Consider the following 72,089-nt stretch of genomic DNA (forward strand, 5'->3'; position numbering starts at 1 on the left):
GCCATAAAGCCTTTTTCTTAACCCATACTGTATAACATTTGGGGTACCTTATAAGAGGCATCCCCAAGAGCCCTATCTGGCTTGATAGAGGGTATAAAGTACCAAATATGGCTCAGTAATTTTCAACTGTATGGTAATAAACAATAGTCTGCTACTAATCTGCCAATGGAATACAATTTTCTGTTTCAGAATTCGGTCTTTCTGATAGCTTTGGAATTGTTTAACAAATATTTATCAGGCACATACTAAGTTGAAGGACTTCTACATATAAGTTCAGAGAGTATGGAGATAAGAAAGAAATTCCCACTCTATGCTAACAAGATTCCATCCATTCTTAGCAACCCAAGAGGTGGGTAAGGGAACTGATATTTGTCAAATGTCTATATATATCATGCACTAATATTATCCCATATAATTCTCATAAAATCTTGGTGGAGGGGGATAGGAATTATATTCATTTTATAAATGAGAAAACTGAAGCTCAGAGAAACTAACTAACCTGTCCATGGTGACACAGCTAGAGAATGTAAGAACACATATTTAAAACTGTGTCCTTCGGGGGTGGGGGAAGGGTAAGCTGGGACGAAGTGAGAGAGTGGCATTGACATATATACACTACCAAACGTAAAATAGATAGCTAGTGGGAAGCAGCAGCATAGCACAGGGAGAACAGCTCACTGCTTTGCGATGACCTAGAGGGGTGGGATAGGGACAGTGGGAGGGAGGCTTAAGAGGAAGGGGATTTGGGGACATATGTATGCATATGGCTGATTCACTTTGTTGTACAACAGAAAATAACACAGAACTGTGAAGCAATTATACTCCAATAAAGATGTATTAAAAAATAAATTAAAAAATAAAACTGTGTCCTTGGAAATATGAATGTTAACATATGGATCTAATTTCACAAGAATTACCCTAAAAATGTTCAGAAAGTAGAACAAAATTCCTGGGATCTAGTTGAAAGCTGACTTCTCAGATGAACTAGACATCTACTTTGGCATCTCTCAATCACTTATTTACACCGCAAAACAGTGTAAGGAAATATCTAATCACTGTCGAACACTTGTCAGTGTATGACCTTGGGCACACTACCTAACTTTTCTAATACAGCAAAGTAACCAAACAGTTAACCGAAACTCATGGCATCCAAAAACTCCCTTATACATTTTTTTTTTTTTTTTTTTTTGCGGTACGCGGGCCTCTCACTGTTGTGGCCTCTCCCGTTGCGGAGCACAGGCTCCGGACGCGCAGGCTCAACGGCCATGGCTCACGGGCCTAGCCGCTCCGCGGAATGTGGGATCTTCCCGGACCGGGGCACGAACCCGTGTCCCCTGCATCAGCAGGCGGACTCTCAACCACTGCGCCACCAGGGAAGCCCCCTTATACATTTTAAAACACATAATGTGACTTGGTATTCTGGTGTTTTCCCCACAGAGGAAACTAGGCTATTTCAGGCACCAAGAAGAGACTGAGATATATAATTCAAAATTTAACAAATACTTACTGATTCATTGAGTTTAAAATCAAAACTGCTTAGATATTTCTAATTGTGTCAATTTATTCTCTACAACTAAAACAATCTCTATGCCAAATGCTTTAAAACCAAATGACCAGTTAAACTTAATGTGGATTTTTCTGTGATTCAAATGATTACTAATGGTAAAACAAATGAAATTTCAACCCAGGCACATTTACATACCATAGTCAGTGTTAGGGCAGTAAAGATTAAAAAACAAAGAAGACCGTTTGCCTCCAAGGAATTCACAGATTTATCATGAGGGAAGGGGAGGAGGAGAGGCTGACTTTCCAGTAAGACCAAATAAGGAGAAGAGAACGGTATCCTGAGATCCCAGCTATGATATCTGAGGAGCACACGAAACCCCACCTACTTTCCAACCCCATGACCAATATCTCATGAGATTCTGAAGATGATTGGAGATGACTTCTGGCCCGTCCCTAAGTCTCTGAACAGAAAAGATTTATGGATGGGAAGCAAGACATCCTAAGAGAGATTTTCAGCTTCAAAGGAATTGACCGTTTCTTAAGGTAAACTTAATTATACACAGGAAATTCTGAATTGGTGGCTCTGGGGCTAAAAATTCAGGGATGGTCTCAGATACGCATTCTTAAAATGCTTTTGGAGATGTGAAAACTTTTGGAAACATTTCTTATGTGTCTAACCATCACTCAAAGACCATGCACTTTTTTTTCTTCCAGAGTATGGGTGACTTTGTCCTATAGTATACAGTTGCCAACAATAAGAGAGATGTAAAATAATAAAGCAAATTGCTAGTAATAAATCCAACTACAAATCCACGTAGGCAAGCTATAATTTCTATGTGCATTAATTTCCTTATTTGCAAAATTAAGGATGGAGGCTAATTAGCACCAATTTCGTGGCTATAAGGAGGAGGAGTATAATATATGAAACCCTTAGAACAGATGCTGACCTACACTAAGTACTCAATAAATATTAGCTCCAATAATGGGAAGTGCATCCCAAATTTCCAAATTTCTTCATAAAAAGAAAATGTTAAATGTAACAAAGTGGACATTCTAAACTTTCCTGGCTAAAAATTTTTCTTATCCTGGGAATTAAGCATTCACAAGATAGTTATAAACCTATTTCTTATAGTAATTTCTTATAGTAACAAGCACATGGAAAGGTTGTGTTATGACTTAACATTTAAGTATTCTTTTGTCTTAAGGTGATTTTCAGTTTCATTAGTTTATTTATTATGAAACGCAAGTGTATTAAGTTCCAAATCTAAAGTGAATAATTTAGCAATTCTTTTGCAAACAAACAGATGAAGACTCCAAAGTACAATTTACTGAATCAGCCTATATTTACTGAGTCCCCATTTTCCCTCATATTGTCACCATAACCCGCTGGAGTAAAAGGATTCTGCAAATATAACCTATTTCCTGGTCTACCACTATTTTCATAATGTAAGCAAACTTTAACAACTGGGAGCAAGGATCAGAGAACAGGAAAGAAAAGTGATTTTTGCCAGTCGGTGGTAACAGAATTTACCAGACAGAATTTCAGATCTCCTGATAGGTCATCCTTCAACGATCCCTCAGAGCTTAGAATGCTCTTCATATAAAACTATATCAAGATTTTCTTTCACATTTCAAAACCGATCCTTAAGCTCCCCTGGCAGGAGCCATTATAAGAAGGTACTAATAGTCATGGCTAATCTAACTCCAACCTTTTGGGGTTCATAATTCTCTTTTTCCCCTGGTTCTAAAATGGATCTAGTTTTGCCACCAACATTTCCCTAATGGGTGGGGGCAAAGGAAGGTGAAGGATACATGAACGGAATATTTATGATGAGTAAGGCATTTTACATTGAGATTTGGAAATATTCCTATCCCTCTTGTTAAGTCAATGTAAGAATGAAGTTTCTCAAAAGGAACTTCTGCTTAGAAACTAGAAGAAAAGAATTCTCACCCCTCCCCCACACCCACCCCAAAATAAGCTTAAGAGCACAAGGCTTTGACCTTTACTAAAATGTGGCCACAGCTTGGCCTGATAGAACTTATTAAGCGTCTTTATTCTGTCTTTATCGTTACTCCCAAACCCCTTTCAGAACCTCATTATTTCCTCCATCACTTTTTTTCCTTTCCCTCTTCTGGCTACCTACCCCCTCCTACTCCTTCACGGGCAAACCCCACAGTACTAGCCTGGTAAGATAAAAGGCTATGAAGTGTCCAATGGGTCGCACTTGTTTGGATCCATGTCTCATGAAGAAACATATATTTTACTTTTAAAGCAATACTCTAATAGGCCAATGCCAACTGGTACTTCCCCTTTATCTGTGAGAGGCCGGAAGTCATTCTCCTATCGAGTTTCCTGACCTGACTAAAGATGCACTGGTGTGCAGGACCTGCCATTGGAAATAAGGAACACATACCAAGAAGTCTGTCAGAAGATCAACAGCCCCTTAGTATAGTAGAGGTTAATTGACTAACTCTTTTCTCCCCTTAGTTTAATCAGTAACAGTGTAATTTAAATTTCTATGATCTAGGAAGCACAAAGCACTATCGAATTAAAGTATTTTGAAAGCATGAATGCTGTTTGAAGACAGAACTAAAAGCTTTGGGAAAGACTGGTGTGTAAGGAGAGAATCCTCCAGAGAATCTTGATTTTCTTTTCTGAATGGGGGAAGGGAAAGAGGATGAAAGTAAAGATGAAATATAAAAGAAAACATGAAAAGCATTATTCCAGGAAATAATGGCACCAGCAAAGAAAATGGAAATAGAAGATACATCCCTGCCTGAAGATAAATCCCTGCCTGAAGATAATCTAATGATAATAATACGTGTACAAATGAACTCCAGTGATCAGATTCATAGGCCACAGATTATAGCTTTACAGAACCATTTATAGTTAATTTAAGCTGTGCTCACTTCTACTTTTAAACCAAATAAGTGAATTCCATCCTTCTCTGAGAATTGACAGGCACAAACTTTCACTGGGCTAGAAAGTTCGACTCTAGTCTTCTTCCCCCAAGTCAACTAGAGTAGAGCATCAGTGGGGAGTTAATTTTAAACTCCTGAAAACCAAATGGTCAGAGGCAAGGTTAAACTTACCTGGACTATTAACAGGATCTGAACTACTAGGTCCTATGCTTCTTTGTCAGTTGTAACCTTGCACCCCAGCTCTTAGTCCCATGTTGGGGTGGAGGTAAGGAGATGTGATGTTGAAAGGCTTTGCCTCAGAGACTCCCTTTTCTTTGAGGGTGTCTAAGGGAAGTTTCCCTTTATAGGAGGAGAAGGAAAAATGAGATGTTGCCATTTGACGGAGAAGAGAAAGAAGAATGTGTCTGTTTCTGCCAGCATAGAGGAATCACACTGACTTGGGTTCAACTCTGAACCTCAGTTTCCTCATCTGTAAAATTCAAGAACTCTCTACCTCACAGGGTTTGCTGGGGAGGTGAAATCAGATGACATGTAAAGAGCCTGTTTCTGGCACAGGGGAGGCCCTCAAAAATAGTGTCTTTTCTCCCCAAAGAGGGTAAGAGGAAAGGAGAAGAGTGAGTGACCACAGGAGTACGACTTTGATTTCCCAGGCCCAGCTCCCCACGGGCATTTACCTCCTGGAGGATGACCCTGCCTCTTCCTCGAGCCAGCCCAGGGCCCCCAAATCCGCGACGGTGGTCCCTGGTCCCGGTGGGAAGGGGCCAACCCCACTCACCTCGGGCGCCGCTAGCAGTGAGCTGGGTCAGCCCACAGCCTCGCGCTGCCCGCCTCTTATAGAAGCAGGCGTCGGGGCCGGCCAATGGGCGCCCGAGGCGGCCAGGCAGTGGCCAATAAGAAAGGGGTTCGCCTGCCGGGTTGGGGGAGCGCCCAGGGAGCTGACCTCCTCTGGGCGTTGACGGTCCCAGCCAGCCTGAGCCGAGAGTTGCACGTCTTTGCCTTCACGTGTATCTGACTGGTGTTTTAATTAAGCTAATGTTAGGCCGTCCTTAACTACAGAAGTCTGACTAATATTAAACGACGGAGCTGGAAATTCCCTCCAAAACAAGATAACATCCGCTATTGACATGTGACATCTCGTAGGCTTGTACTGCTTCTCCCGTTTGGCGACCAAAGCAGGAATCCCCTCAACCCCCCTCCACTTCCCAGATATCTCTGTGCTTCTAGGTTATTTGATAGTCCAGCCCTGCCTCATCATTCTCTTGGTGACCTTCCTTGTTCCTTAAGGCAAAGCAATACTTGACGTTTTTAGAAGGGAAATGCTCAGTACCTTTCCAATTAAAGAAACTTTAAAGCTGCAAATGGATGAGCGTGCTATATTAACAGAAAATCGTATGTGAACAACATGGCACTGAAGCCAAAAATCTGGACTAGCGTATTTACTGATTGAGTGCTCAGTCCATAAGATCCTGTCCTAAAGGACTATATATGTAACACATTATATTGTAGAACATTTTTTGCTTCAAGTTTTTAAACGTCAACTTTGTTGATGTATAACTTACTCACAGTAAAATTCACTCTTTTGAGATGTACATTCCTGTGAGTTTTGACAAACATATACAGTTGTGTAACCATCAAGCAATCAGAATATAGAACATTTCCATCATCTCAAAAAAGCTCCCTTGTTTCAATTCTCTCCCCCAACATCCAACCCTTGGCAACCACTGATGTTATGTCCCTCTAGTTTTCCTTTTCAGGAATGTCATATAAATGGAATCATATGGTGTGTGGTTTCTGGCTCCTGGCACTTAACATGATGCTTTTGAACATCATCCATCCTGTTGCATGTCTGTAAGTAATTTGTTCCTTTTCACTGCTGAATATGGATATATTTTTAAATGCAGGGGCTTCCCTGGTGGCGTAGTGGTTAAGAAGCCACCTGCCAATGCAGGGGACATGGGTTCGAGCCCTGGTCCGGGATGATCCCACATGCCGCGGAGCAACTAAGCCCATGTGCTACAACTACTGGGCCTGCGCTCTAGAGCCTGTGAGCCACAACTACTGAAGCCTGCGCACCTATAGCCCATGTTCCGCAACAAAAGACGCCACTGCAATGAAAAGCCCGCTCGCTGCAACAAAGACCCAACACAGCCAAAAATAAAATAAATACATTTATAAATAAATAAAATGCAGGACATCTACTACTTTCAAACGCATTTTTCTTTTTATCTGCATAATAATTCTATGAGGTAAATATTATCCTCATTTTACAGATAAGGAAACTCAGGCTCAGGGAGGCTCTATGACCCTTTTCTGGCACAGACTAGTAAACAGAATCAAGAATCAAGCAAAAGTATTCTGACTTTAAATCTGGTGTTCTTACTACAATACCATGAAAATCACTGGCCAGGTAGAGAGACCTTTCAGAACCAAGCTGGGGTGAAAGATGGCTTTCCTAAAGTTGGGTCTATGAGAGGGCGTGAACCACCTCTGTTAAAGAAGAGAGATTGGGCCAAGTAATTCAGTGAATCCATCGCCGAGGAAATCAGAATAGGTTGGGCACTGGCCCCGAGGTGGAGACGCTTGAGTAGTTGATATAAATGAATCCCATCTAAGGTCACTTTGAAGGACTGAGCAAAGCAGGAATCTTTTCTGAGCCTCTCTGAGCATACTCAACTCCCACAACCCTGGAGAGACTCCAGGCATCTGGGTGTGCTTTCCCACTTCTCTGACAGAATTCTAACATGACCTTGACCCTTCCCAAAACCTCTCCAGCATGGTGCCTGGAATTCCACCAATTAAGAATTTTCACTGGACTCAATGATACAATTTAAATTAAATTCACATACTCTGACAAGGCACAGAGAAAGAACTATCAGTGGAGAAATATATATATTTGCCTAATTAGAAGCATTTCATTACTTCTTAATGCCAAACCGATACCACAGAGTGAAAAAATGACATTTCCATGGAAGTTTAGAAAGAGGTAAATTAATCAAGACACTTGAAGAAGCAGTCTTAGTGAATGTATTCATTTTCCATTGTTGCTGTAGCAAATTGCCATAAATTTAGTGGTTTAAAACAACACAACTTTATTATCTTACAGTTTTGGAGGTCAGAAATCCAAAATGGGTTTCACTGATCTAAAATCAAGGTGTCAATTTGGATTTTATATTCAAGTGCATACTAATTACTTGAGTCATGAGAAGACTGAGAGAGGTCCAAGTGTCCTATTAATTCCTTTCAGTCCGAAAATTTCTCATAATTGGTTTGGCAAGAAGAGTGAGATTAGTTGCTAATGAGGAGATTTTTTTTAGCATGATATAAAGCTGTGATTGTCAGTAAGTGGTATTAGGAATCTAGATTATTTTTATTAGACCTTGTTTCTCTCTACAAAATCATTATCATCTCCTGATATTGTAAATGGGGTTACTTCACACTTATTTTTAATATCTGTTAATCCTCAAACTACAGGTACTTAAAGCCTTGCTAATTAAGGAGTCATTAATAAAGTTAACAATATAAGCAGTCAATTTAGATTCTCCAACTAATTCAGATGAAATTCATTTTACATATTCACACTTTGTTTTCAATTTGCCTGAAATGTTTGAAGTAAGTCAAGAACAAGAAATGTTGTCAACTGGGCTTCCCTGGTGGCGCAGTGGTTGAGAGTCCGCCTGCCGATGCAGGGGACGCGGGTTCGTGCCCCGGTCCGGGAAGATCCCACATGCCGCGGAGCGGCTGGGCCCGTGAGCCATGGCCGCTGAGCCTGCGCGTCCGGAGCCTGTGCTCTGCAACGAGAGAAGCCCCAACAGTGAGAGGCCCGCGTACCGCAAAAAAAAAAAAAAGAAAGAAATGTTGTCAACTTACTTACATAGACCAATTTAGTTTGTGTTCAAGTGAAGGACTGGTAACATTGTTAAGAATCAGATAAAATACTACTTTTACTAATCAAGAACAAAATGAGTGTTGTGTGGTTTTACTTTTTATAGTCCATTTGGCTTTGTTTTTAACATAAAACTTCCTGATTATATTATACTAGTTTGAAACACTCTGGGACTTTTAACTTCAATTATAATGTGAAATTTCTCTGAAACAAACATTGAAGTGTTTTGCATTTGTGAAAAAGGCTTTTTTTCCTCTTTAAAAAAATCAAGCTCTTCAAATTATTCATAACCACAATCACTTTTACTTGAAGAACAACAATCACTTTTACTTGAAGCATGTGTTGTAGTCTTGAGCATTTTTTCAGTTTTTCACTTGTAATCTTTATATCCTTCTTTTGCATTTTGGCTTATGTAAAAGTAGTGTTACAGTGAACATGAGTGCTTTCTTATCCTTTATCCATGTCTCCTTCTCTGTGTTTTGAGTTAGTAAATTCATACTTCCCTCCACTACTTTTTGTTGACAAAAAGTATTATAAAAATATTTACATCTCTTGTTTTTTAGATATCCACAAAATTCCATTTTTAGCTATTGTGTTTTCACAATTTTGAAACACCTTTTGCTGAGGGAGGAAGGACTGTAAAGAACAGTTGAGTTTCTACATGTTACACATCTTGTGTAAATTTTACTGAGTGTCTGGCATCTGCCCAGTGTGTTGCTAGGTACTGTGAAGGAAATGAGGAGAATTAATAATCTTTCTTGCCTGGAGAGATTTTTATTATGTAAGTAGAGGGACAAGGCTAATAAGTTAGAAAACAATACAAGCTAAAGATAATATATATGTTTTGAAAGAACAAATAAGGTTATTTTTATATCTTAGCAGAATTAAAAAAACAAAAATAAAATCAAGGTGTCAGCTAGGCTATGTTCCTTTTGGAGGCTCCAGGATTGAATCTGTTCTCTTGCCTTTCCTAGCTTCTAGAGGTCACCTGCATTCCTTGGCTCATGACCCCTTCAGCCATCTTCAAAGCAAGCAGTGTAGCATCTTTAAATCTCTCTCTGGCTCTCCTGCCTTTCTCTATCACATGTGACTTTTGTGAATACTTTGTGGTTACCCAGATAATCCAGGAAAATCTCCCCATCTCCAAGTCCTTAATTTAATTACATCAGCAAAGTCCCTTTTGCCATGTAAAACAACAGTCACAGGTTCCAGAAATTAGGACATGAACATCTTTGTACCAAAATGAGAAGCTTTGGGTGGTACCCAGATGGGATACTGTGTATCTCCTTATGTTGCTCCTATCATCTTGATCTGTAGAATCTATGGCAAAAGTTTTCTGACCCTGAGATGTGGCTTTTGAGATATTAGAAGTACTGACTCCATGGATGGTAAAAAAACAAACAAAACAAAAAAACCTCACTACACCGCCTGGATCTTCAGCAGAACATGTTTGACAGGTGATGCATCCTAATCTCCAGTTTCTCACGTGCTAAGCTGGCTTGATGGTACCTTTAAATTGATCCTTCTATCTTCTTTGCCAGCTCCTCCTTTCTTTCCTCCAGATATTCAGGGTTCCTCTATGCAAGGATCTAGGCCCACTTCTCCTCTCAGTCCATACCCTTTTCCTTGTCAGTGTCATCCCCTCTCATGTCTTTAAGCGTCCTTGATATGCTAACAACATCAAAATGTATATTTCAAGCCCAAATCTCCCTTCTAAACTCCAGACCTTTATATCCAATAACTTATTTTATATCTCCACTTCCATGACACACTGTCATCTTAACATATTCAAAAGTGAACTTGGGAAAATGACAAGTGTTGGTGAGGATGTGGGGAAATTTGAACCCTTGTACATTGCTGGTAGTAATGAAAAATGGTTCAGCCGCTATGGAAAGCAGTTTGGTGGTTCCTCAAAAAGTGAAACAGAGAATTGACATATGACCCAGCAATTCCCCTTATAGGTATATGCCCAAAAGAACTGAAAGCAGGCACTCAGACAAGTCCTTATACACAAATGTTCACAGCAGCAATAATCACAATAGTAAAAAAAATGGAAACAATCCAAATGTCCAAAAATGGATGAATGGATAAAAAAGCTGGTAGATACATACAATGGAATACTATTTGGCCATAAAAAAGAAAGAAGTACTGACACATGCTACAGCTTGGATGAACCTGGAAAATGTTATGCTATGTGAAAGAAAACAGACACAAAAGGTCACATGTTATATAACTCAATTTATATGAAATATCCAGGATAGGTAAATCCATACAAACAGAATACACTGTGGTGGTTGCCAAGGGCAGAGCGTTGGGTGGGTGGGTGGAGCTGGCAGGGGAAAATGAGAAGTAACTGCTTAATGGGTATGGGGTTTTATTTTGAAGATGTGGTATGTATATACAATGGAATACTACTCAGCCATAAAAAAGAATGAAATAATGCCATCTGCAGCAACATGGGTGGACCTAGAGATTATCATACTAAGTGAAGTAAGTCAGAAAGAGAAAGACAAATACCATATGACACCACTTATATGTGGAATCTAAAATATGATACAAATGAACTTTTTTTTTTTTTTTGGCTGTACCGCATGGCTTGCAGGATCTTAGTTCCCCAACCAGGGATTGAACCCAGATCACCACAGTGAAAGTGCCAAGTCCTAACCACTGGACCGCCAGGGAACTCCCCAATACAAATGAACTTATTTACAAAACAGAAACAGACTCACAGACAAAGAAAACAAACTTATGGCTACCAAAGAGGAAGGGCAGGTGGAGGGATAAATTAGGAGTTTGGGATTAGCAGATACAAACTACTATATATAAAATAAACAACAAGGTCCTACTGTATAGCACAGGGACCTATATTCAGTATCCTGTAATAAACCATAATGGAAAAGAATATGAAAAAGAATATAACTGAGGGGCTTCCCTGGTGGCATAGTGGTTAAGAATCCGCCTGCCAATGCAGGCCCTGGTCCAGGAAGATCCCAAATGCTGCAGAGCAACTAAGCCCATGCACCACAACTACTGAGCTTGCACTCTAGAGCCCACAAGCCACAACTACTGTGCCCACGTGCTGCAACTACTGAAGCCTGCATGCCTAGAGCCCGTGCTCCGCAATGAGAAGCCACAATGAGAAGCCTGCACACTGCAATGAAGAGTAGCTCCCACTCGCCACAACTAGAGAAAGCCCATGCGCAGCAACCAAGACCCAAAGCAGCCAAAAATAAATAAATTTAAAAAAAAAGAATATAACTGAATCACTTTACTGTACATTGGAAACTAAAACAACATTGTAAATCAACTCTACTTCAATCAAAATTAAAATTTTTTTAAAAAGAAGAGAACTTCATATGGGAAAAGAATCTAGAAAAAAAAGAGTGGGGCCTCCCTGGTGGCGCAGTGGTTAAGAATCCGCCTGCCAATGCAGGGGACACAGGTTCAAGCCCTGGTCCGGGAAGATCCCACATGCCGCAGAGCAACTAAGCCCGTGCGCCACAACTACTGAGCCTGTGTTCTAGAGCCCGTGAGCCACAACTACTGAGCCCACGTGTCACAATTACTGAAGCCCACGCGCCTAGAGCCCATGCTCTGCAACAAGAGAAGCCACCGCAATTAGAAGCCCATGCACCGCAATGAAGAGTAGCCCCCACTCGCTGCAACTAGAGAAAGCCCGCGCACAGCAACGAAGACACAACACAGTCCCAAATAAAATATATATATTTTTTTTTTAAAAAGAAAGCATATTGTGCAAGTTCTGGGTCACTCCTTTGAAAAAAAAAAAAGCGGATATATGTCTATGTATAACTGATTCACTTTGCTGTACACCCGAAACTAACACAACACTGTAAATCAACTATACTCCAATAAAAATTTTGTTTAAAAAGATCTTCAATTGCCTTTAATGTTACTCCAAGTTGAGGACAGAAGTGTCACCACTGGATTCAGCAACAGGGAAGTCATTGGGATCCTTGACAAGAGTAATGTCAGTGATGTGGGGCAGAGGGAATCCAGTTTACATGTGCAGAGGTGATATTAGGCCACAGAAATAACGTCAGCTCTTTCAGGAGTTTTGTTGTAGAGAGGAGCATAAAAATGTGGTAGCAGCTGGAGGGGAATGTGAGGTAAAGGGAGAGATTTTTTTGTTTTTTAAACAGGAGATACTAGAGAAAGAATGATCCAACAGGGCAGAAGAAATGGATGACTAAGGAAACTGAGAAGGTAATTGTAGGAGCAAAGTCCATCCCGCTGACCTCATTAGTTCTAATAGGTCAGTCAGGTGAGTCTCTTGACTTCTTAGGTATATAATCATATCCATTGAAAGGGAACCTGAAAAAAATTATAGCACTTTTTAAGTGATCGTCATATAAGTCAGTACAGTGGTTTGGAGGGCATATAGAGGGGCAACTGGTCGACTGACAAAAGTTTTACTTCTTGAGCTGGGTGATGGAAACAGGATTATTTGCTTTTTAATAATTCAATAAGATTCAGTTTTCTGCTTCTGTGTGCTACTTGACAAGAAAAAGACTGATGAAAAACAAGAGAAATTATGAAAAAATAACATTTTGAGCCTTTCTTTTTAATATTTAAACCTTATACCTATTTGTTTTTCATCCCATTCTATTAGTAGGGCTGTCAGAACAATTTTCAATAATAACATCCTGTTTTGTTCCAGACTGTAATGGGAATGTTTCTAATGTTTCAATTAAGAATCGCATCTGCTATAGGTATTATGTTAATGAAATTTTCTTTTATTTCAGACTATAAAGGGCTTTTTCTTAGAAACATGTAAAATTTTATCAAGTGAATTGTTGGCATTTACTGAAATGATCACAGCTCTTCTTTTTTTGGTGCATTAATGTAATGAATTACATGAAAATATTTCCTAATGTTAAATTATCCTTGCATCCATGAGACAAACTCACCTTGATCATGATGGGTTTTTTAAATATATATTTTTATATATCTTTTAATATGGTGCTGAATTTTATTTGCTGGTATTTTGTTTAGAACTTTTGCATCCATATTAATAAGATTGGCTGATAGTTTCCTTTTGTGAGTGTGTGACTGTTCTTACCCAGTTTTGCTATCTCTGTAGAAATAATTCAGAAATTTCCCACCATTTTCTGTTGCCTTGAGGTAGAGATGGCGTAGTTCTTTTATTACCTTTTCAATGTGAATATTAGTCTTTTAAGGTTTTTCTGCCTCTTTCTGGGTTTAGTTTTGAGTCTTTTCCTAGAAAAAAATTTTTTCAGTTTCCATGTGGTTATGTTCTTCTGGTTTTCCTCCGTTCTAAATTCTTTTCTTTACTGCTCCTGAGTCAAAAAATGTGTATGATTTCTACTTATGGAAATGTATTAGGATGTCTGTGGCTCATCACATTATCTATTGTTATGGATGTTATATTAAATTTGAAGAGAACGTAAATTCTTCATTTGGGGGTATGTGATAATCAGGACAGAGTAAGCAATCCTACAGTAATGAATCCCTTTATTATGTCAACACAATAAAAGTTTACGTCTCTCTCACTCTAAGTCCAACATGTATTGGGTGACTCCAGGGAAGCTCCTCTGCATGTGGTTCTCTGTGTGGTTACTCAGGGATTTGAGCAACTTCATCCTGTGGCTCTGCCACCTCAAGCTATGGCTTTCACACAAAGAGAAGGAAGAGTGTCATAGTGGTATGTCAGCTCTTAAATGCTTTGGCCCAGAATTGATACTTGTCATTGCTGTTATCATTTCATTGGCTATAACTAATCACATTGCTCTTCCTTACAACAAGAGAGCTTTGAAGTCTAGTCTTCTGTTAAGTCCAGGAAGAAGATAAGAATGAAATATGGAGAGCCTAAATATTCTGCTTTTTTTAATTTATCTTTGGCTGCATTGGGTCTTCGTTGCCGTGCGCAGGCTTTCTCTAGTTGAGGTGAGCAGGGGCTACTCATCATTGCGGTGCGTGGGCTTCTCACTGCGGTGGCTTCTCTTGTTGCGGAGCACGGGGTCTAGGCGTGAGGGCTTCAGTAGTTGTGGCGTGTGGGCTCAGTAGTTGTGGCTCACGGGCTCTAGAGCGGAGGCTCAGTAGTTGTGGCACATGGGCTTAGTTGCTCCGCAGCATGTGGGATCTTCCAGGACCAGGGCTCGAACCCGTGACCCGAGCTGGCAGGCGGATTCTTAACCACTGCACCACCAGGGAAGTCCCCCAAATATTCTTTACTGTAGAGTACAAAGGTCTATACATGTGTGCATTCAGAGCCTAGGAGTTAAAAGCTGGACTGTTGAGCCATACACAGTCTTGCCATTTACTCAGCTGTGTGACCCGAGGCAAGTTACTTACATTTTCCATGACTTGGTTTTCCCATCTGTAAAATGAATATAGTAACATGCCTGTGCCAGAGGACTGTTATAAGGATTAAATGAGTTCATACTTATAAAATATTTAGAATAATGCCTGGCACATAGATTTGATAAATAATTAAAATATATAAAATCAACATTTAAAAATATTGTTATTCACATTCTCTGTCTTTACTTTTAATTTACTTTGATTTTTTTAACTTGGTTTGTCCACTTCTGAGAGGTAAGTTTAAGTTTCCTACAATAAAAAAATTCTCCTTGCATTTCTAATAAAATTTGCATTATATTTGTTCCCACTACTATTCGGTATTCTAAAGTTAATGATTGTTACATCTTATTAATTGTGTCACTTATAGTTTATAAAATAGCCCAAGTATCTTTTCTTGTTTGCTGTTAATTTTATTCTTAGTTTTTCAATTCCTGCTTTCTATTTTGTCACCTACCTAGTTTACCTTTATCCACCCCTTTATTGAGTGTTGTTTGTTTTAGGTTTGTCTCTCGTAAACAACATAAAACTTGATCTTGTCTCTGAGAAAAATCTTTATCTTTTAATAATGGGATTTAACTCATTCATATCATGGGTATATTTAGTCCTAAAATGTATATTTATTTTTCTTTCCTAACCTGATTTTGCTGGACAGATCAAATTTTCTTTGATCCTTTTTTTTTAAAACTAGTGGTTTAGCAATTCCACATCTTTTTTTTATTTCAATAGTAACCATCTTTGAATGCTTGACATACTTAAATGTATATAATCCTAACAACACCAAGATTAGTCAGTATCTATAACCTTTCTCCTTAATAAGACAAGGCACTTGGAATGCTCTACTTCTGTTTTACTCTGCCCACTCCACCCTGAACCTCCTAATGTCTCATTCATTCGTTCAACAATCCTTTACTGAGCTTCAACTATGTGTTGCAATCATCTGGAATTTTATTCACAAGTTGTTAGTACATTAACATTTAACGATTGCATCAAATGCCCCATTAACTTCATCACTGACTATTTGAGATTTTTTTTTTTTTTTTGGCTGCACCACGCAGCATGCTGCAGGATCCTAGTTTCCCAACCAGGGATCGAACGTGTGCCCCTGCAGTGGAAGAACAGAGTCCCAACCACCGGACCACCAGGGGAGTCCCGGTGATTATTTGATCTTAACTGATACATTTCCTGATTTATTGGTTCATTGCTTGTAGAGGATATCACTGTTTTTATGCTTTGCATCTATTTCTTCTTCCATTAACTGAACCCCGGTTTTCCTCTGGAGACCCACAGCTCTCCCAGTCTCAGTCTATTTGCTTTGGGTGGACCTCATTCTACCTGCTCCCTACCCAGTCCTAGGGTAGCCACATGACTCTAAACAGCTGATCAGAGTACTGTAAGCCGTTAGCCAGATTAATCGGTTCAGTGATGGTCAATATGAGCCAATGAGAATCAGGCCTAAGACTTGTTTCTAATTTAGAAGAAGATTCTATTTCTTATCTTTAACCTTGGAGGATAAAAACCTGGAGTTAATGGAAGTTAGCCAGTGGAAAATGACACCAACATGAAGAAGAGTACTACTGAAACATGAAGAGAAACTAGGACTAATGACTTTGTTTGAATGTCTGGAACCAGCCATACCCAAAGCTTGCCCCCCTTTTTTTTTTTAAATTAAACGAAAGGCTATGTTACCATGAATTTATTTTTTATCTTCTTGAAGTAAATCCTTGACTTTTTTTTTTTTTTCCCAGAAAGACAGCATGGGTATTATACTTTCAGAATACTCACACAAGGGAAAGTGTTCCAATTCTGGAGACTTGCTGTCTTTGTCATCTCATGTGTCTCCTTGGGAAAAATAAGTAAAACTGATACAGCATTTCACATGATGGCAGTTCAGTGTTCGATATGATAGATGTAGGAAAGGAAGAATTTTTAGGTAAGAAAATAGACAAATTTCAATTCAAATTCCAATTCTTCCACTTACTATCTCTGTGATCATCAAAAAACCTCTCAACCTCTCTGAACCTTTCTTCATCCAGAAAACAGAGATGATATTATCTCCCTTGTGAAACTGTTGTATTAATAAGACTATGTATGTAAATTCCCCAGATCAGGTCCTAGCATACACTAAGCACTCAATAATTGGAAGTTTCCTTCTTCTTCCTCTCCTTACGGCTCTTCAATATAAACTAGAATATCACCACAGACAGGAACATTTATTTTAATACATGTCTTAACCCTAAAACCTTAATACAAAACCTTAATACAAAACCTTATCAAAGTTTGAAAAGTAACAATAGCATTCGTGATCTGCACAATTATTTTTAAAAGTTGTAGTCCCAAGATGCCACACTTCTAAGATAGCCAAAGTCATGTTGAATTTTTAGTTTTGAGTCATTAAATAATATATCAAATGTGGGTGTATACTGTATGGAATGTACAGAGGACTTTCTCTTTTTTGTGCAGTAAGACCTCAGATGTTAGAAGCCATATGGGGTTCTATCCATTTTCAAATGGAATTAATTTGATGATGCAAAGGGATGAGGAGAGAGATCAGGTCACACATAATCTCCTGAGTCCTCAAGATCTAAATCCACTAAATCTCCCTCCAAAAACACATTAATCTTTACAACATGGTGCCTTCAGTGATCACTCATCTCTGATAACATCCAAATGACTCACATGTAAGAGTCTGTTTACATACAGCTTTACACAAATCTGCTTCATTCCAAATCTGCTTCAATTCTCAATTCCACTTTTAAAAATTACAATTGGGGCTTCCCTGGTGGAGCAAAGGTTAAGAATCCGTCTGCCAATGCAGGGGACACGGGTCCGTGCCCTGAGCCGGGAAGATCCCACATGCCGCGGAGCAACTAAGCCCGTGCATCACAACTCCTGAGCCTGCGCTCTAGAGCCCGCGAAACACAACTACTGAAGCCCTGAAGCACGCGCGCCTAGAGCCCGAGCTCCGCAACAAGAGAAGCCACCGCAATAAGAAGCGTGCACACCACAATGAAGAGTAGCCCCCGCTTGCTGCAACTAGAGAAAGCCCACATGCAGCAACGAAGACCCAACGCAGCCATAAATAAATAAATAAATAAATAAATAAATAAATAAAAATTAAAAAAAAAACTTACAATTGGAAACTCTGTTTATCATTTGAACATCTTTGCTTCAACACGTTACTCCAAAAAACGCTGGCTTATGGTCATTTCAAACACATTGAGCAAAACAAGCCCAGTTAGTATTGGTCATGACAAAGCCTTCTACTTGCTGTGCATTATAACTTGCCTGAAGTCACACAGGCAGTGACAGAGGCGGGCCAGAATCCAAGACCTCACTTAACCCAGAGAATTTTTCATCTCCACGTACCACAAAATTTCAAAAAAAAAATGGACTAAGGAACCCAAAGGATTTATTCCTTTTTTTAGTTTCTTCAGGTTTCTAGACTTCTTTGACTTTGGGCTCTAAGTCATATGGAAACCTCCTAGTCCATTATTGAGAAGTAATTATGAAAGCACCCAATACCATCTGAAGGACCCAAGACATTCTAAACCCAGGGAGCATGATTTACAAAAGACAATGCGAATGGTGCTCCCTGGAGTTGTGCAGTATAGCATTCCTGCTCAAGTTAATAAAGCAAACAGTGTGAGAAAATGCCACTATTAGGAAGTGCTGGCTATTCAGATTTTTAGGACGAGAGAGACTACCTTACAGCATGAGAAACAACTGTGCTTGAAGAAACAGGGCCCATTGCCTGGGCACACTTGGTTTCCCCCGGTGTCTGCTGTCTTAATGTTTGCTCTGTACTGTTTAAACAGGCGTTATCACCCCTCTCATTCAATGCAACTAGTCATTCCTCCTACAAGTCAAATAGCATTTGCTGGGGCTGCAGAAAGCAAAGCCAGTACTATTTGTCTAATTAATGATCTCTGAAGCTTCTATGAAAGGGTATCACTGAGTCCGCATCAGGGAAAATGAGCAAACTTGATGATTAACGTCCCTTCTCCTTTGTTTCTCCAACTGAGCTCAAGATAGTGTGGCCAAGCTTTCACAATCATCAGGAAGATTCTGAAAGACTCTAAAAGTGACCACTTGGAAGAGTCGAGAGAGGAAGGTATACCATTCAGACAGACAAGGAATGCCACTCCTGGAGTTCCACAGAGTCAGAGAGATAGGAAAATCCTATCTACGTGGCATTAATACCCCAGACCCCACCCCGGAAGAGGTTAGTTGGGGGCACATTTTCTTAGGTGCCAGATATTAGAAGACTTTATAGACTCTATTACGACAGAAGTTAATCCAAAAAGTCCCAGTCCTTCCCTAGAAAGAGAGAGGCAGCCATGCCCTTAATCTACCTTTAGTCATCACCAGGGGCTCTGGTTTATGTGTTACGTAACATTTTCCTCAGAGGGCAACAAAGCCACTGATAATCAGATGCATTAATAACTTGGATGTGACCTGCTAAGTAGGTGTTTGATACACAGAAGAGGCCAAGAGGACTCACACCAAAGCATGGCCAGGAAAAGGAAGCCTCAGAGAACCCCGAGCAGCCTTTGTACTCCGTGGATGATATGGGTAAATACAGGTCACACAGCCACTTAGCAAGTTCAAAGCCACTTCAAAACACCACTGAGAGCCTCTCTCATCAGCTCCTGCACAGCGAGCTGCTCCACTGCTTCCTCTACAGACTGTGGTCGTGCTCACCCTATTGAGAGTCATGGAGATACACTCCCAGGTGTGCACCTGGACAAAGGCAAAGAAGAGGAAGTTCCACACGTGGCCCTCCTCTCTGCCAGCTGGCCCACATGTGCAGCAGACATGGTTATTGTTTGCCTCTGTAATAAAGTCATTGAATAAATTTTGTAGAGCTTTAAATCAGCTTCATATAAGTGTCACCAGGCAACTCCTCCAAGAAAGGTAGGGGGGATGGTGATGTACAGAATTCCAGGGACACAGTAAAAAGACCAGTGTGTTGCTTGAAAAGGCCTTGCACTGGAAATGCTATGAAGTCTCAATCTTTGCACTAACCTTGAAATCCATTCAATACAACAGTCTTGGAAGAGGCCTAAGCAAGTGAGGGGTCCTTAAACCAGTGGTCCCCAAACTTTGCTCTTCATGAGAACCACTTGGGAAGCTTTAAACATCCTGATGCCCAGTTTGCACCCCATACCAATCGGAATGTCTGGAGGTGAGAGCCGGGCATCAGTATTTTTTTTTAAAGATTTAAAGATCCCTAGGTGATTCCTATGTGCATCAAAGTTTGGGAACCACTGCTTTAAGTTTAAGCTTTATTAGCTTCAGGTAAGGCTGCCTCTGGAAATGGAGCATAGTTTTCATTCACTTATTTAACATTTGTGGAACAACTGCCACATTCCAAGCACTGTATCCCCAGCACTTGGCATTGTGCCTGACATGTAGCTGGCAATCATAAATGCTTGCTGAATGTATCAATGAACACTACATAGGCAGCCTCTCCTGTTTCACAGAGGAGACTGGTTGTACACTAGATCTGGAATTCTCCAGTTTTTCTTTTCCTTTAGATGTGTCAGCTTTTAAAGGAACACGGTTTTAACCCCAAGATAAAGATCCTTCATGGCTCCACCATATATATTAGGTGGTCCCTATGGATTCTAGATACAAAAGATGTCAGCCAGCAGGCCTCCTGAAATGTAATGAAATATCTTTTTCATCTATTGTCCTCTTTGTTTTCTTGCAAATGAATCTATGTGGAGAAATACTGAGTATATCTGACTATAGAAATTTCAAAAAGAATCTGTAAGGATTCTCACTTACCTGCTAAAGCTTTGGCAACTTCATCTCCTCTGACTCTTTCCCCATGTTACAGGGTCTCAAAATTCAACTCACACTGTGGGATGAATTGGGAGATTAGGATTGACATATACACACTAATATGTATAAAATAGATAACTAATAAGAACTGCTGTATAAAAAAATAAATAAAATTCAAAAAAAAAGAAGGTATCTTATAATAAATTCAGGTTTAACTAAAATTATATTTGACCTTAAAAAAAAAATTCAACTCACACAGTTACTCAGATGTGGAGAGAAAAAGTAACAACTTCATTTTGTTACCATAACAAATCTGATATTTCTGTGGATCCCCATCTGTTAGTAGCAGGAAAATTAAAAAACCAAAGATCCAATTCTGTTTAAATTCACTCTGGTCCAATAATTTAAATAGGCCCTTCAAGACTGTGCAATCTTTCACTAAAAAAAAAAATTTTAAAGGCTGGGTGTCTTACAAACTGCCTCCTAAGATGTTGTCCAGGTGTGGAGAGGAGGGGTGTAGCTGAGACCTCATGGTGGATGTGAAGATTCTGTTCTTTCCAACTCTGACCTCTTAGCTTCTGGAGTGCTTGTGCTTCACCATCATTTGAGGTTGTGTCCTACAGCTTCTGTAAATTCAGGATTTTGTCTCTTTGGGCTTGGGTCAGGCTCCATAGTGCTCCCTGAGTGACTTGGCCTCATCTCATCTCCCACTGGCAACAAACCCTTGAGTCTCCTACATACACATCATTCCTCCAGCCTCCTGGACCAGGGCCTCCCCTCCCTCCAGTCTCTGCTGTGGCATCACCATGTTCTGCTACAGCAGGCCTGTTAGCATCTCCACTTGCTCTCAGAGCCTCCCTCTGCAGGTGGGATGTAGCCAAGCCCTCAGCTGGAGGTGCTTTCCTTACAAGGTCCCATAAGAAGAGTGGGGACAAGCATTTATCTGATGTCCTTAATCGTCACGGGAGATGGGCAACAGTGGAAGGGAGCTTGCTGTTGGGCCTGCATTTAACTGCAAGGAGCTATCTACCCACAGAGGGACCTATACACCTCTTATAGTTATGTAAGTCTCAAGAGAGCCCCAAATCTCTGACTAGCATGTAACTTGGAGAAGTGAAAATATATCATTTCAGGAGAAGTGACATGGACTCTGACTTTTGGAAATTAATGGAATAAACGTCTATTAACTAGCTCTGTTTTCCTCCTGTCTTGAATTGTCAACTTTTTAGTCCCACTGAGCACAGTGCTTAACACATGGCAAGTTCAACATATTACAACATAACAGGGCATGAATGAATGAGAAGTGTTCATCCACAATTCAGTTTCTCTCTTACTGGTTCAGTAAACTCCAACAAAGCACTTACTGATCATATACTGGACGTATATCCCTGAGTAAAGATGTGACAAGAGACCTGTGTTTTATGAACATCCATTTTCTCTCACAGAAGACTAAATCCTCTGCCACTAAATTACTTCAAGGCTCAACAGCAATGTTAACAGAAATCAACATGAGCACGTAGGGTAAGAGAACTGGTCCAGAGTGATGGTACAGGGTAAAAAGAATTGAGCTCAAATTTCAGAGCCAGAAAAGAAACAGATTTTAACCAAAGGTAAGTATTTCCCAAACTCAGGAGGTGGCAAATAAACTCATGGCAGTTCCTCTGTGGTAGAAGTAGACACAGATAAAAATCACTAGACCAGGGCTTCCCTGGTGGCACAGTGGTTAAGAATCCGCCTGCCAATGCAGGGCACCCGGGTCGAGCCCTGGTCTGGGAAGATCCCACATGCCGCGGAGCAGCTAAGCCCGTGCGCCAAAACTACTGAGCCTGCGCTCTAGAGCCTGTGAGCCACAACTACTGAGCCCACGTGCCACAACTACTGAAGCCCGGGCGCCTAGAGCCCGTGCTCCGCAACAAGAGAAGCCACCGCAATGAGTAGCCCCAGCTCGCTGCAACCAGAGAAAAGCCCACGCGCAGCAACAAGACCCAACACAGCAAAAAATAAAATTAATAAAAATTTTTAAAAAATCACTAGACCAACTCAATTCATCTGATGACAATCACAGCAGCTAAAAAAAAAAACCCTTTCTGCTCCCTCTGCATTTATTTCCAGGAGCAGATGCTCATGGCTTCACAGACAACCCTCTGTGTGTATCCTGCTTCCAATGCCCAGTGTTTCTGTTCTGTTTGGAATTATTTAGGCCTTTAGGCATTAGACTCTCTTCCCATACCTGCCTCCTCCCCACTGTCCAATTGCTTTCTTCTGGTCCTTTATATCCAGAATTGCAAAAGAAAATAAATATCTCAGCTCCCACTGGCTACAAACCCTTGAATCTTTTTCTCATCACTTTTCCAGATGAGAGCTTTGGAGGGGAGGCAAGAGAGGAAGAATTTTTTTTTTTTCCTTTTCAATTAATTTCCATTTCTTTCAAGTCTGAGTAAACTCTGGGCACAGAGCAACCAGGATGATATGATTATGGAAACTATTAATCTCTCCATCAAAGGAGAGCCAACTCGTGGCTACGGAGCAGCTGGCACGTTCCTCCAAAGGGCTTCTGCAGCATGATCCTCCTGGTTTCCTTTGGGCCGTTTAAGTGCTCAGGGCACAATCTGTGGCAACTTCCTAAAAAGATAAAATAATCCTTGAGTGCTTCGTGAGTTGTTCTGGAAAACTGTGTGTTTTCCAGCAACTGCCCTAAAGAAATTGCAAAACCACATTAAAACACGTCCAAATAGAAAAGAAAGAGAAAAGTCTACTAAGATTTTCAGATCACTCAAGACTCATCCAAAAATGTGAAATTTGGATTTTTAAAGACCATTCAGATATCACTTGACGTGGGCAACAAGCAAAGGGGTGCATTTGGCACAGGAAGTCTCCAAACTGCTTTAAATATTGAATACTATAATCATAAAAATTAAAGTAACTTCTATAAGTTACTTAGGACACACAGGACAGGTACCTGCTTTGTCCAAACGTAAAAAGAAATTAGAGAATTCAATTTGGGGACTTTGTTCCAGGGTCCACAACATCAGCAGATTTTTTTATTTTCCTACCAGTGGTGACAGAATACAGGCTTCTCTGTGATGGAGAAGTTAAAGGACATAAGTTTGCTCCAGGAGAAGTGCTTGCTGACTGGCCATGTGACTGCTTGTTCCTGGGTAACACCAGTTGCATTGTGAAAAAAGCACACTCATAGGTTTACAAATGCCACCAGCCTTCCCAAATACAGTTCCTAGGAGAGTTAATTTCCAAAGATGCCAAATTCCTTAAATGGTATGGGGTCAGTAGGAGCCATTCAAAACAAAACTACATGATCCTACATCGACTGAGTGACTTTTATATGCACTCCCTTGAACTGTGGACTATGATAAATATCAGTTCCCCACCAACCCACACACCTTGCTTTCAACATACACTCCTTCGCGGAAGCAAGCCCATACTTCAGGAAGTCAAACTCCTCCAGGATACAGAAAGCCTCCTTGTCCTTTCTTCTCACTATCTCGTTGTTGGAGTTTGCATGCACAATGGGCCTGAGCAGGAAATTGTCAGTTCTGTGAAGGGACTATTCCCCAAAATGCTTCAATTTCTCATGTAATCATAGAAACACTGAATGGTAAGGGGGAAAACACATAAAAGTAATTATAAACAGATCCCGTGATGTCAAAGGAAAAGCAGCTAGAGTTTAATAAGGCTCTCTTTTATTACCATAGACTTGACGTCATTATTTATTATTTCCAATACTAAAACACAAAGACACTTGCTACATTGTAGACTAGGATGAAAAGGACATGTGGACTTTCCTGAGTATTTTAATATCCTCTTATTGACAATAGATAGAAGATCTGAACAAGGACTGGAAACAGGAAATGATTTTAGTGATTTCATTACAGTAATAGAGAAAAGCACTTCCAATGGCAGAGATTGGCAGATGGTCTCCTAAGGCTCCAACTTCTAAACAGCCTGCAGGTCAACAAGCCCAGTATTGATACAAGCTCAGTATGTAATTAACTAGGCGTCCTAGTGAGCAGAAATGTTTTTATAAATATATGCTGTAGCCTTAGCAGTGGAACACAGGAAGCTGGTGTTTAAAAGTTAATTTAAAACCATTGCACAGGAAAGGTATTTAGAGGCAGCAAGAGGCATACAGTAAGACTGCAGCTAGAGATGTTGATATGATTTGTACTTGATGTTCTAGTACAAATCACATTTACAATGAAGTATCAAATATGCTGTATTTCACTTAATTTATCTCTAGTGAAAAATAAATGTGGTTGTAGAATTTTCAGATTTTTGAGACTTTTCAGACCTCATTCAAGAAAACCTAAAAAGCTTTGTAATATATTTTGAAATCATAAGTGCGATGCGTCCAGCTTTGTTCTTTTTGCTCAAAATCGCTTTGGCTGGAGTCTTTTATGGTTCCATACAAATTTTAGGATTTTTTTTTTCTATTTCTGTAAAAAACTATCTTTGGGATTTTGATAGGGATTGCACTGAATCTGTAGATTACTTTGGGTAGTATGGCCAATTTAACAATATTAATTCTTACGATTCATGATCATGGATGTCGTTCCATTTGTGTTTGCCTTAATTTCTTTCGTCAGTGTTTTATAAGTCTTTAGTGTACAAGTCTTTCACCTCCTTAGTTAAGCTTATTCCTAAGTATTTTATTCTTTTTGATGCTATTATAAGTGGGATTGTTTTAAAAACAGACATATAGACCAATGGAACAGAATAGAGAGCCCAGAAGTAAACCCATACACATACAACCAGTCTTTGACAAAGGTGTCAAGAATATACTGTGGGGGAAGGATAGTCTCTTCAGTCAGTGGCATTGGGGAAAACTGGATATCCATATGTATAAGAATGAAAATGAACCTTTCTCTTACATCATACATAAAAATTAACTCAAAATGGATAAAAACATAAATGTAAAACCTAGACTGTAAAAACTCTGAGAAGAAAACATGGAGGAAAGCTTCTTGACAGTGGTCTTACCAATCATTTCTTAGATATGACACCAAGAGCACAGGCTAAAATAGTCAAGTGGGACTACATCAAACTAAAAATCTTCTGCACAGCAAAGGAAACAATCAACAAAATGAAAAGGCAACCTACGGAATGGGAAAAAAATATTTCCAAACCATATATCTGAGAAAGAATTAATATTCAAATAGGGAAATCCTGCAACTCACTAGAAAAAAACCCCACAAATAACCTGACTAAAAATTTGACAAAGGAATTGAATAGACATTTCTCCAAAGAAGACGTATAAATGGCCGACAGGAATATGAAAAGGTACTCAACATCATTAATCATCAGGGAAATGCAAATCAAAACCAAAATGAGATATCACTTCACACTAGTTAGGGTGGCTATTATACAAGTGTTAGTAACAAAACATAAGGGTTAGTGAGGATGTGGAGAAAAAGGAACGCTTGTACACTGTTGGTGAGAACGTAAACTGGTGCAGCCACTGTGGAAAACAGTATGGAGGTTCCTCAAAAAATTAAAAATAAAACCTAGTCATACCTAGTCAGAATGCTGCACAAATGCAGAGTTTACACTGTTTGCAAACAGAAAGTGACATCTCAATAATATTGGGACAAGTCAATCAGGGTTACTGTGCTCCAGATCAGTCTTATCCTGACAAAGATGGAAAAAAATCATTATTTTAGGAGAAGAGTTGGGGGGTGGGGGATGAATTAACTATTGTCTTAGCTAAGTTACTTATGCTTCAGCAATCTCACTTCTGGGTATCTAACCAAAGGAACTGAAATCAGGATCTCAAAGAGGTTATCTTCAGTCTCATGTTAATTGCAGCATTCTTCGCCAGGACACAGAGGCAACCTAAATGCCCACTGACAGATGAAGAAAATGTAGCATATACATACAGTGGAATACTATTCAGCCTCTAAAAAGACTGGCATACTGAGACACTGCTTACATCAACTTCACTAACATTCCATTAGCCAAAGCAAAATGACCTTGCCAAGCTCAAAATCAAAGGACAGGGAAGTATACTCCATTCACCAAGAAGCCATGGCAAGAGAATAGATACACAGAGGTGAAGAACTGAGAACAATGATCTAATCTGCTATAAGCTGCATGACCTCCTCTGTTCTATGCAGACCAGATTCTTCCCCTGTTACTCTGCAGAGACTTTAGAATGCAAGCTCCATTTGGCAAGATTCTTGTCTTTGTCCACTACAATATTTCCAGTATGCAAATCCTGTCTGTTTAGTTGGCTGCTGTCTTCCTAGTATTTAGAACAATACTCGGTACACAGTAGACAATAAACAGGACTGGCTGCCCCCAAATAGGGTCTTCAGCCTTGCAAGTCACATGATCTTTAGAGTCCAATGTTCCTGAACCAGTGTGATTTGCCCAGCTTGGATCAGGAATCAACCATAAACTGTAACCGGACAAAAAAATGCAGGTAGGTCAGGGACAATTTTCAGAGAAGGGGGCATGGATAAGCAGATATCCCAGATGTCTACCCCACAGGATACACATGATGACCCTTCATGATCTGGTCCGTGTCTACCTACAGGATGCAAGCATAATACAGTGGTTAAAAGAAAATGTTTTAGGGTCAGGCAGCCTGGATTCAAACCCTGGGTCAACTACTTACTGTCTATATAACTTTGGCCAAGTTACTTAGTCACTCTGAATCTTCATTTCCCTATCTGTAAAATGGAAACAATTACCTTTTGAGATTGTTTCAGAGTTAAATAAGAAAATATATGTAAAGATATTATAGAGTGCCTGGCACACACTAAACTCTCAATAAATGGTGGCTACTTCTACCAAGCATGTAGGTCTGGTGTCTACTACATCGTTCTGTATCCTCATACAAACTTTGTATCACACTCATTTTAATATCCACTTTAGTTGACTGTATTAGGAGTGCACACTTAGCACAAAATAGGCAATCCACAGGCTGGTCAGTGACCCACAACTACCTGATGTACAGATCCTCTCCCTTTCAGGTCTGGTTTCAGTGTGGTATGGCCCCTTCCCAGAACTTTGTTTCTGGCCAGGGCCCTGAAGCATGGAAAATTAGAGTAAAATGAGAATGGCCTACTCCATGATGCTGCTAAATTATGTTAAGTCTTTTTTTTTGGCCGCGCCGTGCGGATTGCAGGATCTTATTTCCCGGACCAGGGATCTGGGCCACAGCAGTGAAAGCACCAAGTCCTGACCACTGAACCACCAGGGAATTCCCAAAATTAGGTTAAGTCTTGCAGGCCTAGACTTCTAAGGAAACCACAGCTGTTAAAAAAGGGCAGTCACATGGGCACAATAATTATGATATCAGGAGTAGCCTAATAAAATCTTTGGCTTTGAAAACTAACTAGAAACCTATGGAGGCTCTTCAGCTTTTATATTATAGATGCTCCCTGACTTGCACAAAATTTGATTTATGCAAGTTTGATTTTATGCATATTAACCTAAGGTACATCATAATATTTTAGCAACGCAGGCTTTGAATTCTACACAGAGATACAGAGCAGTCTGGCTGACAAACAAAAACCATGAGGTAGAATGGAAGGCTGGAGGCATCCACCACAAGGTCTCCTCTTGCTTCTAGTCTTAATCTGATATCTTGGGCTGCTGCTTTAGGTCTGGCCTGGCCGTCAGAACTACACTGACCCAGTCTCTTGTAGGCTTGACTAGCCCAATGAATAAGCACTTGACATAGGGAGTGTCTAATAATCTGTCCATCTCTAAAATTCTATGATTCTGCTTCTCTCTCTTAGTCTCCTCTACCCACAAAATAGACCATTAAAGATCACCAATAAGAACTTTTGTTAGTGGGACTTCCCTGGTGGCGCAGTGGTTAAGAATCCGCCTGCCAATGGAGGGGACACAGGTTCGAGCCCTGGTCCGGGAAGATCCCACATGCCACAGAGCAACTAAGCCTGTGTGCCACAACTACTGAGCCTGCACTCTAGAGCCCATGTTCCACAACGAGAGAAGCCACCATAATGAGAGTACCTAGCACCGCAATGAAAAGTAGCCCCCACTCAACACAAAGAGAGGGCTAGACTAGAGAGAGCCCGTGCACAGTAACAAAGACCCAACACAGCCATAAATAAATAAATAAATATTTTAAAAAAAGAACTTTTGTTAGTAAAAGTACCCCACTGTGGTGCTAAGACATATATGACCTCAGTTCCTAACTGGTTAATAGTCACTCACATTCCTCATGATAAAAGTCTCATTGTCGGGGCTTCCCTGGTGGTGCAGTGGTTGAGAGTCTGCCTGCTGGTGCAGGGACACGGGTTCGAGCCCTGGTCTGGGAGGATCCCACATGCCGCGGAGCGGCTGGGCCCGTGAGCCATGGCCGCTGAGCCTGCGCGTCTGGAGCCTCTGCTCCACAACAAGAAAGGCCACGACAGTGAGAGGCCCGCGCACCGCGATGAAGAGTGGCCCCCGCTCGCCACAACTAGAGAAAGCCCTCGCACAGAAACGAAGACCCAACACAGCCAAAAATAAATAAATTAATTAATTAAAAAAACAAACACAAAAAACCCTCATTCACTTTTTTTTAAAAAAAGTCTCACTGTCAAGTCAGTTAAAACAGTGAAGATAATAAATTTTACATAATTGGTTATATACTGATGATAATCTTTTCTATCAAGTATTTGTGGTTTCAACTGTGCTGAATTCAATAGTATTTAATGCTAATACAATAGTGTGAGTTTTACTTAGACATAAAAGAAACAAGCATCATTTGTAATTAAATTCAGGTTTAAAATTATGTTTATGGTTTACTTGTTTTTAAAAAACATTAATAGGAAACCTCAAACATATACAAACATAGAATAGTATAACGGATCCCCATGCCATCATAACCCACCTTCAGCAATTCCAATTCATGGCCAATCTTGTTTCATCTACTCCCTTAACCCACTTCCTTCCCCTCATCCCAGACTACTCTGAAGAAAATTCAAGACATCATACCACTTCACTATAAATATATAACTTTTAATAATGGTTCTCAGATTAAATCTCATCCCAGCAATAAAAATAAAAATACTGATATGGACTAATTCAAGAGGGGTGTTTACCTATTTTTTTCCTTCTTAAAACTTTTGCCAGGAGCAGAGAAGAGGAGTTGCAAAGTGGTAAAACGACAACATATTCTCAAGGAGAATACAGAGATGAGTTCTAAATTAATATAGATCTATTTTTTTCTAAAAAAGGATATTGATGAGCTTTTTAAAAAATACTATTTAAAACAGGCAAGATAATCTATAACCCCAATATTCTTTTTCTTCAATTTATTCAAATTCACAGTTAACTGTCAGAACCAGCATCACTATAGCCCAGTCCTGCAGCATAGAAAACGTGGTTCAACAGTTCATGCACTTAAGATTTTCTGAACCCTAAACACAGGTTGCTTCTTAATGTCTATGGTTGGTTTCTACCAATATGCTTCATTTAAGAAGTATACAAGAGAAATGGTTTTCAAACTTTTTTCCACTTACATGCCGAAGTTATTCAGGGGAACTAATTCAAAGCAAGGCAAGAGAAATGTTCGAGAGAGAGTGGAAAACGTCTTTTGATCTTGAAAGTCGGATCAGCCAAGAGAACAATTTAGCTATATCCCATTAACCGCAGGGAATTTAAAAAAAGGCAGAGAGAAAACATATCTTCTGTGTCTGTCTTAAGTGGTTTAAATACCTCAAAAATCAAACTCAAATTTAATTAGAAATAGATTGACACATTTAACAAATGCTCACTGAATTTCCTCTTGTAATTTCTTCCCTCCTCTGCAAAAAAGTATGGGGGAAGAATAAGTTTCAATTTCATTTGTACATAAAATTCCAAATTTCATATTTCTGCTTCTGGAGAAAGCACCATTTTAAAATATCACTGTAACTGATGCAAACACTAAAATATTTTGGTAAATTCTTCAAACCGTGTAGCATTAAAAAAATTTTAATACTGCTCACTTTTTTAAAAAAAACTATTTATTATAATTCATAGATTTAGGAAGTTTTCAAACATATCAAAGTACTATGAAAATATGTACCACCTCATAATGTTACAATAGCAAGAAGTAACAAGTAAATAAGGCAGGTTCAAGACAGAAGTGGGAAGTAGAAAATAACCTGGACATCCCTAGCCTCCCCATGATGTATCCTTTTTCTCCCTCTGTAACTTACCCACTCTGCGAGGCACTCTTGCTCAGAAACTCAAGATCCTTGTGCTCCCCCTTTTAAAATGTGCTCTCAGGAAAACAGAATGTGAATTTATGCACTGAGGTAAACATGACAATAACTTGGAGTGTTACTCTTACAGGGTTATTTGCATCTTAACCTTAAGCTTCAAGAGATAACAAGAGTGGAATTTTTAGCACTGGCTAGCAGGTAGGAGTGATTTCATCGGTGCCTTTGAAAGCTCACATTAAAGTCACGTTCAACCTGTGGATAAGGTCATCACCAAAGACATACAATACACGTAAAGTAAACCTACCAATTAGAGTTTAATCGGTACAATTTTAATTTTATAGTTCAATTCTTTTCAGCAGGGATACTTTCAAAAAAATCAAATTAAAAAATCAAATTAAGAGTTACAAAGAAAATCCTCACCAACCCCTCAAATATTAAAAAAAGAACCTCAATGATAAGCTTGTATTTTGTCTTCTTTACCTGAAGAAGACAAAACACTGCACAACCAATACAAAAAAGAAGCGGCGTGGGGGGAGATGATGTTTGATGGTAGTGAAACTAGATTCCAATGCCAAACAAAAATGCTGGAGGAGAAGGGCATGAGTATAATACCGAACAATTATAGTCTAATATTTCCTGTTTGTCAATTTCAACTGTCAGCAAGGAAAATAGAGTTCATTTCTTCAGCAGAGGAATTCCAATAGTTTTTAAGTCTGAACCTTCAAACTTGGGAAGCTTTCCTCCAGGTTGCCAGCAAGGGTCTTATCAACCTCACGTAGGATTTTGAGGAAGTCTTCTACCTGTGAGTCAAACAAAAGAACCAAATAAACATAAGTAGAGGAAAAGATGTTTTAAGATACTGACTATTGTCTGTAAAAATGTTCTACCTATATTTTCTAAACAGTCCAATGGAAAAGAAATGTGGACAGCTTGTCAGATGACAATAATAGTACTTCCTGGATGGTCTCTGAAACCTCAAGGAAATGACTAGCCCTTTCCATTTGTGTTCTTTTAAAGTAGTATTTATCCTCCTACTGATTCCCCTTGAGGGTCCATTACCCGAGTTGTATTATCATCCTCCTTGGTGACCCACCCCCTCATTCAACCCACCCCCATACTTCATTTTCCTAAGAAAAGTTATTTTGAAATTGCCTCTAATGGTAGCAAATGCAATGTAATTTGAAGGACCATAAAAACCTACTGACTGTACCTACCTAAGAATCTTATTTTTGGTTAATATATATGCTATAACACAAAGGGGTACTATAAATTCAGTGTTGATTCCTTTCTCTTAAAATTTAAACTGTTACTCAGGCTAGTGCCACGAATCATCCAACAGTCACTATCTGACAAAGGCATTAAGTCATGCGCATTATACACACTATCTTTTCTGACAAAGCCCTCAAAGATCAAGTGCTTACTTAAAACATTTTACTCAGCAATCTCCTGAAACTCAGCCACCTATACATTTACTCATACTCACCACAGGGTTATAGAGAGGAAGAAGGTTTTCAAATGCACAGGAACACTTTCGTTTGCTTAATTGGCCCTCCTTTAGTCCCTGAGCTACAGTCTCCTAAAACAAACAAACAAAAAGATCTGATGTCAAAAAAGGAAAATTTCTAAAGCTATACCTCGTGAGTAAATACAAACCAGTATTTACAATTCCCTACTGATCCTACATGGGTTTCAAATGTCCCAAACTAAACCCACCATCATTCCTCCTTGTGTAACCCCAACACGTGCTCCACTGCAGCCCTTATTTTGGTGAAGGTACCACCAGCCACCCAGCCTGCTGCACAAACCAAAAATGTGGGGTACAGCCAAGACTTCCTCCTCTGCTGCTCGCCGCTCCCCCTAAGTGTTTAATTCTACTCTACTAAATCTCTCTCATCCCACTTCTCCTCTCCATCCACTCTTCCACTGTCTAAGCTTTCATTCTTCTTCAGATTATTCTTGAAGATCACCAGCCACAAGAGCCTGTTGGTTGGTCTCCTGACTTCTAGCCTCAACTCGCTCTAATCCTCTCTCTCCATTGCTTTTGGAGTAATCTTTCTAAACAGATCACATCACTTGATGCTTAAAAAAAATCTCTAGTAGCTCCTCAGTTTCCTCAAGATTAAGTCCAAATTCCAATAAGTGGCATATCAGAATTTTCAAGACATATCTCTGGTTTATTCTCAGCCCACTTTCCACCTATATTCCTACCACATAAATATTAAGAAACATCTACATCCCTCCCTCCAAAACAACAAAAGCAACAACAAGCAATGGGAAAAATACTTGCAATGAATATGCAAAAGATACAGATATAGAATTACCCAAGGAATTCATATAAACAATCAAAATGGGTAAGTTTATAAAGCAGGAAACACAAATAATATACAAATATATGGAAATATATTCAATCTCACTAATAATAAAAATGCAAATCAAAATAAGGCACAATTTGGGGCTTCCCTGGTGGCACAGTGGCTAAGAATCCACCTGCCAATGCAGGGGACACGGGTTCAAGCCCTGGTCCAGGAAGGTCCCACATGCCGTGGAGCAACTAAGGCCGTGTGCCACAACTACTAAACCTGCACTCTAGAACCCATGAGCAACTACTGAGCCCGCGTGCCACAACTACTGAAGCCCACACGCCTAGAGCCTGTGCTCCGCAACAAAAAAAGCCACCGCAATGAGAAGCCCACGCACCTCAACAAAGAGTAGCCCCCACTTGCTGAAGCTAGAGGAAGCCCACACGCAGCAACGAAGACCCAACACAGCCAAAAATAAATAAATAAAACATCAAAAAATTAAATAAAAAAAACAAGGCACAATTTATCACCTGTTGAATTTTACTTGATATAAAAATTATAATATACAATAATAAGGATCAAGTAAAACCAATATTTTCACATGTCAAAAGCATTCTGGCAATATGTAGCCATTTATGCCTCAGTCAGCTTCACATTTATCATGTCGAAACCAGCAATCTAACTTCTGAAAACCTAGGCTAAGGTAATAATCCCAAATCAGGAGAAGGGAAGCAAGATAATTCACCAAAAATACAAATCACCAGAATAACTGAAGCTTGTTTTAAGGAATATTCTTCTTAAAAAAGTCAATGAATATGAATATATTCTTCATAGTTGTATTCATAAATATATTTTTCCTAAAATATATGGATAGAAAGAATATGCTCAAAGAAAGAATACGTTAATAATCCTGCACATATTCAGGAAGAATACTCCTTATAACAAGTTTACAGTAAATTTTGAAAATTGATTTTTTGGCAAATTGGGTATTAAACAAACTGGCTCTCAGTGAAAAATCTTTCAGTGTATTGATCAGGAGTCAGGAAAAGTGCTTGTAATGTTATGTGAAAAGAGCAGCCTCCAAAAATTGTATATACTGGTGATAAGTATATGAAAAACACAAAAATAAATATACCAAACTACATCAGCTGTTAGTTTAAGAGTATAAACTTATAAGTTTTTTCTTTCTCTATTTTCCCAAATTTATGTAAAATTAAAAAATAAAAACACTAATAATAAAATTTGGAGCAGTAAGCAATCCATACTTTCTTTTACTGAAGAAAGCATTAGTACTTCTTTCCTACCTTTGTTAAAACTTGGAAAATATTAGACAGAAATTCACATGAAATATCCTTCAAGATTTTCAAGTGGAAGTCACCCTGGGTTAAATCAGACTTTTTAGTTTCTTCTGTGTTAGACTCTGCTGAGTTCTCTGGTTTCTTCTGACAATGTTTCATATTTTGTAAGACACGAATCAGGCTGTCAATTAGAGGAAGATCTACTGTACAAACAAATCAAGAGGCATGGCATCAGCCAGTTAAATTTGGTTACCATTCATTCATTCATTCATTCCTGCACATGTACTGAACACCTACTATTGCTAGACACTGTATTTTAGGTATTGCAGATATGGTGGTAAACAAGATCATCAAGGCCTCAGACTTCAAGAGGCTTACACTTTTATACTCCCAAATAAGCAAATAAATAACAGATTGAAGAAGAAACCCAAAATGATGAAAAAGAATAAATATCTGAAAATATAATTCTGGAACAGCCCCTCATCCCCCAAGACTTAAATTTGAAAGTACCAGGGAAAATTGATAAGGAATAGTCAACACTGAGATATATGTTTTAAGTTATCAGATATTAAGGATTAAAAAAATGGGGGAGGGGCAGTTATAATTATATTTTGAGCCAGTTATAAAGGTAACCACTAGACCCAAAATACAACCCTTACTAAATGCCAGAAATACTCACAAAGCAAATAAATTATATATTGAGGTATTTCAATATAAATATACATAATGAAAAATATAATACGACAGCATTCAGATCAAACATAACTATAACTACATTTAAATGAGTTTAACTCATCTATTAAAAAGAAATCAAAACACCTAAAACGAAGTATTTAGAAAGGTTGAAAAGAGTAAGATAGACAAAGGTATTAGGGGCAAATGCAAACAAAAGGAAAACAGGGGATGTGGCCTTTGTATCTGATATAAAAGGATTTAAGCCAAAAAAAAAAAAAAAGCATTATGGGCAAACTATAATGAATGCCTATATACCAAATAACATGCCATCAACATTCATTAAGAACTACAAATGATAAAAAGAAAAGGACAAAATATTGGCAGTAAAAAATATTAATTTTCCTCTCTTTCCACATCAAATCAAATCGATAGAAATAACTAAGGTTGTGGAAGAAGTAATCAGCATAACAACTGACACCTCCAACATTTATAGTCTAGCTCAGGCCTCTCTCCTCAGCTCCAGACTAAGACTGTAAGCTCAACAGCTCCAGCTGAACACTGAGTAGACATCTCAAACTTATCATGTTTAAAACACCACTCTTTCCTATCTTAGTAAATGGCAACTCTCCTGGACAAAAATGCCAGACATAGCTTGACTTTTCTCACCCTCCTCATCCTATCAGTCAGCAAATCCTGTTGGCATTACTTAAAAGTGATCAGAATCTGATTATTTTTCCCCACAACGGCCCCTGTTACCACCTTAATCCAAGTTATACTATCTCTTGCCTCAAGGTCACAGCAGCCTCCTAACTAGTCTCCCTTTTGTACCCTTGCCCTCCCCCTGCATTTCTCATCAACATGTCTGCCAAAGAGAGCCTATTAAAGTTGGCTCCTGTCTGTCCATCCTCTGCTTAAAACCCTCCACAGCTCCCTAACTCATTCCAAGTAAAAGGCAAAACCAGGCCCTCTACACTCTAGCCCCTGTTGCCTCTCTGGCCCCAGGTTACATTCCTCTTACCCAGGCTGAAACCGCCCCAGCCATACAGGGCTTCACTGCTCTTCCTCAAATATACCAGGCACACTTCTAATTCAGGGCTTTTATACTCGTCGTTCTCTCTGTCTGGAATGCTTTTCTCCCCAAGTATTCACATGACTCACTCCATTACTTCCCTCAGGTTTGTACTCAATGTCACCTTCTCAGTGAGGTAACATCCATAAATGCAGAGAAGACACTTGAAAACAGTCATCATTTTTTTGATTAAAAAACTCTTTATAAAATAGAAATAGATTAATATCTCCTCAAATGGTACAACATAAATAGCTTAAGCCCAAAATAGAATCATGACTAATGATGAACCTCTAGAATCATGGCCAGTAAAGTCAGGAAAAAGGCAAGGATCACCATTATTACTTAACCCCAGAGGTCCAAGGCAACCCATTAAATAAAAGAAAGAAGAGGTAAAAAAGTGATAAGACATATCTAAGTTAAACCCAAAGTAGTATTAGATAAAGTCCAAGATTACCACTGGAACAACCATTAAAAACAGTAAGAGAATTCAGTAAGGTTACTAGATGCAACATTAACATAATACACAGAAACCAACAGTCTTCACATATTCCAACAAGAATAATCAATGGAAGAAAAGATACCATAGACAACAGCAATCCATAAGATAAAATATCTAGCAATAAACCTAACAAGAAATATGTAAGATCTGTATGAAGAAAATCATAAAACATTGCTGAGAGACATAAAATAAGACTTGAACAAATGGAAAAGCACATGTTCTTGGATACTCTACAAATTTAACATGATGTCAATAAAAAAATCAGGAAGATTTTTTGGTTTTGTTTTTGGAAACTGTCAATCTAATTCAGTGTTAAAAAAAAAGAATAATAACAGTCAAAAACATTCTGAAAAAGTAGAATGCAGGAGTACTAGCCCTACTAGGTATCAAAATATAAAGCTTTAATAATTAAAACACTGTGGCTACTGATACATGAATAGAGCAATGGAACTGAATAAAATATATAGGGAAATATAAAACATAGTAATGATGAAAATTCAAATCTGTGTCGGTAAACTGGTTTACTTACTCAGTAACGTTGAGACAGCTGGGTATCTGGAAAAAACTTGAAACCATACCTCACGTGTAACACCAGAATAAATTCTAGATGGTTCACGGATTTAACTGTATCAGTCATAAAAATCATTGTGAAAGACCATTTGTTTACATAGGAAAATATTCATTTATACTTATAAATGAAAAAAGTTGCCTAAAAAACAGGCAAAAAAATACGTACAGATGTGAGTGTATAGTAGTTATCTCTGAATGATCAGATTACAAGCACTAGGCTTCCTTTTATAATTTTTTTTGTATTGGGCATGTGATGTTTTTGTATTCAAGGGGCTAAAATAGCACTAAAAAGATGGGAGAAAGAAATAAAATGAACAGCAAACACATCTGATAGACTAAAATTTAATTTAGTGAACTAAAATTATACTTGCCTTTTCCTGTCTTTAGATACTCCTGTTCAGCCTGTGAGGCATAGATGGCGGACAACACTGAAAAAACAGAGGCTAGCACTGTTTTCTGTTCTTGAAGTATGATGGGTGGATCATCAGACTGGCAGAATTCATGGCACACCAGGTCAAAAAGTAAATTCCAAGTGTCTTTTCCAGCATCAGGACACCGTACTTAATAAAAATGATGAAGGAAGTAGTAATTCAAAAACAGAAAACAATTAAATGAGTAACTATCATGCTTCCCCATACAACATCTTACCAATTGCTTGAATTCCATCATCCACTGTAGTCAGCAGCTGTAAGATATGCATGTAAACATCGAGCCCTTCTGGATTTTCAGAACTAAATACAAAAAGCAAAAACTCAATCAACTTTACTGTCTATGGGACTGTAATCAATCATTTATTCAACAAATATTTATCACTCTGTACTAGGCACTGCCCTATATGCTAAGGATAAAACAGGGAACAGAACAAAGTCTCTGTGTTCACCAGAGCTTACATTCTGATGGGGAAATCAGTCAAAAAACAAATATTATGTAGTACAATCAACACACACAGGACAAGAAGTAAAAATTCTTTTTGGCCCTGTCCCATGAAAGTAACAATGCAGAAACCTATCAAGTGATACTTCACCATTCTGGCTTACTTGCATAATCAGGACAAAAAATGACTGAGACTTTTATGGAATGAATGTAAGGCTCACTGCACCAAGCACTGACAATAATGATGTTCTTAAAACTTCATAGGATTATCTTAGCTCCCACGTTGAGAATACTAAAACCAGATAAGTATAATTTTTGTGATCAACAGTTTGGATTCCTAGAAACTCACAATCTTAGTTCTTCAACCACACAATTAAGTGAAAAAGATAGTGAACAATTAAAAGATGGTTCAGCAAATATTTAAGTGCCTATAGTTTGCAGGCACTATGTTAGGGGCTGGGAAAACAGAGATATATAAAACGTCCATACCTTCATGAAATTTACTGTCTAAAATGAAAGACAATAATTAAAGGGGTAATAACAGTAAAGTAATATGAATGTAGCACTAGCAGAAGTCCAAGGTGCTAGAGGACCACAAAGCAAGCAGATTTAATTTAGTTTGGAGAATCAGGGAATGTATCATAAGAGAAATGGCTACACAGAAACCCAAAGGGGCAAAGAAATGCTGGAGGCAGAGACAACATGGTGTGCAATGGCTTGGTTTCGAGAGAGCTTGGTTCAGTTGAAGAAATGAAGGCAATTTCATACAGTTGAAACAGAAGACAAGGAATAAGGATGGAGAATCACAGTACAGGGCCTTATAAGCCATAAAAATCTGGACCTCATCCTAAGGAAGGCAACTGAAGTGTTTGAAGGATGAAAGTGAGATGACCAGCGTACGTTCTAGAAAAACAGCTCTACAGTCTAGGCTTGGAAGGAGCTAGTCTTGAGGCTGGGAACTCAGAGAATGTTGTAGCCGTCCAGGTAAGAGACAGTGGCCTGGTGGTGGCACAGATGGAGTCCCAGAAAAAGTCAGGAAGAAGGATTGGAGGTTGACTAGCCATGGGAAAAGACTGGGATGGGGAAGTATCGGTAATGGCTTCCACGTTTCTCCCACATTATCCAAATGGAATAATGATTACATCATTTACTGAGATTGAGAATACGGAAGAAGCAGGTTTGGGGGAAAGATGATGAGTTTAATGCTCACTTGGATAAAGGACATAAAATTAAAAGGTTTTAATATGAGTTATAGGGAATCCTCTGGTGGTCCAGTGGTTAGGACTCCATGCTTCCACTGCTGAGGGCCCAGGTTCAATCCGTGGTTGGGGAACTAAGATGCCACAAGCCGCGCAGCACAGCCAAAAAAAAAAAAAAATGTGGATTATAAAGCACTAAGAATGCACAGTTGACCAATAAGCAGATCAATTCATAAATTAATGTTCTAGTGACTAGCAATAAACAGCTTCAATGACCTACAACACCTAGTAATCACTCTTGGGAAGACATCAGAGCCCAAAAGCCAGTCACTTATCCAAGACTGGCACATACACACAAGGAGCAAGAAAACAAGTGGTCTGACATTAACTGAAGAAGTTGTCACATGACCAGTGGAAAATAAAGCACAAAGAAAATCTTTTCCATTTGATATAAATTATACGAAACTGCAGAAGATTTTAAAACAGTAACCATAATTAATGCTGAACAATAGCCTACTGCTAAGTAATATTAGAACAAGTATTTTGCAACCATTATGATTCTTGCAAAGAGCAAATATATTGTTACCAATATCAGTAGTGAATCAAACCTGACACAGATCAGCTATGTGCTACTCATCCTATTGAAAGGAAACTAAAAAGACATATCTGGGCTTCCCTGGTGGCGCAGTGGTTGAGAGTCCGCCTGCCGATGCAGGGGACGTGGGTTCGTGCCCCGGTCCAGGAAGATCCCACATGCCGCGGAGCGGCTAGGCCCGTGAGCCATGGCCGCTGAGCCTGCCCGTCCGGAGCTTGTGCTCCGCAACGGGAGAGGCCACAACAGTGAGATGCCCGCGTACCGCCAAAAAAAAAGACATATCTAAGGATACTTCTAGCAACTGGATTTTCCCAGAACATTTTGCACAAAAGAGTTCACCTACCGTACTTGTTTGGCAGCTTCAAGTACACAGGGCACAATTCGAAACACTGGCTGCTGTTCAGAATCTTCCTGGGGTTGGTCCAGAGGCTGAACAGCCCCATTTCTAATCCATTCCAACATTAGCTTCTCATCCAAATCAAAGAGCTTGTCCACAACCTCCCCGACCTTCACCAGCAAGTCAACTGCAGAGAATAAAAGAGATATTGAAATAAGAAACAAAATTTTTAAAGTAGTAAGTCTAATCGAAATTCTTAAAACTATTCCAAGAAAGCCAAATCTTGCCAAAGCATTACTTATTCCAAGGGCAATTTGCTTACCTCCTCTGTTTAAATTTGCTTGGCTTCCGTCATTTTTACGTGGGGGATTTATCAGTATCCTGAGAGTTTGAGAAACTTCATATCCTGCATTGAAATACCTTCTCACCTAACACTTAGTCTTTAATTGACCTCCATAAATAGTTACCTGGTTTCCTAACAATTAAATATAATTTAAAAAATATTTTTTTCTACATTACATGGTGACTTACCATTTGTTGAACTTGACATGATGAAGCAAATGCTATCATAAATAGCTGGATGTTCTCGGATTCTTTCAACCCAGACAACGGCCACTTCTGTCTGGGAAAGGCAAGTAAGCAACAACCTACGTGATAAATGTGAGCTTAGTATCTATCTTTCTAAAACAGTAAAGGAAATTCAAGAGTGAAAGAGCAACTCCATTTTCCGAGTTTCCCTTAGGGGTAAGTATATAGAACCCATAAAAAGAAGAGAGCATACCTGCTTGTTTCCAGCAGAGTAGGAGGGTCTGAATCACACAAACAGTACAATAGTACCTGGCTACAAAAACAAAATGTCAACCCAATATGCCTCACTTCTCTCATTTCAAATATCCAAGCCAAAAAATCTGGACCTCAACCTTAACTTTTATTTATAAAAACTTAAATAAGTTTTTATTTAACTTTTTAAACATTTTAATTGTGAAATATAGCATATACACATAAAAACCTGTAAGATACAAATCTATACTTAGTGAATAATTATAAAGCAAGAAAAAGAACAGAGCTGCATCTCTGTAGCCCTTGTGTGTCCCTTACAAATCACAATTCTCTTTCCCACCTAGAAATGACTACTATCCAGACTTATCCAGCAATCATTTTCTTGGCTTACTCTATAGTTCATTTTATATATCTTGGTTTTGAACTTTGTATGAAAGAAATTATATTGTATGTATTCTTTTGAGTCTGAGTTCTTTGGCCCAACACCATGTCTTTAAGATCTACCCATCTTGTTCCAGTAGCTGCAGATTCATTGCTGCAGAACATTTCATTGTATGAATATAACACCATTTATTCTTCCAGCCTACTACTGATGAACATTTGGGTTGATTCCAATTTGAGGGTTTCAAGCAATAGTCTTATAATACTTTTCATATGAGTATACTGATATATGTGTGCACGGTTTCTCTTACCATATACCTATGAGTGACATCACTGGGTCACCGCATATGTGTACCTTCTGATATGACTAGGTAATGCCCAACTGTTCCAAAGTGGTTGAGCAAATTTATATCTCATCAGCAAGGTATACTGTTTCATATTAATTTTAAGATATGCATTTAATTAAGTTCATAAAACTTGTCAATATTACTCATTCACAGATTTTTAATAGGGATCACTAGAGACCAAACATAATCCTGAGTCACTTATTGCATGAATGATTATACGTTACGGAAGAATAAATACTTTAAACTAGGATCTTAAAGTCCTTTCACACCTAGAAGAGGTAATAACCTCTATTTTAGAGCCCCAGGTACTTGAATCCTGTGTTAAACCCTACAGCCCTTGTTGAAAATAACCGCCTAGAAGAGTTTTCTTAACCTATTGTGGACACAAATTTCTTTGAGATTCTGATTAACAGCCATAAACCCTCTGCCTAGAAAATGAATATACTCATAAAATGTAGCATATAATTCCAGGGTGTTCTCAGACCTCTTAAAATAACCACCGGGGTTTCCACCTTAGAAATCCTCTGCCCAAAACTTCCTACATGTAGAAGAGAACTGGCCTCCAAGCAGAAGTATGAGAGCGTTTGAATCACAAGGGCCACGCTGTACCCTCTAGTCTCTTGGCAAGTCCCCCATCACCACCATCTAAGTCAGAACTGACTTGTTGACCAGTGTCAGGGTGACACTGGTCAACAAGTCTAGTTTTTCCAGACTCTAGCTCTGAGACTTTGGATTCCCTGAGCCTAAACTGTTTTGGACTCTGGTCAGGTGCCTCCATCTCCAAGCTCTGCCCCACTGGTTCTTATCCCATGTGGTTTACCACCTGCTGACGATTCAGGCCCCTTGGCAACCAATACAGAAAACAGGCCTAAATCCTGAACCATGTCCATAAATAGCACGCAAGTCCCCAGCCATCATCAACACACAATGAAGTTCCTGGAGACTGCTCATCAGGAGAAAGGAAGTACTACATTTCATAATGTTTCCCTATCTGTCCTATGTATTAGGATTTCCTTAGGGATATAAAATATGAACCTATTTTTTAAAAACATAATTATTATGTAATAAAACTTACCCAAGATTTTTATCACTGCTGATGGACACACATATCTCCTGGAAACAGGCCATATTACCTAAAATTCCCACACAGATTTCCTGCCAAATCAAATTTCACAGGTCACAGTCGCTCTGAGGTAAAAGACACATATACAAAAATAACAACTTGAAAAAAAAACTTTCACTGAGCCAAGTTTGGGGAGAGAAAAGAAGGAGAGGCAGCATACAGAAGTATACTGTCTGCATCCTAATCTGACAAGTTTCCAGTAGTATTTGAGAGGAGATGAAAGACATAAGAAAAAGAAAGATCCAAGGCAGGCAGGAGTTACGGAATAAGAAATCTTACGGATGAACTGAGTCATAAATGATTGGTAGGATTTAGATATACAAACAAGAAGACAGACATTCAAACATGGGGGAAAGTATCAGCAAAGGCAGGAAGGGACTAATGTAGAGTGGACAAAGGCTAATACAGAAAGCTGCCCATATCAGTACGCAGTTATTAGTAGCACACAGTGGGAGGAGAGCATGAGATAAAGACAGCAGGTAAAAAGGATCAGGATTAAGGGCCCTAAATGCCTACTTAATTTAGTAGGTTATTTGGAGACATGAAGGTCCTCAAGGAAGGGGTCAACATACTGCAATGTTATTTTAGGTAGATTATTCTGGAAGCAAAATGATAGTGAAAAAACTTTAAAAGAAGTTCATAACCTCAGTAGTAACAGCTAATGTTTATTTAGCACTTACTACACCCAGGCACTACCCTAAGCACTTTCCACATAACATTTCATACAATAATTTATGAGGTATGTACCATTATTATCCCCATTTTTCAGATGAGGAAACCAAATCACAGAGAAGTTAAACAACTTGCTGAAGATCTCCAACTAGGAAATAACACAGCTCCAGAGCCTGAGCATTTCACCATATCACACTGCATCTCTGAAATCAAGTAAAGGAAGATGAGGGTGGTGATGGCAGGCATGGAAAGGAATGACGCTGAGAAAGACTCAAGGTGAAAGCAGAATAATTTGATGGGAGTAAAGGGAGAAAGCAGTTGAACATAACTCCTAGGTTTCCAGTTGTTTCATTTCTCCAGTAGGAGAGATTGGTTCCATTGACAAAAAAATTGGAAAAGAAAGCATAGGAAAGAACACAATGAGTTCAGTTAGGATAGTGTTTCCAAACTTGCTCAAACACAAATATCACTCAGGGGGTGTGTTAAAAATACCAATTTCCAAGTCCCATCTCAGAGCTACTGAATCAGAATCTCCAGGGTACAGTCCGGGAAGTTGTTTACCAAGCACATCATATGATTTATATGATTGGATAAGTGCGACAAACACTGAGTTAGGACATACGGACTTTTGGATTGGAAAATGCAACATGCAAATAAAGAATGCCTCAAGAAAGTTAGAGATATAGCACCTGAAATCAGAAAGGAGGTCGTAGCTTTGATCCCACAGGGAAGATTTACCCCCAAAGGTGTAAAGAGTGGATGAACTCACCAAGGAAGTGAATATAAAGAGGACAGGGATCTGAGTCTACACCTTAAAAGGAGTCCACACTCAGCACAGGCAGAAAGTATCAATAAAAAGTCAAAAAAAAAAAGTAACAGAGAAGTGACTGGACAGGTTAGAGACCAGGAGAGTGAGGTGGCACCAAAGCTATAGGAGTAAAGAGTTTCAGTAAAATGTGGGTGGTCAAATGCTGGGAAAAGAGTAAAAGAGAATATGGCCAGAAGAGATACATTTCCCCTAAAAACTAAAGAGGGAATAATTGAACTTCCAATCAAAGATCAAGTTTTTCAGTCTCAGCTACTCACTGAAATAACCTGGGGGGACTTTAAAAGCTGTCTGGAGTCCCACACTTGGAGAGACTATTTTAATCGATCTGAGAATGGCCTGACTTGGGATTTATAAAAGTTCCCTAGGGCAAAGCTTCTCAAAGCTTCTCAAAGTTTGGGCCTTGGTGCTGGTCAAAACCATATGGTCAAAACCATAACATCACTGCAAACTTGTTAGAACTCCTCAATCCTACCCCAAAACTACCGGATCAGAAACTCTGGGGGTGGACTCAGTAATCAGTGATTCTGGGACATACTGAAGTTGGAAAGCCCACATCCTAGGTGATTCTAACTTGTGGCCACAGCTGAGAATCGCTGTCACAGACAGGCTATGGTTCACAGACATATACAACAATAGGACTAACTCCTGAAAGGAGCAATTCTTATTTTCTTAAAATTAGCTTATTTTTTTTAAGTATTAATCGTGAGTCAGTGTACCTAAGTTAGAAAACTCCAGGAGAAAATCATATAACTGTCAAATCTTTATATTAACATAACAACTCAAGGAAAAAGTGGTTCATTGGTTCATGAGGCCCCAACTCAGGTGGAGCATTGTACTTAAATAAAATTTTAATTCAACATTCAATTTGTAAAAATATACTACAGAATTCTTCACTTCATAATTTCAAACAAAGAGAGACACTACAGTACAGTGGTTACACTGAAGTAAGGCAGGCTAGGCTCAAATCCCAGCTCCATTCTTTCCTAGTTGTACGACCCTGGACAAATTTCTTAACCTGAGACTTAGTTTGTTTACTTACAAAGTAGAGATAAATGCTTACCTCATAGAGTAGTAAAATGAAATACTAAGTAAATAGCAGTTATTCATGATTATAATTACTTAATAAATATTTGCTATTTAATCACTCACAATATACCTAGCAGATGTCAACCTAAATGGCACTAAAGCATAGAAGACTTAATGAGAAGTACAGAATTGTTTTGGTGCATTCACTATCATCACTGGCCACTGAGAGCTTACTTATTTAGGAAGGCTTGGAAGTAAAGTACCATCTTGGGAAAATAGATGTGAATATTGAGAGGGGATGGAAGGCATACAAAGGAAGGCACGGAGATGGCAACAATCATAGTAAGCTCCTGAGGTGAGGAGTAGACAGGCCATGCTAAATTAGAAGACTACCTGGAGGGTACATTTTATGCTAGAAAGACGAACTGGATTCAGATTGTGAAGAGTCTTGAGCAATAGGCTGAGCTTAAGCAATAGAGGATTTTATGACTTTAAAAAAAAAAAAGCAATAAACTGAGAAATGGGTGGTCTGGGCATTGTTCCCTGTTCAGCCACATATTAGTGGCATAATGATGATTAGGACTATCTAGTGTCCATAGCTGTTAAATTAAAGTATTGATCTCCCTGGTCCAGCCCAAATCTAAAATTCTATGACTCTAATAATTTTAAATAGTATATTACTTAGTACCTGGTAATGTTCAATAAACATCTGCAGACTCATTTGTAGCCATCAAGAACATTAAAGTGAGAAAAATGAAAGACTATCCAGCACTATCTGCTGTTACTGCTCCAAAGAGGCAGCTTTAGAAATGCACATACTTACTCTTAATCGAGGACATTTGGATTTGGCCAATATTCCCATAAATATGTCAGGAACATTAAATTCGTGGAGAAACAAAGCCACATCCTGAAAATAAAAATGATTATTAACTTGGATGCTGAATATTCCTCCTTAAACACCATAGCTCAGGCAACCATAAAAAAATAATAATAATTCCATATATACCTCCTTTCAAGCACAAGGAAAAAAATCCCACAAGGTTAGGAATTGTGTCAATAGACAAAAGTAATGTTAGTGCTGTGGTATCTGGTCTCAAGGCAATGGAACAATCCCATAAACAAATCTGAACTAACTGTGATATTCCAAAGGACCGTCCTCCTTTTACTGCCTTGTATGTATTTATCTTAATGATCTTTCTACCCACCAGGAATTCTCTTTAACTCATTCAAGCACATTTGCTGATTACCAGGTATCATGCTAGAAGATAGGATAAGGGAAAAAAGTAAAAGTCATAATTTCTGTCTTCTAAGAGCTTAAAACTTGATAGAGAAAACAGATTAAAAACCCCTATTGGGTTATGTCCAAAACCAGAACTTTTGTTTTCAAAATCCTCAACAGAAAAAAATTCTGATCACAATGTAACTGTGACAGCTTCACATCTTCCTAGAGAGTTGGCCCGGTCCCCAGTGCCTAAAGGGACACACCACACAGGTGAATGAACCTGGAGTGGACATGTGGCCCAATCTCGCTAGAAATGTGGGCTCCAAAACTAAATCAATTAGCTGTGGAGATTTGATTGTAAAATGTCTAGATAAAATTAAGTTTCTGGCTGTCTACTGCCTCGTATTTTCACCAAAGTTGAGGTGTGTATTCGCAATACCTTAACTTAGAACACAGGCTATATGTCTCACGTGAAAAATGCCCTTCGAAGGGCTCTCAAAGAGAGAGGAAGTAATCCTTCAGAGCAGCTGAAATTGGGGTAACCTGCATGACTGTTGACTGGAAGAGATATACTGCACTTATTAAGAGATCATGGTCAGAGAGAATATTTCAAAGACATACTCCAAATTAAAAGTCAAAGCAGCAGGTGCTCTCCACTCTAAGTGATCAAGCTGTCTGTCATGTGGGCAACTCTTTGTAGCATGCAGCGATTTATTTATTTAATGACAGTTAATAATTCCTGGAGTAGCAGGAATAATATCAATAATTAGGTAGCCTAATAATACCAATGCCAATAATAACAATAATGGCAATTAACATTTATTGAACAAGTATTAAATGCCAGGGCCAGTGAAGTGGTTTGCATGCTATCTCACTTAATTCTCAAACAATCCTATGAAGTAATTATTATTAACCCCATTACACTGCAGTTTTAAAAGGTTAAGCAACCTGCCCAAGACTGTACAATCAGTAGGAGAACACAGCCAGAATTTGAACCCAGATGAGTCTGATCAAATCCACACTCTTAACCAGCACACCATAGTAACTGTCAGGTATTCATCCATTGATTACCTCTTCATAAAACATTTACTGAAAAACCTGAGTAATAAGCACTGTTTCAGGCTCTGGGGACACATCAGTGAATAAGATAGGTAAAGTCTCAGTGGAGTTTTCATTCTAGAGGGATGAACAAACAAACATATAAACAACTAAACTACATAAATCCTAAGTGCTACAAAGAAGATAAACAAGATGGTGTGTGCTAGAAATGAAGACTAGGGGGGCTATTCTAGTTATATCAGAGAAAGTATCTCTGAAGACGTGACATTAAGCTTTTAAGAGGAGGAACTTAAATCCATCAGAGGACACAGGCTCAAAACAATCACTGAATAACAGGATAAGTGTTATGTAATAGAATGAACAGGTTCCATGAGAGCACAGAAAAGAGAGGAATCCTGCCTGGAGTGTCTGGGGAGGCATCACAGGGGAGGTGACATTTGAGGTGGGCCATAAAAGGTGGGAAAGATCTTGCAGGTGGAGGACATTCCATGCAGAGTGGCATGAACAGAGCATGAGTACATGAAAATGCAGGAAGCACCTGGAAGTCTCTGGTCCTGCTGAAGCACTGAGTGGCAAGTGATGTGTGAGATGTAGTCTCATTGGAGGGAATTTATGCCAGTGAATCAGTGGGCAGCTCAGTTCTCTAGAGGTGCTTCAAGAGCTACCATAAGAGGACAAAGAGGAAGCCAAGAGCATGACCCTGCCTCCACGGACAATCTCATTCAAACAGCAGCTCTAGTTTATTTGATATTTGAGGATTTCACACTAAGATTTCATTTGAAAAACAGGTTGTTTCTTTTAAAAAATGTTTTAAAACCACAGCTTCTTAATAACTGTAGAAAAAGTATAGAGAAGATGAACAATACTCTCAACCAACTTGATCAAATTGACATTTACAGGACACTCCCACCAGCAGCAGGAGCACACACATTCTTTTTAAGTGAACACGGAACATTTACCAAGACAGACCAAGGTCTATAAAATCAATTGTATACTATATACTACCTATATACTATCAATGTATATCTATATACTGAAATTTTTTTAAATACTATTTACAATAGCTCCCCAAAATATGAAATACTGACAAAAGATGTGAAAGACCTAAATACTAAAAACTACATAACTTTGCTGAAGAAATTAGAGAAGACCTAAACAAATGGAGCGACAGAACTTGTTCATGGGTCAAAAGACTCATTATTGTTAATTTATCAATTCTTTTCCTAAATGATCAATAAATTGAACTCAATCTCAGTCAAAATCCTAGAAGGCTTTTTGTAGAAACTGACAAATTGATTATAAAGTTAATTTGGAAATACAAAGGACATAGGACAACCAAAACAACTTTGAAAAAGAACAGAGTTGGAGATTAACACTACCTAATTTCAAGATTTATTACAAAGCTACAGTAATCAAAACAATGTGGTATTGGCAAAAAGATACAAATAGATCAATGGAACAGAACAAAGTCCAGAAATAGACTCATGTGTATATGTACGGATAACTGATTTTTGACAAAGGTGCAAAGGTAATTCAGTGGAGAAAGAATAGTCTTTTAAACACACTAACTAGAACTGGTTATCCGTAGGCAAAAAAAAGTGAAATTCAGTTCATACCTTGCATCAAACACAAAAATTAAGTCAAAATCGATCACAGACCTATAAGTAAAACCTAAAATCATAAAACTTACAGGAAAAAAAAAACAGAACACAATTAAAAAGTGGGCAAAAGATTTAAACAGCCCCTTGCACTAAAGAAAATACACAGATTGCAAATAAGCACAGGAAAATATGGTCACTGTTATTAGTAATTAGGGAGATCTAAATCATAATTACAGTGAGAATCACAACACTCTTATTAGAATGGCTGAAATTAAAAAGACTAACCATACCAAGTGTTGCTAAGGATGAGAAGAAATTGGAACTGGACTGTATCTCATACACCGCTGGTGGCAACGTGAAGTGTAAAAAACACTTTGGAAAATAATTTGATCTTTTCTTTATAAGTTAAACATACACCTACCATATAATCCAGCCACACTACTCTAGGTACTCACCCAAGAGAAAGGAAAACATCTATCCATACATACTTATACACAGACATTCACAGAAGCTTTATTTGTAATAAAGTGTAAACAACTCAAATATCCATCAAAGAATCAATCATGGTATACACATATAATGGAATACCATTCAGCAATAAAAAGTAATAAACTTAAAATATACACAACAACATGGATGAATCTAAAATACTGATGCTGAGTGAAAGAGCCAGACTCATCCGAAAAAAGAATGCAATCCCATTTATACAAAACTCTAGAAAATGCAAATACTCTGAAGTGACAGAAAGCCCATCAGTAGTTGCCTGGAGAGGGTAGAAGCAGGGAGGGGTGAGATACTGGGATTACCCTTAAGGGGCATAAAGAAACTTTTTGGGGCTGACAGACATGCTCTCTGTCTTAATTATGGTGATGGTTTCATGCGCAAATACATACATTAAAATTTTTCTAATTGTACACTTTAAAGATGTGCAGTTTTTATACTTCAATTATACCTCAAAATATATGCAGGATTTTTTGTGTCAATAATATCTCATAAAGCTGCTTTAAAAAATGGTTGAAGACAATGAGTAGCCATTGACAAATTTTAAGAGAGAATTTTAATATGAGTAAATCTGTTTTAGGAAAAAGGTACCTTGGGTAGCAATGTGGAGGACAGAGGGAGGTGAAAGAGACTAACACAAGGATTTTAATCAGAAATCTACTGCAAAAGTCCAAGTAATAAAATGAGAGATTATGTAAGTCAACCTCTTTTTTTGCCCCTTTTCTTACCTGTAAAATAAGGATACTACCTATATCACAGGGTTACTGTGAAAGCAGGTAGAATGCTTTCAAGCTACAGAGTACAACACAAAATGTTAAAATATTATTGCAATTATATACATGTAATTCCTTCTTGTCCCTTTCTTCTAGTTTAATTGTGGTACCTCAGTGGTCTCCTAACTCCTAACCTGCTCTCAAATATAAGGCCAGTGTTCTTTTTAGGTAGATAAGTATCAGAACTTTCCTGGGCTACAAGCATTCCAGCATTCATAAGAACCATCTACATAGCCCAAATCTAATGACACTCAGATTTTCTGCCTTCAAAGACAAAAGTTGAGCATTTACAGCTCCTGGGACCTCATCCCTGTACCATAAATAGGAGTGACTACAGACATTAAAGTTTTTCCCCAGAGACTTAAGGACTGAACCTAAAAAAAAAAAAAAAAAAAAATCCATTCACTACCTCCTTACCCAACAGTCTTTTCACTTCCATTTCCAACCCCATACCTCATCCATTGACATATCCCACACTCTGCAAATTTCATTCTCCATTTCTTCATCAAGCTCCATCTGCTGCTCCTCATGATCTGAGCTGGATTTGGAGTTTTCAGGGCTAACAATCTTCAGAAACACAAAGGAAGGAGATGAATAAAGGCTGTCCACAGTACTCCTCAAGTAATATTACCCCATAATCATTTAGAGGTCACAACAAAAAAAAGGGGGAATTCCCTGGAGGTCCAGTGGTTAGGACTCCGAGTTTCCACTGCAGCAGCCACGGGTTCATTCCCTGGTCGGGGAACTAAGACCCCGCATGTCACCCGGTGCCGCCAAAAAAAAAAAAAAAAAAAAGGAAATTAGTACCTTGGGTACCTTGGGTAAACACTACTGCTAGGCACTGGGTAGAAATACAAAGATAAACAAGATTTAATCCCTTACTTCCAAGTAGTTTAGGATCCAGTGGGGAAAAGACATATAAACTGATAATCACAACAGAAAAAGCTAAGTGATCCAACTGAATTGTGGACAAAGAGCTGTGAGAACAAAAATGATGGACCCATGACCTACGTCTGGGAGAAGTTTTCCCCAACTTCTCTTAGGAGGTGATACTGAAGCTAAATCTTTGAGAAGTAATCGAAGTTTGTCATGTGAAGAAGGGAGAAGAGCATACAGAAGAAAATACAAGAGTTCAGAGTTAAGAAAGGGCCTAGCATGTGTGCGGAATGGTAAGCAGTTTAGCGTGTCATGGGCAGATGAAGCTGGAAAAGTTGCAAAGATTCCTGGATTCCGAGCTAAGAAATATGTATTTTTCTCCTGTAGGCAAAGGTAACTCTGAGGAGTTCCCATAGACGGCTTTTTTTTTTTTTTAAGATTATTCTCGCAGCTGTGTAGAAGGTGGAGTGGAGAGGACAGTGATTGGAAGTAGGAAAAAAATTAGGGAAACATAAGAACGTTCATATTTACTGAGAGGCTCCTATGAGGCAAACACTATAGTAAGCACTCTATGGCTATTATAATCTTATACAATCTACTCAATAACTCTATATACAATAATATAAATATTATCCCACTTTATAGAAACTGAGAAAGAAATCGGTTAGGCGATTTGCCCAAAGTCACGCTGGGCAAGCCGCGCTGTTGACAACAGGGCTGTTTGACTGCAAAATCACCATTTATTCTACTACAACGAAAGTCCTCGAAACAGATCAATTAGGACCTGGGCTTCAGAAACGAAAGTGGGAATGAGGGGCAGAAACTGGTCACGTATTTTTGGAAAATTTTCAAAAGTAAAACATTTTAATTAGAAGCATTCCAGCATCCCTGCCATTACACTTCCCTCTGTGTTGAGGGGCACAGGGAGCGGCGCACGGCAGTTTTAGGGTCCGGGAGACAGCAAGGACGCAAAGGGTGAGACCCGGCCGCTGGGGCCTGGGGAGGGGGTCGCCGTGGGGACGGCGGCTCCCCCGGCAGTAGAGGGCTGCCAGAGGCCGGGTGGGGGTCTGGGGGAACGTACAGGGAGCCCCCGCGAGGCACGAGTTTCCGCACCTGCATGAGCCCGGTGAGGACGCCGAAGAGCCAGTGCTTGCTGTAGACCGTGCTGCCTATGCAGTCCCCCACGGCCGCCGCCTCCTCCTCCTCCTCCTCCCGACTCCGCAGCGGCGGAGAGGGATTGCGGTCCATGACTTGGCCTCCTCCGGCGCGCGAGAGCAGCTCCGGAAGCCGCCGGAGGAGGAGAGAGGCCTCCAGGCGCCAAGAGGGCGCGGCGCGGCTCCCGCCACAGCGCCCCCTGCTGCCCGGAGCCCTGCCAGCCCGAGCGCCCGAGCAATATGCCCATCAGACTAGGGAGCCCAGTTGTCTTGACTTACCCAACGCTCTACCCAGGACCGCAGCGCGGTTATATTCATAATTGTTATTTGTCACCCTCACTGGACCAGATATTCCATCTCTCCAAGAGCCCTTAGTCCGATTGGAAGGGACGGGGGGTGCGGGCATGGAACAGGACAATGTCTCTAGTACAGACGTGAAGCTATCGGACCTCTGACCTCTGGGCACACTTGCCATTCTTAAAGGCTTCATTTCTCTCCCAGGTGTAGTCGGAATCCTGGAAGAGACGAAAGTCACCAGGAAGAACGTCAGTATTACTGTGTTTTCAGTTCCTGTGTTTTCAGTTCCTGCTTCTATTTAGTTTGACGGCACTCAACGTCAGACCCAACGCTCCACCAAACCCCACAGCAAAAATTTTAGAACACCACTTTAATGAATGAAATTTACAGATGATATAACTTACCTCAACATGTAATTCCGATAATACCAATATGATTCCCTTACAGAAAGGAAAAATAAAATATGTATTTTAATGTTTTAAATGCTCCGGCACAACTGTACTAGAAGATATAACAAAGATCTCCGATTTTGGCACATACACATCAAATTACTGTGAGCCCCACATTTACAAATGCAGAACGACATAGGTGTGGTTCCTCAGGGACCTTGCTTCTCAAAATCATGAACAGATGATGGTAAAATTTCTAACAAAATAAAGTTCCAATTGACACAGCAATTGCACTTATGGAAATTTTTAAGGTATATTAAAACAGGACAAAAAATACTATGTGTGTTAACACATAGAATACAACTAGACCCTAGGCTCAAATAATTACAAACATTTTTTCACCATTTGTGCAGGGGCAGACCCAGGTTTTGTGGGGCCTGAATTATGCAATTTCAGAAGCCCCTTTTAGGGGAAACAGTACCAAATTACAAATATTAAATTTGTTACAATAGGAAATATTTATTTAGAATGGGAAAAAAGAAATCACAGTAAATCACCAATTTTAAGAAACCAACAAATACCTTAAAATGAAATCCAGAAAAATACGCAACTTACTTTTATTAGTAAGTAGCCTGACACACTTCTACAATCCTTTTCCTTTTTTTAGTAGACTTTATTTTTGGAGCAGTTTTAGCCACAGCAGTATTAAGCAGAAGGTACAGAGATTTCCCTTAGAACCCTTGCCCCCATTCATACATAGCCTCTACCATTACCAACATTCCCCACCAGATACAATGTACAACATTTGATGCAACTGACAAACCTACATTGGTGCATCATTATCACCCAGAGTCCATAGTTTACATTAGGGTTACTCTTGGTGTTGTACATTCTATGGCTCTGGAAATTTATAATGGCAGATATCTACCATTATAGTATCATACAGAGTAGTTAGTTTCACTGCCCTAAAAAATCCTCTGTGCTCTGCCTATTTACAACCCTTTTTTAATATACTTTTTGCTGACGTTTCTTTGATCATTTTTTTATATAACAGTGACCTTGTAAGAACATTTTCTATAACAAAAAATAAGTAATTCTGTCTTTAGCATAGTTTAAATTTTAAAAAATTATAATTGGTAGTTTAGGAAATTATCGGTGGCTGAAAGTTTCTTTCAACTTCACAACTTGTTATTGGTAATATTCTGTAAAGTTATTATTTTTTTTAGCTACCTAGTTTTTAAAATTTATTTATTTATTTATTTATGGCTGCGTTGGGTCTTCGTTACTGTGCATGGGCTTTCTCTAGTTGTGGTGAGTGGGGGCTACTCTTTGTTGCAGTTAGTGGGCTTCTCATTGCAGTGGCTTCTCTTGTTGCAGAGCATGGGCTCTAGGCGTGCGGGCTTCAGTAGTTCTGGCGTGTGGGCTCAGTAGTTGTGGCTCACAGGCTCCAGAGCACGGCTCAGTAGTTGTGGCACACGGGCTTAGTTGCTCCGGGGCATGTGAGATCTTCCCAGACCAGGGCTTGAACCCGTGTCCCCTGCATTGGCAGGCAGATTCTTAACCACTGTACCACCAGGCAAGTCTTGTAAAGTTCTGACTGCTTGAATTTTCCTTCGATTTTCATGGTGTCAAATTTTCCTACTCTCACAGAAAGGATGGGGATATTTTCTACTGGGCAGAATTGTTTGTATAAAAAAACAATCATTTGTTTTCTTGAAGGGTTAAATTGTCTATAGAACCATCTGGGACTGTTGTTTTCTCTGGGGGAAGATTTGATCTTTTACAATAATTATAGAATAATCCAAGTTTTCATTTCTTCTTGAGTCAGTTTTTGTAAGTTGTATTTTTCTAAGAATTTGTTGATTTTTATCAAGTTTTATGCTTTATTGCCAAAGTTGTTCATGGTATTCTTATTATCTTTTCCATGATTTGGAACAGGGAGTTATGGACTGATAATTGGTCCATATAATAGTCCATATATGGTTTATACAGTATAGTCTGTGTTCTGGACATACAGCTGGCCTGCTCTCCACATGGGTGGGTTCCACTCAGCGGATGTGGAGGGTCAACTATACTATGGCATTTTATATGAGGTACTTAGTACTTGCGGATTTTGGTATCTGCAGGCGTCCTGAAACCAATCCCCTGCAGATACCAGTGGATGACTGTGAAGTTTTACCCCAAATTATTACTATTGTTTATTAGTGCGTTATCTCCTTTTTAAAAACTATGATGTTTATTGATCAACCCCATGGTATTAAATAGGCTCATGTTCCCAAGAAGACTGTCATATGCTGTTTCCAAATGCCAAGGACAAATTGGATTTCACAAGCATTTGTTCAACATTTTTATGTGCTCTTCATCAACTATCAAGAACTACAGATACAGAATACAGCAACCTAGCTCAGCACTGTCTCCACTCGCTTGAGCCCTGTCTCCTGAGCAGAGTGAGAGGCAGCTCAGTACTTGTCGGGCAGGCCAGGAGGTCGGAAGTAATTGGGGTCTTTGCCGCTCCGGCCCCATTCATTGGCAAACTGGTCGGCCTTCGAGTCCTCCAGTCCGTGGCCACTGTCTCCAGGCTTAAAACGGTCTGTGAATCTCTGAATATTCTCCCTGGCATCGCTGGAATGGAGGAGGGCAGGTAGGGGTTTACTCCAGGGCTGACGAGCAACAGCCCACCCTCCCCATCTCTCCTCTTTCCAAGGAATCGAGGACTCTGACAGGAGCTAGGAAAGAGGGAATGAAACCTGAGGCTGCCCGGGCTCAGCCCACCTCAGCCCTGCGGGTCCCCTTATGCTGGGTGAACAGCACCCATGGGGGAGGCTTGGGAATCGTCTGTCCCACCAGCCTTGCTCTGCTCTTCAGCCACTCAGACCCCACACAGGACACAGAGGGTGAGGGTGGATAAGAGGAGGAGAGGCCACAGCCCTACAGGAAGTTCTCCAGGGCTTGGCCCCTCCTGGCTGTCCGAGGCTCTCACACCCATCCCTGCATCCTCAGGGCCCCTGGTACCTGATCACTTCAGCAGCCCAGGCGCCCCCAGGTCCCCTTTGGGCAGCGTCATAGTTGCCCCGGGCGTGGAAGTACTTGTCGGAATTTTTGTAATTGGCTTCTTTCATGTCAGAGTAGGCTCGCCACATGTCTTTAGCCCCTGGCAGGAAAAGAAAGTGATGATATGAACATGATCACGTCTCAGCAAAATAGAGAAAGAAAACATTTTCCTCCCACTGGGTCCAGATTTCAGCCTTTGACTAAGCCCTTGGAGATTATTATATTGGCTTGAAATGAATATTCCTTTACTTTTCACTTTCCTGGGTTAATGTTATGAGAATCATACGTGGTGCAAGTTTTACTCTGTTTGATTCCATCCTAAGTCTGTTGGTACTTCGTTTTTGGTTGTGTGTGAAGAGGAGGTCGGATGCTCTTTAAGGGATGTTTGGTTGTACAATGGACCTCTACCTGGAAAGATACAGGAAACCCTCTGACCAGAGGTTGAGAACAAAGGCGATTCTGAGGGAGTTTGCAGACATAGGATGCTCCCAACCTAGTCAAGGGGAGAAATCCATCCCTGTGGACAAAGTGAGGACAACTCGGTCCTGAGTACATCTGAAAGTCCGGGGCATATTTGGACCTGGCCAACTGTCAAAATTCAATCAGCAGGTGATAAACGTGAGTTCCTTAAGACAGCTTTGAAGAAACAGGGTAATCAGATGCAGAAAAAGGGCAACTGACACACCAGCTCTAAATAAAGTTCAGTGTCCTCTCCAATAAAATAGAGGAGTATTGCCTCCCTCAGAGTGGTTACACAGAAGAACTGAGGAAATACAGGTTTAACGGCTAAAACTTTGTAGGTGCTCAGTATACTATGACCTCTCTACTCCTTAGGAAGAGTGGGACAAAAAAAAGAAAAAGAATGAAGATGCGGAGCAGGGAGTTATGGACAGAAGGACTCTGATCAGCTAGAATTAAATGGCAAAGTTAAAAAAAAAACTTATCAGGACAAAGAGAAAAATCCAATGTAGAGTTATAATCAGGGTTTATACGATGACTCTATGAGAAAACTTATCTTCATATTATATATTTGTCATGTTTGGCATTTGGAAAGATAGTTTTGTTGAGAGTTATGACATTCCTGCTATACTTATTCCCACTGAGTTACTGATTTAAATAGATCCTTGAAGTCCAGACTTTCTTAAAAAGTATTTCCAAAATGCCTGGCATATCTTCTCACCTAAGGTCAGCAAAACCAGAGGTACTGTGCACACTTCAGTGTGCATAAAAATCAACTGGGGTGCTTAATAAAGGCCAGATTTCCAGTCTCAACCCCTGGGATTGTGATTCAAGGGAAGGGTTGTGTGTGGCCCCAGGCACCGGCATTCCACAAAGCACCCCAGACCACGGGTGATTCTCATGCACGTGGCCCTAGAACAGCCCTTTGAAAAACACTGACCTAAGGGATGAAAAAATATTTTTAGCTGGGTCTGTGAGAATTTAGATAGAATGGCCAGCAAACTCTTAAAACAATTATTCAGTAACTATCACAGAAAAATAATAACACAAAATAATTTTGTGAAATAAACAAATTTTTGCTACTTCACTCTGGCTAGTGAGGTACATATCTCTTGCTATCAGTTTCTGGCCAGGTCTCAGCCTCAGTAGAACCATTGTCAAGGTAACTCATTGTGCCATTTATGATGGGGAGAGGAGCTCTATCAAGTTGCCTTCTAGAGGCACCACATCCCCACTATTTGCCATTTGCTCAGATACAGAGCAGGACATGTGTTCACAAATCCCTCACTCTCCCACGTGTACTCTTGTCTGGGAGGCATAGAATACCTCGGTTAATAGCAAGGTCTGGGGGAACTCAGTGTCTTGGGTTAAATCCCGCTCTGCTGGAGGACTTTGTTAGGTGTCTTAATTTCTTGGTGCCTCAGTTTCTCTGGTAAGGGATAATGGTACCAACATTGCAGGACTAAAGGATTAAAACCTGAGGATGACAAGGAGTTCACTCATGCATGCGAAGCTCTTAGAACAGTGCCTAGCAGGTATTAAAAGCTCAGGTATTTTAGTTATAATTATTAAGTGGATGGGGAGGGTGAACATTCCCCACCCATTTAATGCACCCATTTCATGGTACCTGAGACTTGGAAATGAGCCATCCCTAGTTGCCCACGAGGGGGCAGCAGAGCCCCACTTGTATTTAGGGAACATGCACCTCCTGAATCCAGATCTCTTCCTCACTCCTGCTGAAAGTTGGGGCCCAAACTCTATGTGACCTCGGGCTTGGGAATCCCAAGGGTGCAAAGCTGGTCAGAAAAACCTGGGGAAGTGCTACCACGGAAACCAAGCTCCTTTTTTTCCCTCTTATGGTCTTTGCCCTGTGGGGATGTGACCTCTGCTCCAGTGAATCCTGGGAGCTGCAGATGCATCCTTCCCCTGACCCATCCTTTGATCCTTACCTTGACCAGCTTCCTTGAGGAATGTACCCCAACTCTGGCTGCTGACGCCCAGGATCAGGAAGCAGAAAATGATGCCCGTGGAAAGCTTCATCCTGCTGCAGGGAGATGAGCAGACACAAACAAGGATGACAGGTCTGGGTTTTTGTTCTTGTTTTTGTTTTGTAATGTGGATACACCCTTGCATTCCAAAAATAAACTCCACTGAATTTTATCTCAATATATAGCCGATAGACAGATAGCATTACAGAGGATCCAGTTCTCATTTCCGTGTGTCTCATTGGAATCCCAATGATTTCCTGTGTGAGGGATTGCAACGGGCTTTTGGTATAAACCATTTCCAGTCCGGTCATCCCCTATCAGCCCTGAAACCCAGCTGCACAGCAAGTTTCCCAAAGGCATTAGGAGTCTGGGCACTATACCTCTCTGTAATATGAGATGAGGTGAACAAGGCACAAGCATTTACAAATGCTTGCTCTACGGATCACTGACTTCGCACAGAAGCAGCATATGGAACCCCTACCCCCCAAGTATTCACAGCTGGTGAATTCTGATTGTCAGAATAGTGGATTCAGGAAGGAAGCAGAGGGCTGGGCTGCAGCACAAGAATGCTGGTGAAGAGAGAGAATCTCCAAAGAGGAAAAATTTGGAAAGTTCTAGCACCTCACCTTTGGCTGTGCCTTCCTGCTGAGGCTCCTGGCAAAGCTGAGCTGCCTGTGCTGCCTGCCTGGGAGATGGAGCTGGTGCTTTATATATTGACACTTGGCTAGAGGAGCAAATGAGAAGACAGGTTTGAACCAAAAGAAAAAAAACCAAACAGGAAAGAAAGAGATTTGGGAAATTCCTCTTGACAGCATTTCAAAACAGCAGCGTTATTCTTCACACACATCTAATTCTCCTGGATTGTGCAATCTGGCAGTTTTCAAGAGTGTAGCAAGTTGGGCTGCTTCTGTCTGTTTCCAGTCTCACTCCTGGTGGGGAAGGGTGTTTTTCCCCACACAATAATGTACTGACATTTGCTATGAAGGGTAATCAATATTAGAAAAAGAGAGTTGATTGCCTAAAGAATGTGAGAATACAGGGCAAAAGGAAGAGCAGTACGGGGCCATTGCAAGGGACAGCTCAGGATGAAGCTGGGACCCCAGGGTACAGGAGTCAGAAAGGAAGGAGATAGAAACCCAGGAAACCTGCGGGTGTAAGTCATCAGGAGGCAGAAGCGCATCGGGGGCGGGAAGGTGGTAAAACGCGCATCGAGCTCGGTTTGCCGGTCTTTAAGTGGTCGCGGCCCCTTGGAGAACGCGACCAGAAGGCAAGGTGGTCCCGGGCTCTCTAGCTTCGCGGTGATTGTAAAGTGCAGACCACTTGCCACGGAACATAGTTGAAACAGAAAATAGGAAGATGGCAGCAAACCCTTCAGGACAAGAGCATTAAAAATTAACCCCAGAGATAGCCTCATCTACCAGAGGGCAGACAGCAGAAGCAAGAAGAACTACTATCCTGTAGCCTGTGGAACAAAAACCACATTCACAGAAATATAGACAAGATGAAAAGGCAGAGGGCTATGTACCAGATGAAGGAACAAGATAAAACCCCAGAAAAACAACTAAATGAAGTGGAGACAGGCAACCTTCCAAAAAAAGAACGCAGAAAAATGATAGTGAAGATGATCCAGGACCTCGGAAAAAGAATGGAGGCAAAGATCGAGAAGATGCAAGAAATGTTTAACAAAGACCTAGAAGAATTAAAGAACAAAGAAACAGAGATGAACAATATAATAACTGAAATGAAAACTACGCTAGAAGGAATCAATAGCAGAATAACTGAGGCAGAAGAACAGATAAGTGACCTGGAAGACAGAATGGTGGAATTCACTGCTGCAAAACAGAATAAAGAAAAAAGAATGAAAAGAAATGAAGGCAGCCTAAGAGACCTCTGGGACAACATTAAACACAACAACATTTGCATTATAGGGGTCCCAGAAGGAGAAGAGAGAGAGAAAGGACCTGAGAAAATATTTGAAGAGATTATAGTCAAAAACTTCCCTAACATGGGAAAGGAAATATCCACCCAAGTCCAGGAAGCGCAGTGAGTCCCATACAGGATAAACCCAAGGAGAAACACACCGAGACACATAGTAATCAAATTGGCAAAATTAAAGACAAAGAAAAACTATTGAAAGCAGCAAGGGAAAAACGACAAATAACATACAAGGGAACTCCCATAAGGTTAACAGCTGATTTCTCAGTAGAAATTCTACAAGCCAGAAGGGAGTGGCATGATATACTTAAAGTGATGAAAGGGAAGAAACTACAACCAAGATTACTCTACCCAGCAAGGATCTCATTCAGATTGGATGGAGAAATCAAAAGCTTTACAGACAAGCAAAAGCTAAGAGAATTCAGCACCACCAAACCAGCTCTACAACAAATGCTAAAGGAACTTCTCTAAGTGGGAAAGACAAGAGACGAAAAGGATCTACAAAAACAAACCCAAAACAATTAATAAAATGGTCATAGGAACATACATATCCATAATTACCTTAAACGTGAATGGATTAAATACTCCAACCGAAAGACACAGGCTTGCTGAATGGATACAAACACAAGACCCATATATTTGCTGTCTACAAGAGACCCACTTCAGACCTAGGGACACATACAGACTGAAAGTGAGGGGATGGAAAAAGATATTCCATGCAAATGGAAATCAAAACAAAGCTGGAGTAGCAATACTCATATCAGATAAAATAGACTTTAAATTAAAGAATGTGACAAGAGACAAGGAAGGACATTACATAATGATCAAGGGATCAATCCAAGAAGAAGATATAACAATTATAACTATATATGCACCCAACATAGGAGCACATCAATACATAAGGCAACTGCTGACAGCTGTAAAAGAGGAAATCAACAGTAACACAATATAGTTGGGGACTTTAACACCTCACTTACACCAATGGACAGATCATCCAAAATGAAAATAAATAAGGAAACAGAAGCTTTAAATGACACAAGAGACCAGATAGATTTAATTGATATTTATAGGACATTCCATCCCAAAACAGCAGATTACACTTTCTTCTCAAGTGCGCATGGAACATTCTCCAGGATAGATCACATCTTGGGTCACAAACCAAGCCTCAGTAAATTTAAGAAAATTGAAAAAACAAATACCACATGATCTCACTTATATGCTGAATCTAAAAAAAATCAAAAGCTGAACTCATGGATACAGAGAACAGATTAATGGTTGCCAGAGTCAGGGAGTGGGAGATGAGTAAAAGGAGTGAAGGGCGTCAAAAGGTACAGACTTCCAGTTATAAAATAATTAAGTCCTGGGGATGTAATGTACAGCATGGCGACTATAGTTAATAATACTGTATTGTGTATTTGAAAGTTGCTAAGAGAATAAATCTTAAAAGTTCTCACCACAAGAAAAAAATTGTAACTATGTGTGTTATCTATACTTCTTGTGGTGATCATTTCACAATACAGTTGTCCCACAGTATCTGCAGAGGATCCATTCCAAGATCCCTGTGGATACCAAAATGCTCAGATGCTGAAGTCCCTTATATAAAATGGCATAGTATTCACACACAACCTAAGCACTTCCTCCCATGTACTTTAAATCATCTCTAGTTTACTTATAATATCTAATACAATGTAAATGCTATGTAAATAGTTGCCAGAGAACAACAAATTCAAGTTCTGCTTTTTGGAACTTTCTGGAAATTTTGGTTTTCAAATATTTTAGATCCAAGTTTGGTTAAGTCCTCCGATTTGAAACTCATGGATATGGAGGGCCGACTCTATATACAAATATCGAATCATTATGTTGTACACATGAAACTAATATAATGTTCTATGTCAATTATATCCCAGCATTAATTAATTGAACATGTTACCTTACAGGGTACAGAAAGAATTCGGCACCATGGACCCTTTCTTTCTCCACTTATTGAGACTACACATCATACAACAACTTCAATTTGATGGGTGAGTATTGAAGAGTACACTGCTACCCCATGTCAAATCATGGCACAGAAAGGGCATCACTTGACTAGTCTCAGCTGTGTCAGACAATACACACACCAACTAAAAAATCAACAAATTATTTGGAAATTACTAGAATGATTTAGGAAACAACGTGTGTATAACCAATTCACTTTGCTGTACACCTGAAACTAACACCACATTGTAAATCAACTATACTTCAAAAAAAATTTTTAAAAAAGAAACAATGTGTGCTATGACCATATCTTTTGTTGAGCAGTTTTAGAATTTATGAATTTTGTTCATTTGAAGGATCAGTGGCAGAATAATTAAACTTAATATATGACTTTACCATCTAAAACTTTTAAAGTATCCCCCCTCTGGAAGCCCCCCGCAAGCAACCCAGGAAACAGGATATCACTAACACCGCAGAAGCCCCTTGTGTCCCACTCTCTGCTGCATGCTTCTCCCTGCCCTTTCTCCAAAGGTAAACTCCTTCCCAAATTTTGTGTTATCATTCCCTTGCTTTTTTTAAAATTGTTTTTTTTAATCACATATGCATATCCATAAACAATATATTTTTAAGGTTTTTCCAGTTTTTGAACTTTCTGTAAATAGATTTCTATTGTATGGATTCACTAGTCATTTGCTTATTTTGGTCAACAATATGTTCTTTAGACATAGGCATGTTGATGACTGTTGCAGTAGTTCTTCCATTTTCAATGCTGAAGACTATTGCCAAGCATGAATGTAACACAGCTTATTTCAACATTTGGGTTTTTTCTGTTTCGCTATTACAGTGTTGCTTCTGGCAATCTTGTGCAAATATTCCAGTACAAGAGTTCAAAAGGTAGAGACCTAGAAGTGAAATAGAATATGATTATGTTGAACCTTAGTTGGTAATACCAAATTATCTTTCCAAAATGGTTATATATATATATTTACAATACATATTTCTATATTTTATATATTTATATTCCCACAAGTAGTGGATACATGGCCCCCTTGCTCCACATCCTAGGCCATATTTGTTTTTTATGTCAAGTTGGTGAGTGATAAATAGTATCACATTGTAGTTTAAATTTGTGTTTTCCTGATTGTCAATGAGATTCCCCATTTTTACATATTGATGAGCCATTTGTACTTTCTCTTCTGTGAAATTTATATTTATTTCCTTTTCCTTTTTTATTGATTAGTAGGAGCTCTTTATATACTTCATATAAAGCCTTTTTGATTATGTATGTTACAAATATCTTCCCCCAGCTTGTGGCTTTTATTTTCATGTTTTCAGTCATTTTCATGGGAGTAATGTATTTGGTTTTATATTTAACAAACTTACGATTCAACAAAATTATAATGTACAGCTATGCACTAATTCTTTTAAAATGCTTTCTTTCCCTTTATTTATCAATGTTTAGAGTAATAAGTTTAATCCCAGCAACTGCAAAGTTGTCTAATAAATTTGCTTTTTTAAAAAGTTTCTTTATGGTATCTTTTGATGAACACTAATGCTTACCTTTGTTGTAGCTTTTTTTCAATTAAGAACCATCTTTTAATGTGGAAAATTATCTTATTCATTCTCTGACAACCAACTTCTATAACTTATTAATGTATTTGCTCAGGGTACAGAATATATATAACCTATGACGTAGCTATCTTTGCAAGCACTGTGGGAAGTAAACTTTAATTTTTCTCTCAACAGAGTTTTCTTAAAAAGCCAGTACTTTTTATTTTTTATTTATTTATTTATTTTTAGGCCATGCTGTGCCTCATGCAGGATGCTAGTTCCCCAGCCAGGGATCAGACCCGTGCCCCCTGCATTGGGAGCTGAGAATCTTAACCGCTGGACTGCCAGGGAAGTCCAAAGCCAGTGCTTTTTAAAAGAGTTTGGTTTGCTTCTTATTTTCACCTGGGAAATCTTTGAAACTTTCAACTTAGTTTCAAAGGTATAGCTGGTAGTCTCTACCCTTTGGAAGTGGATTACCTTCTGGTGTGCTGGAATCAGCTCATACTAGCTCAGGAGAGCTAACTGTTACATTTTCAGGGATTTTGCAAGCCAACTGTTAAGTCTTCGTCTTTTGAAATTAGCTGTGGTGGCAGTATTTACACCATGGAAATTGACAAACACTTAAGTCAGGGTTTTTTTGTTTTGTTTTTTGGTTTTGCGGTACGCGGGCCTCTCACTGTTGTGGCCTCTCCTGTTGCGGAGCACAGGCTCCGGACGCGCAGGCTCAGCGGCCATGGCTCACGGGCCTAGCCGCTCCGCGGCATGTGGGATCTTCCCGGACCGGGGCACGAACCCGTGTCCCCTGAATCGGCAGGCGGACTCTCAACCACTGCGCCACTAGGGAAGCCCAAGTCAGTGTTTTTGTTTTTTCTTCCAGAGAGCCATCTCTTAATTCCCAGCACATGCCTGGGACTACTTCTAATTCCAAGTTCCACAGGTCCTTTCCTTTGTTCTTCTAGGCGCTGACAAACCAATGCTTGAGGCAAGGGCAGCTTCTGCGAATACACAGCTTCAGCACCAGAAAGGCTGGATTCCCCATTCCCTATCCTTCAGTTCACTCAGGGAGATTAAAAGAGATATTACATTCAAACAACTTAAGAAATATTAAATTCTTGTGTACACTCTTGATTATATGACTGCATTTTCTCCCCAAGAAAACAAACATGGGGGGCAAATGCATCCATCAGAAAAGGAAACATTTTTTACACAGCTGCTCTGAGCTTCCTGAGACCAGGACCTACACTTGCCTATATGTTTATCTGGTAGAGGGCAGCAGCTCCCTAATACTGAGGCGAGGCAACCTGCTAGGAGGTGGGTGGTTTCTGCTCTGGGGGGCTTCTCACTCTTCCCATGCTCCAAGAGTGCGGGAAAACACCCTCCACTGGACTGCAAGTGTCATAAAGAAATGACCGACTTCCTAGAATCACACACAAGTCTAACACAACTCACTATCAAACCTAGAAACAGCCATTTAAGAGAACAGATCTACCGCGTTTCTCCTCTCAGTCAACCACTGGTGGCTCACACGTAAGACTGCACCTGCATTCTTCTGGCAGAAGTCACAAGACAGCAATCAACAACAACGACTGGACTTCCCTGGTGGTCCAGTGGTTAAGACTCCATTTTTCCAATGCGGGGTACGTGGGTTTGATCCCTGGTGGGGGAATTGGGATCCTACATGTCACATGGCGCGGCAAGAAAACCCAACAACAATAACTGCAACACAACCAAACCCAATAATTATCCTACCTTTAAACGACTATAGCATTTCTCAGCATAAAAGCTCTTCAGCAGCATTATTCTGAGCTGGTTAGAACCAGTTCACAGAGACAGAGATTCCCTATATAGACCCAAATGAGATTAATCTGAGTTCCCCTTTCCTTGTTCAAATTTGGGCTTAATACAGAGTCACTGTTCTCAGATATTCATATAATCAACTTACTGGTGACACACCGTTTGTTAATTTAGATGAACCAACACCCTCAAGGTTATTTGTTTAAGTAAGCATCCTTTTGATGCAAAGAGACATAGACATCTTTAGGAAAACAAATAAGTATTGATAAGTAGAAGTGGTTGTCAAAGATCTCTCCTCCCAGTATCCTCCACTAAAGCCAGATGGTTTTTCAAGACAGTCTGCTAAAATCTCAGGGGACAGTTAATTCTAAGTTACACAGATTGTTGTAGAAAACCGATAAAGAATGAAGTTGGACAGCCATTTTAAAGAAGCTAGAGTAACTTGGTTCTAAAACAAGAGTGGACAGTACAAGAAAACAATAGTCCCATTTCAATTCCAAAGGTGCAAAAAATTCAAAACACAGCATAGTGTTACCAAACCAAATATGAGTATTAAAGGTGCCTCATAATTGAGTGCGGTTTATTCTTGGAATGCCAACATTACAGAATCAATGTAATTCACCACAATGATAGCTTAAAGGAGAAAATAATATTATCTCAACTGATTTTTAAAAAGCATTTGATAAAGCTGAAGGCATATTTATGGTTGCTTTTTAAAAATCCTTTAGAAAACTACGTATCAAAGTGAAATTTCTTAATTTTATAAGGTTATTTGCCAAAAAGCTACAGCACATATTTTATTTAATGGAAAAACCTTTAATTCATTGCCGTTCAGGATCTGGAATGAGAAAAGGAATGCTACTATCACCACTGTTGTGTAACACAGCTCTGGAAGCCCTGGCCAATGCCACAGAAAATTTCGAAAGTAAGAGATACAAGGATTGGAAAGGCAGAGATGAAACTGTCATATTTGCAGTTAGTATAATCTTCAACCTCAAAAAGCACACAAAATCAACAAACTATAGAATTACTAAGGAAATTTAATAAGGTTGCCCAACACTTGATCCAAAAGCCAAATCATTTCTCCATAGCAGAAATAACAAAATGGAAAATATGATTAATAATAATAAACAATTCATGGTAACAACATAACTATAAAATTCCTAAGGACTGGTTTCACCAGTAATACACAGCACCACAATGGAGATTTCAAACCTCTAACAAACACCTTAAAAGATGATTCAAACAAATGGAGAGAAGTTCCTGGCTCACTGATGGGATGACTTAATATTGTAGACATGTTGATTCTACCACAAATTAATCCACAAATTTAATGCAATTCTAATGAAAATTCCAGTTGAATTTTCCCAGAACTGAAGAAAATTACTCCAAAATTCATATCAAGAAGTAAAGGTTCATGCATACAAAAGTCAATCCTAAAAAAGGAGAATATTAAGAAGAGGCACTTACCATATGAGGTGTTAAGATGTACAGAAGAGCACAGTAAAAAACAGTAGTATTTGCTCAACAAAAGATATATTGACCAATGGAATAGGATAGAGAGTACAGAGCTAGGGTCACACATATAGGACATTAGTATACGATCAAGGAGACATCACAAATCATTGAAGACAGGATGGGTTACTTAATAGTTTTGGAAAGAGAAAAATAAAACTGGATCCTTACCTAATACGTATACAAATGTTCACTCCAGAAGTATTAAATACATAAACATGAAGGTAAAACTATAAAGTTAATAGAAAAGAATATCAAATAATATATTTGTGATGTAGAGATGAGGAAAAAATTCTTAAACAAAACTTCAAATGCGGGCTTCCCTGGTGGCGCAGTGGTTTAGAGTCCGCCTGCCGATGCAGGGGACACAGGTTCGTGCCCCGGTCTGGGAAGATCCCACATGCCGCGGAGCGGCTGGGCCCGTGAGCCATGGCTGCTGAGCCTGCGCGTCTGGAGCCTGTGCTCCGCAATGGGAGAGGCCACAACAGTGAGAGGCCCGCGTACCACAAAAAAAAAAAAAAAAAGAAAAGAAAAAGAAAAAAATAAAACTTCAAAAGCACAAAACACAAGACATAAAATGGTATTTCATTACATGAAAATTAAGAATTTATTTTCAGATAGAGAATGGGAAAAGACAACGTCTAAATTACGGCAAGGGATTAATATTTCAAATATACAAGGAACTTCTGTGAATCATTAAGAAAAAGACGGCAACCCCAATAGAAAAATGGGTGAAAGGTACACAAAAAATAGTTTACAGACAACACACTAGAAGTAATAAGCTCACAGAGGGATGCACAAATCATTAGTAACCAGAAAAATGCAAATGAAACAAGCAGACGTTACATGCATTAGACCAGAAAAAAGATGACATCCGCAATGTGCCATGTATATCAAAAGAGTGATATTGCTGGCGTGCACATCCTTGTTTTCACTGTGAAGTGTCACTCTGCTGTCCAGGAGGGCAGCCCGCCCATATGCCCTCCAACAGTTTTGAGGGTTTCTATAGCTCAGTGCCGTTGCCTTGGCATGACCCAGCTGTCCACTTTTCCAGTCTAAAAGCTTCCATCAAAAAAGAATTTTGCTTCAAATACACAGATTAGTGTCTAAATAATAAATAAAGTATTACAGGGTTGCTCTCACAGGACACAGTGACAATCTCTGATGTCTCTTTTGTTGTTGTTGTTGTTTTAAAAAACTCCTCTGTTAGAAATAACTTTTCTGGATACAGTTTTTGTGATCCTATCTGCTATTCTTGCAGCTCCAGGAGAGAGGGAACATTTTCTATTTCTTATCTTGAGGAGACTTCTTTTGCCAGAGACGAGTAGGGCCTATAGTTTTCAAGGTCAAGTGCTGGAAACACATTGTTTAACACTGAAAGAGATGCAGTCCTGAGAGAAAAAGAAATCATATGGAAAAGAAAAGGTCAGAATAGGATTATTAACAGATGGAATATGGCACATAAAGATTAGGGACATCTGGGCTTCCCTGCTGGCGCAGTGGTTGAGAGTCCGCCTGCCGATGCAGGGGACGCGGGTTCCTGCCCTGCTCAGGGAGGATCCCACATGCCGCGGTAGCGGCTGGGCCCGTGAGCCATGGCTGCTGAGCATGCGCGTCGGGAGCCTGTGCTCGGCAACGGGAGAGGCCGCAGCAGAAAAAAGATTAGGGACATCTTTTTTCCTCTTATCTTCCATTATAAATTTTTTATGTGACTCTGACAGGTTTATCGATTCTTATTTTATAATCGTTGTTCATTTCGGTGCGTTATTTATGTGTACGTATGTGTTTGCACATTTAGTGTTGTTGTGGGGAGGTGTGTGTGTAAAGAGAGAGAGGCATATACAAGTCAACTATATTATAAATGGACATTTGCTGTTTTTCCTTATCTCATCCTTGGAATCCCGATCAGGACAGGAACTGGGTTGTTGGTTTTCTTCATCATCATACTCAGTACCTAGGAAAATGCCTAGACACAGGCAGACTTAATGAATCTTATTGGACAAACATGTCCACTGAAGAAAATCGAAAAATTTAAAATAAGTATAAAAATGAAAATAAAAGCAATACGAATTTCATCAGCCTAGACGGGGCGGGCGCGGTGGTGGGGGTGGGGGACCGGCGTGCAGGAAGAACCTCTGTAGAAACGTCATGTTTCCAATCTATTGTCTCAGTGCATGTAGACATATGAACCCATAAACAAAAACAGGGTGATATAACACTATCGTTTTATGTTCTGCTTTTTCACTCCACAGCTTATCATAATCATTTTTGCATGTTACTACCCTTACCTACCACAGTCAGTGGCAAAGCCGAAGTTCAAATCCAGCCTGTGAAGCCTGGGTGTTTGGATTCTTAGCCGTAGGTTATAGAGTTGACACCTGAACTTGGCAGCCGTTATTAGCACATAAACAAGTAACTGGACAATATATTTTAATTCAATTTCATTAAATACTGATTAGCTTAATAATACCTCTCCAGTGGAATGTTACCCGCATGAGAGCACTGATCTTGTCTATCTCAGATTCCCAGCGCCCAGAACAGTTCCTGCCACATACTGGGGGGATCATTAAATGGGTGTTGAATAGTGAATAAAAGGACGAATGAGTTCTGCAGGCATCTTTACTGGAAGGATAAATTGAGGTTTTTAGAGACTCTTTGTTAGACTATTTTGGACAGTCCCAAGTCCACCCTGCAGAGAATAAAGGATGATCTCAGTGCACTGGCTCCCTCCCAGGTCAGATCGTCCAGGAACTAGGCACGCTGGCCAGCCTGAGTTATTGCCCATTTGTCCAACTCTTTCAGGAAACGTATCAGTGGGTCATTGATGGGCGATTTTGCAACTACGGTTTAAACAGAGTGGTTTGACAGGACTCCACAGGACTTACACACAGGACTTGTGTGTGTAAGCAAAGCACACTGTCCTCAGAGAGGACCTGGGTCTTCTTTCCCATAATTACAGATTTCAAAAAGCAAACCTGGGAAACTAGAGAATGGTGAAAGGGCTCCCTATGCACCCGAGAGTGAAAAACAGGCTGTTGAGTGATGCTTCTTTTCTATCACCCACAGCTGAGGACACAGCGGCTCCAAGAACCCCACATCCTAGAGAGAGCATCCAGGAAGCAGGGCCAGACCTCAGTAAACTCCCAAGGCTGACAAAGAGGCAGCAGTGCCGGCCTCTGCAATCAACACCTCTCCAACCCATTCCACCTCTGGTCCACTTAGGAAACGCCAGAGGAAAGGGAGGGAGAGACGGCAGTGTCGTCAGTCTTGTGGGGAGTGCAGTATTTGTGGAGATAGGTGATTTCCTCACATTGGTTCAGGGTGCCAAGAAGAATAGAAGAATGCCTGTTCAGTTCTCAGCTGGGTGCGTGCTCACTGCAAACACTCCCAGCTCATTCTGGTGCCCCTATCAAAGCAGAAGGGAGTACGGTGAGGGAGTTCTTGAGAGAGTTGACATGTGTAGGAGCCGGTGACTGTTCTGGGGATTTCTAAAAGGTTGGAGCGCCCATGCCAGCAGAGCTTAAAGAGGCAGTGGTGGAGTGTGACTAGGAAGGAGATGGGGTGAGCTCTTTCCCATCTGCCATCTCTGCAGGAAGAGAAGAGGCCCTCAGTCATTCTGGGGTTAGAATAAAGGCAGTGCTGCGCCAGGTGAGGTGACACCTCAGCTAAGGAGGGAGCTTGGAACATGGACCATCATCAGGACCAGTTGTGGATAACCTGCTCCTCTCTGGGGAGGTCCTCCATAGCTGAGGGGCTGGTATGAAGCTGAACCTCACCTCAGGAGCACCCCCATCACACCTGATGATTAATAATAGCTCAAAGCTTATTATTATTTCTTCTCAGTAAATATAGTGAGAGAGAGAGAACTTGCATAGGTTTACATTTATATCTCATAGTTCATCATTTCTAGGACACACATTTCTTGATTATACATTTCTGAAATTAGGATGTGTCTTACATTCACTAATGACCAGGCAGCACTCATGAAATTGTTGTCATTGTCTTAGACTCAGAGAAATACAGTGTGTCCTTTTTCCCCTCCTCTAGTCTCACAGAGTGTTCTCTGCTAACTTGCCCCTCTGATAATCAGCACAGTACTTTGGAAATTCAAAATATTCATTTATTTCTCCCAAGGCTTCTCATCAGCTACCACAACGACTAACAGTTTATTTGCACATGGCGTTCCTCATTTTCATTTCTATGAGGGAGTGTGCACAGTATCGTTGGAGAAAACTGAATATTTTCTATGATGAAGTAAAATTATATCATTTTGGCTGGTGTGAGTATGATATTTGTACAGATTTAGTAGTCACCTCAAAGTGACTCATTACCACATTCTGCAGATCCAAACCACATCCATACTTTCTACAACTCCCAAACCCTCCCCCCAGTTCTGTCCACTTCTGAACAATACTCTTATCAGACTTTATTCATTCATTTCAACAAATATGTATAAAGCAGCTACTATTTGTGAGGCCCTATGACAGGCACTGTGGATACAACGACAACACACAATCAAAGAGACAGGCCTTTGCCCTTGGGTTCCCTACCTACTGGCTCTAAAGACAGACAAGAAAACGGGCGAACGCACTGGAGTGTGACAAGTCCTGGGGACACTCACCTACAGCAAGAGCAGGTACAACCAGATTCCCGCAGGTCCCTGTCGTCCATCTCAAATGTGCTGCATCCCCTGACCCCACTCTCTTCACCCTCATTCCTTTCTCAGAGCCAGAGAAGTTTCTGCTCCCCTTGGGGT

At 39.7% G+C, this 72,089-nt stretch overlaps 3 protein-coding genes across 5 annotated transcripts in view; all 3 read right to left on the bottom strand.

Annotated features, from left to right (window-relative positions):
- TPH1 (tryptophan hydroxylase 1) overlaps positions 1 to 5,209 on the bottom strand; it is a 27,796-nt gene extending 22,587 nt beyond the window's left edge. The window contains exon 1 of the mRNA XM_082844943.1: positions 5,103 to 5,209. The gene's annotated coding sequence lies outside the window, so the exon portion shown is untranslated. The remainder of the gene's footprint in view (positions 1 to 5,102) is intronic.
- A 24,599-nt stretch (positions 5,210 to 29,808) lies between these two features.
- SAAL1 (serum amyloid A like 1) lies at positions 29,809 to 52,491 on the bottom strand. Its single transcript, XM_082845755.1, has 12 exons — positions 52,340 to 52,491; positions 50,804 to 50,917; positions 46,018 to 46,101; positions 42,620 to 42,699; positions 40,818 to 40,877; positions 40,568 to 40,683; positions 40,043 to 40,223; positions 37,681 to 37,763; positions 37,404 to 37,592; positions 34,226 to 34,422; positions 32,105 to 32,197; positions 29,809 to 31,421 (listed from the first exon to the last, which is right to left on the bottom strand). Exons 1-12 carry the CDS (start codon positions 52,472 to 52,474, stop codon positions 31,329 to 31,331), a joined length of 1,425 nt encoding a protein of 474 aa, XP_082701881.1. The 5' UTR covers positions 52,475 to 52,491; the 3' UTR covers positions 29,809 to 31,328.
- Positions 52,492 to 55,400: 2,909 nt separating this feature from the next.
- Positions 55,401 to 72,089, bottom strand: part of LOC309965389 (serum amyloid A-2 protein) — a 23,967-nt gene continuing 7,278 nt past the window's right edge. Inside the window, exons 1-4 of one of the 3 annotated variants that reach the window (XM_082844865.1) lie at positions 59,191 to 59,293; positions 58,526 to 58,620; positions 56,079 to 56,217; positions 55,401 to 55,688 (exon numbers count right to left, since the gene is read on the bottom strand). In XM_082844865.1, coding sequence (XP_082700991.1) covers positions 55,526 to 55,688; positions 56,079 to 56,217; positions 58,526 to 58,616 — 393 coding nt within the window. In that variant the 5' untranslated portion in view covers positions 58,617 to 58,620; positions 59,191 to 59,293 and the 3' untranslated portion in view covers positions 55,401 to 55,525. Of the gene's footprint in view, positions 55,689 to 56,078; positions 56,218 to 58,525; positions 58,621 to 59,190; positions 59,294 to 72,089 lie in introns of those variants that run through there. The other 2 variants (XM_082844866.1, XM_082844864.1) reach the window with 2 other exon arrangements.

Source organism: Leucopleurus acutus, assembly GCF_964270905.1.
Source record: "Leucopleurus acutus genome assembly, chromosome: 8".
NCBI lineage: Eukaryota > Metazoa > Chordata > Mammalia > Artiodactyla > Delphinidae > Leucopleurus > Leucopleurus acutus.

Coding starts and splice junctions, on each gene's coding strand:
- SAAL1 (XM_082845755.1), bottom strand. CDS start 52,474: ATGGACCGCAATCCCTCTCCGCCGCTGCGGAGTCGGGAGGAGGAGGAG. Junction 40,684..40,817: donor ACTCTGCTGGAAACAAGCAG/GTATGCTCTCTT, acceptor TTTATCACGTAG/GTTGTTGCTTACTTGCCTTT. Junction 32,198..34,225: donor TTTTCCAAGTTTTAACAAAG/GTAGGAAAGAAG, acceptor TGTTTGTTTTAG/GAGACTGTAGCTCAGGGACT.